Source organism: Pseudocercospora fijiensis (genome assembly GCF_000340215.1).
Source record: "Pseudocercospora fijiensis CIRAD86 unplaced genomic scaffold MYCFIscaffold_4, whole genome shotgun sequence".
Classification (NCBI taxonomy): domain Eukaryota; kingdom Fungi; phylum Ascomycota; class Dothideomycetes; order Mycosphaerellales; family Mycosphaerellaceae; genus Pseudocercospora; species Pseudocercospora fijiensis.
The window spans coordinates 5,284,618-5,345,177 of record NW_006921535.1 but is presented as its reverse complement, the minus strand read 5'-3'; the positions used below and the strand labels follow the sequence as shown (position 1 = coordinate 5,345,177).

General features: G+C 45.1%; 10 protein-coding genes across 10 annotated transcripts; 5 read left to right on the top strand and 5 right to left on the bottom strand.

Annotated features, from left to right (window-relative positions):
- Positions 1-9,242: 9,242 nt before the first annotated feature.
- MYCFIDRAFT_72196 (uncharacterized protein) lies at positions 9,243-11,179 on the top strand (the record flags this gene model as incomplete). Its single annotated transcript, XM_007927755.1, has 7 exons — positions 9,243-9,509; positions 9,586-9,703; positions 9,773-9,865; positions 9,932-9,967; positions 10,028-10,154; positions 10,207-11,011; positions 11,061-11,179. 7 exons carry the CDS (start codon positions 9,243-9,245, stop codon positions 11,082-11,084), a joined length of 1,470 nt encoding a protein of 489 aa, XP_007925946.1. The 3' UTR covers positions 11,085-11,179.
- Positions 11,180-11,889: 710 nt separating this feature from the next.
- Positions 11,890-13,913, top strand: MYCFIDRAFT_58986 (uncharacterized protein). Its single transcript, XM_007927704.1, has 5 exons — positions 11,890-12,491; positions 12,543-12,574; positions 12,625-13,401; positions 13,456-13,606; positions 13,665-13,913. The coding sequence occupies exons 1-5, from the start codon at positions 12,038-12,040 to the stop codon at positions 13,847-13,849; spliced, it is 1,599 nt and encodes a 532-aa protein (XP_007925895.1). The 5' UTR covers positions 11,890-12,037; the 3' UTR covers positions 13,850-13,913.
- Positions 13,914-16,084: 2,171 nt separating this feature from the next.
- On the bottom strand, positions 16,085-17,776 carry MYCFIDRAFT_196818 (uncharacterized protein; the record flags this gene model as incomplete). Its single annotated transcript, XM_007928577.1, has 9 exons — positions 16,085-16,194; positions 16,362-16,388; positions 16,440-16,542; positions 16,623-16,678; positions 16,928-17,110; positions 17,183-17,263; positions 17,384-17,407; positions 17,613-17,625; positions 17,687-17,776. 9 exons carry the CDS (start codon positions 17,774-17,776, stop codon positions 16,085-16,087), a joined length of 687 nt encoding a protein of 228 aa, XP_007926768.1.
- Positions 17,777-18,912: 1,136 nt separating this feature from the next.
- MYCFIDRAFT_154146 (uncharacterized protein) lies at positions 18,913-19,948 on the bottom strand (the record flags this gene model as incomplete). Its single annotated transcript, XM_007928576.1, has 2 exons — positions 18,913-19,599; positions 19,677-19,948. 2 exons carry the CDS (start codon positions 19,946-19,948, stop codon positions 19,173-19,175), a joined length of 699 nt encoding a protein of 232 aa, XP_007926767.1. The 3' UTR covers positions 18,913-19,172.
- A 1,767-nt stretch (positions 19,949-21,715) lies between these two features.
- MYCFIDRAFT_196816 (uncharacterized protein) lies at positions 21,716-22,510 on the top strand (the record flags this gene model as incomplete). Its single annotated transcript, XM_007928575.1, has 1 exon — positions 21,716-22,510. The coding sequence occupies one exon, from the start codon at positions 21,716-21,718 to the stop codon at positions 22,508-22,510; it is 795 nt and encodes a 264-aa protein (XP_007926766.1).
- A 296-nt stretch (positions 22,511-22,806) lies between these two features.
- Positions 22,807-24,312, top strand: MYCFIDRAFT_196815 (uncharacterized protein; the record flags this gene model as incomplete). Its single annotated transcript, XM_007928574.1, has 4 exons — positions 22,807-22,876; positions 22,955-23,640; positions 23,729-23,795; positions 23,849-24,312. 4 exons carry the CDS (start codon positions 22,807-22,809, stop codon positions 24,310-24,312), a joined length of 1,287 nt encoding a protein of 428 aa, XP_007926765.1.
- Positions 24,313-54,999: 30,687 nt separating this feature from the next.
- Positions 55,000-55,281, bottom strand: MYCFIDRAFT_124911 (carbohydrate-binding module family 50 protein; the record flags this gene model as incomplete). The annotated part of the gene is made up of 1 exon (XM_007928573.1): positions 55,000-55,281. A coding segment is annotated over one exon (282 nt), but the record flags the coding sequence as incomplete, so codon positions are not given.
- A 252-nt stretch (positions 55,282-55,533) lies between these two features.
- MYCFIDRAFT_6237 (glycoside hydrolase family 16 protein) lies at positions 55,534-56,340 on the bottom strand (the record flags this gene model as incomplete). The annotated part of the gene is made up of 1 exon (XM_007927503.1): positions 55,534-56,340. A coding segment is annotated over one exon (807 nt), but the record flags the coding sequence as incomplete, so codon positions are not given.
- A 993-nt stretch (positions 56,341-57,333) lies between these two features.
- MYCFIDRAFT_18374 (uncharacterized protein) lies at positions 57,334-57,708 on the bottom strand (the record flags this gene model as incomplete). Its single annotated transcript, XM_007927517.1, has 1 exon — positions 57,334-57,708. A coding segment is annotated over one exon (375 nt), but the record flags the coding sequence as incomplete, so codon positions are not given.
- Positions 57,709-58,495: 787 nt separating this feature from the next.
- Positions 58,496-59,566, top strand: MYCFIDRAFT_64622 (uncharacterized protein; the record flags this gene model as incomplete). Its single annotated transcript, XM_007927735.1, has 1 exon — positions 58,496-59,566. The coding sequence occupies one exon, from the start codon at positions 58,496-58,498 to the stop codon at positions 59,564-59,566; it is 1,071 nt and encodes a 356-aa protein (XP_007925926.1).
- Positions 59,567-60,560: the final 994 nt, after the last annotated feature.

Sequence of the window (60,560 nt, the reverse complement as noted above, 5' to 3'; positions counted from 1 at the left end):
ACGATAGGCAGTATAACTTATATTCTCTCGTTAAGGAGTTAGTTGTTAAGAAGAAGGCGTCTATTATAACTACGTTAGGCGCTGTAGGTCGGTTTGTATCTAACTACTACTAAGCAGTAATATATTAGAAGGTATACCGGTTAGTTAGAAGCTACGATTATTACTAGAAGGTAGTCGAGGCGTAACTTAGGTCGAAGGCATTCGGGGCATATAAGCAATATAGCAGTCGCGCAACTCGGGAAGATTAGGGCGCTAGAAGCTAAACTAATTGCTATTATGCTTGCCGTAGATATACTATTTATTCTCCGAGATTAGGTCTTCGTCGACAGTATATATATAACAATATACACAATAATCTTATTTATCGACGTCTTAGTTATCTTATTGCCGAGCCTACGTGCATTCCGTACAGATAAAGTAAGGCAAATCTATATTGCTATCGGCCGGCGAACTACTAGCCTACTAATTAGGCGTACGCTGTATTAGTATAGATTAATATATACTAGAAAGCTCTAGTATCTACTATTACTAATTACTAGGCGGAGCCGATAATAGAAGTAACTACAAATCCTCTATTTTACGCGTAGTAGTACGTACCTCGTATCGAGCGCGTCGAGACTCTTCCGTAAAGGCTTATCGCGATGCTTGAGTTTCTAGGCTAGGTTAGCTTAAGGGATAATAGCTAGATTGCTAAAGAAAGCGTACTAGAGTTATATCTTACGGAAGGGGAGGTAGCGCTATAGAACCGATAGATGCACCGAGAGCAGGTATTAGCGTACGTATAGATCGAGAAGGGGCAACTCCTAGGCCGTATATAGAAGAGGTAGTACGCTTAGTAACTTTAGCAATCTGCTAGTTACTAAAACTGTTTTTAGTAACTTGCATTCTACGGTAGAGTGCGCAACGCTTTACTAGTAGACCGCCCTTAGTACGCTAATTTAGGAACTAAATAATATCCTTAACCTAACTACAGTTGTTACACTTCTAGGTATATAGCTATTTACGATTAGTAGGGAATGGCGCAGCCTAACCTAGCTAATTAGTAGTAAGTGCTGTCGCTATAGCACTTAGTTCCTATTACTACTATACCGGAGGAACTAAAGAAATAGGAGGCTACTAACCGGATAGCGGCGGTATTAAAGGATTTAGCTACTAACTAGATAGCGACGGTGCTAAGAGATTTGGCTACTAACTAAGCCCTAGTAGCGTACCTCCGAACCTACTAAGCCGTATAGCTTAAAGTCGACCGCCGCCTATAAAGCGTAGTAGATTAGGTATAGCAATTCGGGCAATTAGGACACTCGAGTCGCCTAAGATAGTATAGTATACGCAATTATTCGTATATTTATAGTTATACTCTATATAATTATCTATTATATACTCTTCTTTAGTTCCGCGCTCTGTGTTAACCTAATCTATCTCTTATAGTATACTAGGTCTCTACGTATATAGTAGTATCGAGTGCTACTAGTTGTCGGTAATTTTGGTTTTAAATATCGCTATCGAGGTTGTGTTTGTTCTAGTACGGGACTATAATACACCCTATATAGTGCTATAAGCTAGCTAACGGCGTAGTAAGCTAAGTGTGTAATATAGCGTAGAGAAAGGAAGAAAGCGGAAAGGCGAGGGAAAGGGTAAGACAAGGTAGAAGGCAGAAGGCCGAAGGCGGAAGGTAGAAGGCGGAAGGCGGAAGGCCGAAGGAGAGAGTTAGCTACGGAAGCGACGAGGTAACGCAAGATCCTATATTAAATGCATATGCCTAATATCTTTTCGTAGTAATGCGACTGTCTCGTTTACCTATATATAATGCCGCTCGGCAAGTAGTATCTACCCGAAGCAAGCTATACCTTAAGCCTACTTTAGTATCTATATCCTTCTACTAACATTGCTGCTTAGGGTAGGGGGGAATAGTCGTCGTAGGCTTCTCCTAAACCCCCTATACCTACCGCTTTAGTATCTATATTGCTTTTGCTAACGTTGCTACTTAGAGGGAGGGGGACAAGCCCCCGTCCCTTACTACTCTAGTATCTATATTATTCTACTAATGTTGCCGCTTAGAGGGAGGGGGACAAGCCCCCGTCTCTTACTACTTTAGTATCTATATTATTCTGCTAACGTTGCTGCTTAGAGGGAGGGGGACAAGCCCCCGTCCCTTACCGCTTTAGTATCTATATTATTTTGCTAACGTTATCGCTTAGGGTAGGGGGGAATAGTCGTCGTAGGCTCCTCCTAAACCCCCCGTACCTACCGCTTTAGCATCCGTCTTATAGTAGGCTTAGCCTTCTAGTCCTCTTCTAAAAGCTACGATACTATTCTCCTACTAGTAGCCGTAGGTAGTCTCCTACCTTAGTAAGAGGTAGAGGAGGTTCTTAGAGCCTAAGGCATCCGTCGTTATCGTATTAATCACTTTTGCTAGCGTAGTTTAGCTAGAAATGCGCTAAATCGATTCAACTTAGCGCCTTCGGATAGTGCTAGTTTGTAGCTAGTTTGTAGCTAGTTTGTAGCTAGTTTAGGTGCTAGTTTAGGTGCTAGTTTAGGGCTAGTTTAGGTGCTAGTTTAGGGCTAGTTTAGGTGCTAGTTTAGGTGCCAGTTTAGGGCTAGTTTAGTATATACTATCGATACTGTCTTAATGTTAATAAGATGCCTTCTATATAGGGAATTAAACACTTAACTACTATTCAAACCTTACCTCTCTACCTTCCCCTTCTAACTAAGCTATTACCGTAGGCAGTAGCAATAAGGGTAGATAATAGCACTGCAATTTACGGCCTTTAACTAATAATAATCGACTATAACGAAGCGTACACCTAGCTATAACCGGGTATTAGAGTTATAGTAATCCTTTACGCCTAGTTATTAAGTTATATAGGGAACCCGAGGGATTTAGGCTATTTAATAGTCTTTTCTAAGGCAGCTAGCAGCCTAATAAACTAGCGGCGGGTTCTGCCTTATACTACTCTAAAATCAGTCCGCCTAGTTTTCTATAGCGGCGCCTTCTTATAAGGCGTATAAGGTCGAAGTCTAGTAGGTATATTTACTTAGTCGATTTGTAACGTATCTTAAAGGGTTATAAGCTCGAGGGCTATATCGTGTCCGCAAGAGTGATTCCGGGTATTGCCCGTCTATAGTTTTGCCTTTTAATATTCTTCTGCTTTTTTTAGCCTTAGGTGCGGTGTATTTATATTGTCCTTCCCTTCCCCCTTCTATCTTTTTTACTAGTGCAACAACTTCTTCCTTCTGTCTTTTAACTAGTGTAGCACTTGTCTTAGCTACGGTACCGGTACTAGTCGAGTAGACTGTCTTTTCGCTAGTGCTAGTGCTAGTACTAGTGCTAGTACTAGTACTAGTGCTAGTGCTAGTACCAGTGCCGGTACTAGTACTAGTACAGGTCGGATAGACTGTATTTACACTAGTGCAACACTAGCTTTAGGTGCCGGCGGGTTAGATAGTAGTAAGGGTAGTATTCGCGTATAGGCTGCCTTTTTATTATTATTCGAAAGTCGCGTAAAAGTAAGGTACGTAACGTCTTTAGAGGCCGAGTTTGTCCGTCCTACTAGTTTGTATAGAATATAGCTAATTAGAGCTTTAGCTTTCTAAAATCCGGGGAACTACGTGCCTAGTTAAACAGGGAATTAAGCTACTATGTAAGACCTGCTATCGTAGTGCGAGCTTCGCTCGCAATTATTCTACGGTATAAAAGGGTCGGGATTGCGGAAGCGGGTCTACTACCTACCTCTTAGAATTTAGTATAGCACTTAGATAGCAATTATTATGCTATTTTCTTAGCAAACTATAGTCTCTAAAGCTTTAGATAGTTTAGAAGGGTATACCTCGTCGCCGCCTCTACGTACTACGAATTTAGTATATCTAAACAATACGTTTAGCCTCGCTGCCCTTACCTAAGCTACTTTTACGCAATTATCGCTAATTAAGCTACTACCTACTATCTAATATATCCCGGAGGAAGAAGAAGAAGGCCTTATCGACGACTCGCAATATATCGAGGATATATAGGCGCGTAATCTAGTAGTAGCGGTATTACGAAGGGACGAAAAACAGTCGGCCGAGGAGCTATATACTATCGATCTACTAGGTACTAAGTCATTCCGTACGCCGAGTATCGAGGAAGAAGGTAGTAAAGAAGAAGAAGAAGAAGAAGAGATAGAGATACGGCGGTAGAAGGCAGTCGATAGAATGCTATCGACTATATAGAAAGTAATAGTAACTCTACTACCTAGTACGTAGAGCGCGTAGGTAGGTATAGAAGGGACGAGTCTTTCTTAGAAGGGCTAAAAACTACGCAAAACTAGCGCTAAGACAAAGACTAATCCCTACTCGAAGGCACTAGTTACTTAGCGGAAGGGTACGAAGAAGATAGAGAGGTCGAAGAAGGGCTCGAAATCTTAGGCTTCGTAGAAGCGTAAGCGATAGGCGGCTACTAAACTACTACGCAATACCTCTAATACACATACCGATACGCAGAATAATACTCTTAATATATCTAATAGACCTCTAAGTAACTAGGATAAAATTAGTATAGTAGTTATTAAGAAACGCGTACGCAAATCTATACCTACTAGCAAGCCGTCTAATAACTAGCCCGCTACCTCTACTTAAGCTTTAAGCCTCTACTACAAGGTTGTCTATAAGATATTGTTTAAATAGTATAAGCAATAACCGGTTAAGCTTAATAGTTAATCGGCTATCTATAGAGGCAAGATAGAGATAATATCTATACTATTTCGAGAGGCTAAGGTTAGGGCATAGGAATTTGCTAAAGAACGTAGTCTATAGGCTTACTTCTACAAGCGAGAGGCTATTATTAAGGCTACTAAACACGGTGCTACTAAGGAGACAGATACTATATTGTTTGCTAAGCTAAATAACTAGACTATTAATATAGACGAGCTTATTGTCTACAACGTAGAGGCTAAGCGACAAGTTACTATTACAGTTAAAGAATGCTAGTCTAATAAGCTACGAGAGTCGGTTACTACTATTAACAGTAATGCTAACCTTATAGAATCCGACTAAGACAAGCTACCTGCTATACAGAAAGAGAAGGGCATTAAATCTACTCGCAATACTAACGAGAAGACTATTAATAGTATTGTCGAGTCGCGAGAGATATACAAGACCTTATTAGCTAAATTCCACTATCTAGATAGACAGTGTACTAACACTAAGAAGGGTAGCAACGTCGGCTGCTATATATAGCATAATAGTACCTATTACTAGATACTAGGTAGACACCTAGAAGAATAGCGTAACGCTATAGAAGCCGGCACTATAATAGTAGATAATATGCTAGGTTAGCTTGTTTAGAAGGTTGTAAAGAACTACAATAATATGCACTATAGTAAGAAGAAGGAGCCGTCGTTGCTATAAGAGATACTAATACTAGCAGCTCCGGTACTATAGTATAGCCCTATGCCTCTATTTAATCTATTTGCTATACCTCCGCTATATACGATACCCTAGTTAATGCCGCTATAGGCTTAGCTGAATCCGCCTATCTAGCTAAATCTACGCTCTTTACCGATTGTCGATAGTAGGGCGGCTATTCTTAATAGGGCGAAGTATGTTACTAGGTACTACGACTAGCTCTCGAAGAGGCATATCTATATGCGAGAGGCGCTCGTTGCAGTAAAGGCTAAGCTAAAAGCAGGCTTCTAGACTCTTTATATGCTTAAGAAGGAACCTAACGAGGTCCTAGCAAATAACGTACTACAAATTAGCATCCGGCGGAAGCTAAAGGACGAGATAAAGGTATATATAAGTGCTATAGAAGGTAGTCTAGCTTATAAGAGCGAGAAGGAGAATAATACAGCTAATGCTACGACTAAGGATAAGGTAACTAATAACGAGTTACAACAGCTAAGCTAACTTTAACACTTTAGCTTAGTCTATATTTAACTATAACTGTTAAAAAAATTCCGGCTATATATAAGAAGCATAATTAAATAGTATAGATCTATATAGGATATATAAATTAATTAGTATCTATTAAAAGTAGTGTATTCTAGGCCTCTATCGATGTTAGTAATGCTATAGACTAATGCCGGAAGTCGCTCGGACTCGCTTCGCGGTATCGGTGAAACTCTCGGCTATACCTACGGCAAAACTTCTTTAGCTTTATATACTAATAACACTACGAAGAACTATTCTCTCTATATAATTATATACAGTATGTTTTAAATTAGCCTCGTCGGTAGATTGTAAAAAAAAAGAGCGAGTTAATAGCTATTATAGTTATTTCGTAATTCAATCTAGTACTAAAAGCCGGCTTATAGACTGTATATCGGACCTCTAGCTATAGCTCGAAGCTCGAGCGACTTTACGAATTCGAGCAAATTCTATAGTTAGATTTATAATATAACAACTATATATCCGATTGACGTTATTATTTTTTTAAAATGCACTAAACAGGCTAGTCTATATAATAGGAAAAAAATTAATATAATAGTATTAGTATAGGCGTATATAATAATTAGCATTACTAAATCCGAAGGAACGCTAAACTAAGCTCGGAGCTTGCCGACTTTCCGTATCGGTATAGGGATATAGCCTAGTAGTATATACTACATTTCGGTAGTATCGATAGCGAGGAGGTGCTAGCTATATAATAGTCGTATCGATAAGATTTTTATATCGTTATGTAGCGCCGAGTTCAAGCTTTTGAATAATACTAAAAGTATATATATCGGTGTATTATATAGCTTACATTATATAGTATAGTGTTTCTACTATATAACAACCCTTAAAGATTGCTATATAATCAACCCCTCGACCCTAATTGCGACACGCTATCCGTAGAAACGCTTTAAACTTCTCTTACTAACTATTATCGCTATACTTTAGTATTAACCTAGCGTGTTTACGTATCTAGTGTTTTAATAGGTAGAAAGACTTCTCGATTAGTATATAGTTAGGCGAATATAGCGGCAGAAACAATACTCGTACGCCTACTTTCTAGTATATATCGACGACGTGCTAGCGGCTATAGGTTAAGCAGTTATCTATTAACAATACCGAGCGCGGGTTTAGATATCGCTATATCTTTAGCAGTATATATAACTAGAGCTATTCTAGGAAGTCCGCTATCTTTATACTGCTAGGTTTAATTAACGGGTCCTCGAGATATCCTTTAGAAGTATACGCCGGTAGTAGTAAGAACCGCTTACTATAGTATAGGTACTAGATATCGTACGCCGGCATGCCTAGAGGCGCCTAACCTCTCTTCCGATATACTACTCTATCGCTAATATAGCTCTTATCTATATATACTATTATATCGATACTAAAGGACTATACCTACGCCTCGAATATAGCTCTTGCGACCGGGTCGCGTTACGTAGCTGTTCTAGAGGTTAGTTTAAACGTAAAGTGCTTATCTGCTAACAACCGCGCAATCGTCTAAGTACTAATCTATTCCGAGTACTTATCTAGTAGATAGTACTATATCTCGTTATACTATAACGACAGTGTCTCTAGCATTATTTCTACTATAAGATCCCTTATTTCCGGCATAATAATACGAGGCCTTCCGCCCTTTATTAGCACTACCGATCCGGTCTCTCTCTATCTCTTTATTCGTATATAAACCGCCGTCCGAGACCTCCGATTATTATACTATAATAGCTTCGTAACCTTATCGAATAACTAGCTATCGTCGAGGCAGTGTTAGATTAGGTTATTATCTTAAATAGTAAGGGTAGGTATTAGGCGGTCGATAGGCGGGTAGGCGGTCGATAGGTAGGCGCGGCGATAATAATACCTTAGAATAGCCTATACTACTAAAAAGGCGACAATATACACTTAAAATAGTGATATTTAGTATAGAAAGAGCAGTAGGAATAGCAGAGGAATAGCTTTACGATTACTATAGAGATCACTATAGAATAGTAGTAGACCCTCCTCCGCAATCCCGACCCTTTTGCTCTAGAGAATAAGCTTGCACGACGCTACACCTACTTGACCGGGCTATCGCCGGCGAAGCCAAGGGCATATTCGCGAAAGAAAGATATCGAGATCGGATCGCGTTCTCATTCGGCGAGCTCCCGTCGCTATAAGACGCTTACTGTCGGCTGGTACAATCTTTCGTGTACCGTTCCAAACGATGAGAACTTGGCAAATGCATTGGGAAGAGATACCGAGGAATTCATAGGATACCGGCCAGGCTTCGAAGAGGATTGGCCGGATTGGCCTGGACTATACGGCGAAAGATCGTGGGCTCCTCGGGATAATTGCGCAGAACACTCTGCGTTTCGGATGCGCCTCGGAAGAAGAATGCACACCGTACTTTCCACCGCTGCTGGATCATCTGAGATCTGTTGCCGTGGATGGACAGTACGCAGTCCAAACACCAGACCTCCATGGAGGCACGTGGATATCGGCATGGTGACTCTGTATGGGAAGCTCAAGGATACATTTTGGGATGGCTACTTTGGGATATTACCTGGCCATGGGCGAGGAGTTGAGGCAATACAGTGATCTGGGCTTGGTCGGTCTGGATTCTCGCAGCGTATGAGTACAATACTGTAGGCCGACTCTTCCCCATGCGGGGGAGATGGCTTCTTTCACTCAGCGCCCAGGGCATCCACGCGATGATCGACATGCTCGGCGTCCTTTCACCTGTCAAACTACGATATCGGTCGGCGCTTCAGCTGCAGCATGAACCCGTCGGGGGACGAACTGCTACCGGAACGGAAACAGAGAAACACTTTGCTGGATGCGTAAGTCCGACTAGCACATACAGTATCGAATGGCAATGCACGCTCAACGACCTCGGATGGCACCAAATGCAGGCAATGGTGCAGACCACACGTGGCAAATACCCTGCCGTGAAGCTGTGAAAGCCTCCATTGATCGTGCCCAGCCTTGGCCGCGAGGATCTCAAGACCGGCGCTCCACTTCTCGACTTCCCCGCCTTTGTTTTCCTTTCCCTCCAACAGTTGAACTCGGGGCAAATGCTCGCTTCGCTTCTCCATCGCCTTGGCCAGCGTGTGACATGACGCCAATGCAATGTATCAACGAGCCAAGGAGATCTGGTCGAAGCACGTGCAGGCGTGGCAGGGTATTCCATTCCACCGAGGCATGGCACGCTTGTGGTAGGTCCTACAAGACAACCAGTTCTTGATCCCCTTGCCAGCTTCACCGAACATCCTCCTCCTGTGCTCCTTCTCAAAACCCCTCAAGCATTGTCTGTCGACAGACTACAGATTTCCCCCGACGTGTCAAGCATGGCGACCTTCGACACCGGAACAAAACACCGCGAGGGTGTAGAGCACCTGGAGCGAAACGAGCATTCACCCGTCCCGGCAAACAAGTATGATCTCGACATCGACTTCTCTCCGGCCGAACAGCGCAAGATCATCCATCGAATCGATCGACGCCTCATCATAACAATCGGAATCATGTATTGCGTTTCTCTAATGGATCGCACAAACTTGAGCAACGCGGCAATCGCAGGCATGACAACAGAGCTATATTTGATCGGATTCCGATATGTGAGTTCACGAGGAGATGATGCTCGAAACAGCCAATTTCGAAACCTAACACTGACATTTTCGTGTCGTCAATCAGTCGATTATTACTCTTGTTTTCTTCATTACGTATGTGATGTTCCAGCCTCCAGCGACGGTACTTTGCAAAAAGATTGGCCCCAGGTGGTTTTTGAGTGTTATTACATTTCTGTGGGGATGTAAGTTCCGCGTCGCGAAGGGATGGGATGGGATAAACAAGAGAGGAATTTTTGGCTGATGGATCTCAGGTTTGATGATTGGAATGGGATTTGTTGACACCTGGAGCACACTCGCCGGGCTCCGAGTCATTTTGGGGTTACTTGAAGCTGGATTTTTTCCTGGTAAGTGAGCGTCGAGGCGGATACTTCAGTCGAGACTCGTAAGCTGGTGCTGATTATCAATTGCAGGATGCGTTTATCTGCTCAGCACATGGTACGTACGATGTAAGTTGCAGATCAGAGCGCTGCCTTGTCTTTTTTATTTTGCTGATGATTCTACACCAGATGACATGGGCAAGCGTTATGCCTTCTTCTACCTCCTCGGCATGCTTGCAAGCGCCTGTTCCGGCATTCTTGCCTTTGGCTTGATGCAGATGAATGGACTCGCTGGCATGGGTGGATGGCGATGGATGTAAGGCAACAACCATCTACCATACATGTTTCAACCCACTGACGATATCTAGCTTCGTCATGGAAGGTATAATCACCGTCCTCATCGCCATCGGCGGCTTCTGCTTCCTCGTCCCATTCCCAGACGACAGCCCACACAAGTGTTGGGGATTCCTGAACGAGCGTGAAGTGCAATGGGTCATCGCCCGCGTCGAAGCCGATCGAGCAGATACCAAAACCGAGCCCTTCAACCTCCTCAAATTCCTGAAACCCGCCAGTGACCCGAAAGTCTGGGGCTTCGCTCTCATCTTCTTCTGTTTGACAACCGTCACTTACGCCCTCGCATACTTCCTCCCAATCATCTTAAGAGAAGGAATGGGCTTTAGCGTCGGTGCATCACAATGTCTAACCACACCACCCTACGCTTTCGCTGGTATCGTGATGTTCATCACAGCTTGGATCGGAGACAAATACCACGTCCGCGGTCCCCTGCTCATTTTCAACGCTACCTTGTGCATCATTGGACTGGCACTGATGGGCTGGGTCGATATCCTCGGCGTTCGATATTTTGGCGTATTCCTGACGTGCGCTGGAGCGAACGCGAACATTCCTCAATGCATGACTTACCAGGGCAACAATATCCGCGGTCAATGGAAGCGGGCCTTCTGCTCTGCGACTTTGGTCGGGTTTGGTGGGATCGGAGGTATTGCGGGCTCTTTGGTTTTCCGAAAACAGGATGCTCCGGAGTACTTGCCCGGACTTTGGGCGTGTATGGCGGCGTGTTTGTTGATCATCGTTACGGTTTGTGTTTTGGACACGTATTTCTATTTTGCGAATAAGAAGGCTGATCGGGGTGGGTTCGCGATTGAGGGGGCTGATGTTAGTATTTCCAGACTTTTGTGTTGGGGTTGTGCTGACTCTTTCGTAGGATGGGTTCCGGTATACTTACTGAGGATGAAGGCGGAAAGTATGTCAGGCGCTCAGCGAAGACAGTTCCAATCGATAGCACGCACGTATACAGCTGAACTCGAATCTGGCTCGCACGTGCAATCATCTTCACTTATGGACTCGCACGTGCCTTTCACTTCCACGCTAACTTATCGTGCTCGTCCCAGCAGTGAACGTCCCTCGCTCTCGGCCTTTGAGCACGGCATCGGTCAGTGGATGCTTCCTCGATCTGAAGCACAAGCTGACAACCGTGCTGACGAGCTGTGTGAATCCTTCGACAAAGTCCAGCCCCGTCTCCTTTCAGACGCTCCGTAGAAGCCTGATCTGGTCTGGCCAGCAAAGGATTGGCACACCATGCAGTTATCACGCGATATATGGAGGCTCGCTTGCGCAAGTACGTCGAAACGCGGAGAACCTTGCTCCTCCATGTGATGATTGAGCTCGGACCGTACAGCTCGGTCATAGCACATATCCCTGGTTGTTGTCTGTATACCCAAAGCCTCACGAAATTCCGGCATCCAATTTCGTCTACACTGCCACGAAGTCAGGTGCCAAATTCTTCCATCGCGCCGCTCTCAAACTCGCTCGCCGCAATCCTCCTCGCTTGATACTTTGAAGGAAGTCTTGGAGCTTTGGAGCCGATCCCGCTCCGCTTGCCAATGTTCTTGGGGGAATGGGCCAAGATCTTCTACCACTATGGCCAAGGACCAGCGTTTCCCCAAACATGTCTGCGTCGCACAATGTTGGTTGCGATATAATTGGTGCGAAAATTCTTTGATTAGGCAGTTCTGCCTACAAACTTCCCTTACCAAGTGCAAGGACCATGCATTCAATCCTTCCTTGGCATGACCGATGAAGAACACTTAATGTGCACATCCGCCTTGGTCAACTCGCGCACTCACTCGCCGGAACATTTCGCACTCCTTTCGCTGCGGCTCAACCGCAGCTTTCGCCGCAATGGGTCGACTCCCTTCCCTCCCGAAGATCTACAATGTCTACTTCGTGGCTTTCGTGGCCACGGTAGGTGGTATGCTCTTCGGGTTTGACATCAGCTCCATGTCCGCCATCATCGGAACAAACCAGTACAACGAGTTCTTCGACTATCCCGCCGGTCTCAAACAAGGCGCCATCGGATCTTCTCTCGCGGCGGGCTCGGTCTTTGGCTCGGCGATCGCTGGTGTGTACTCTGACTGGATTGGCCGCAGACAAGCTATCTTCTTCGCGTGTATCTGGTGGCTTGTTGGCACGGCTGTTCAGACTGCTACGAATGGTTTTGGGTCTCTTGTTGCGGGACGTGTGTTGAATGGTGTCACGGTTGGGATCACGAGCTCGCAGGTTCCGGTGTATCTTGCAGAGATTGCGAAGAAGGAGAAGAGAGGTGCTTTGATTATTATTCAACAACTTGCTATCGGTACGTGAGGAGCACTGGATGGAGGTTCGTGGCTTTACTGATTCCGGGCAGAATGGGGTATCTTGATTATGTACTTCATCGGTGTCAGTGTTTCAACCCACCACATGTACAGCCGAATACTGACAAACAGTAGTACGGATGCAGCTTCATCCCAGGTCCCGCATCTTTCCGAATCGCCTGGGCGATGCAATTTATCCCTTGTGTTCTACTCATGATCGGACTACCATTCCTGCCCGAATCTCCTCGATGGTTAGCGAAGAAAGATCGCGGCGAGGAAGCCATTGATATCCTCGCCAAGATCCAAGCCAAAGGCAATCGTGATGACCCCCTTGTGGTTGCCGAGTGGGAAGAGATCACCGAGACTCTCGCTGCTGAGCGGAACAGCGTCTACAAAGGCTGGAAGAAGTTCGTCTACAATGGCATGTGGAAGCGGACGATGGCTGGATTTACTTGTCAGATGTGGCAGCAGAATTCCGGAGCTAACGTAATGACCTATTACGTCGTTTACATCTTCCAAATGGCCAACCTGACCGGCAACATCAACCTTATCGCGTCGGGGGTTCAATACGCCCTCTTCATCATTTTCACAACAGTCATGTTCTTCTACATCGACAAGACCGGTCGTCGGCCCCTACTCATCTATGGTGCCCTTGCTATGGGTTTCTGCCATTTCGTTGTGGGCGGCATCCTCTCGGCCGGAGAATATGTTCCTGGCGGCGTCGACGGCAATCCGAACGTTCTGATCAAAGTTACTGGAGGCAAGGCCAATACTGTGATAGCATTTTGTTACTTGCTCATCATCGTCTATGCTTTGACTCTAGCACCAGTATGCTGGGTCTATGCTGCGGAAGTCTGGTCCTTGGAGACCCGTGCGACTGGAATGGGCATTGCTGCGATTGGTAATTGGCTGGTACGTATCAGCACACTAAAAGTCCTCCAGTTCTGACTGACCGACTCTCTCCAGTTCAACTTTGCCCTCGGCCTCTACATCCCGCCCGGTTTCATCAACATCAGATGGGGAATGTTCATCGTCTTCGGGGCAATGTGCGTGCTCGCCGCGATTCAGTTCTTCTTCACGTACCCGGAGACATGTAACAAGACTCTTGAGGAGATCGGTAAGCAAAAAATCCACAGCCCTACTCATCTCGTTCGTCCAGCTAACTCCGAGTTCAGAGGAAATGTTTGCGCCTGGTGCTATCAAGCCGTGGAAAACGAAACCTGGCCATTCGAAGCTGGACGCTCTTGTTGCGGAGGTGACGGAGAAGCATTTGACTATCAATGATGTTACTCGTTCCGATTCGGTGGATAGAAAGGATGCTGCAGTGAATGTCGAAAAGGTTGGAGGATCAAACAGCTAGCTGTGCACTTCTCGAGCATACGTGATATTCGTAGGAATTACCCAAAAGCTTACTGATCGATGGCAATTACGATACCCAGCTTCAGTAATGAGATATAAATTCCGAATTCAAAATGCCTGATGTAGAAGCGCAGTATGTATCTCGACTCTCGCGGTTATATTGTGGTATTCAGATGTCCATGCCATGCGACCTACTACCTCAGAATTTGGCTTGTAGGTAGGAACCTAAGCTAAGAAATCGATAGTAGTGTACACAGCAACTTCTGGATTAGCGCTTTCCGACGATCTAATGCTTTGCATAGGTCTCTCGAGCGGGTATTACGATATAGGTCGTCGTCGTTGCCCGATTTTAACGTTCCTTATAGAGAGGCCCGGTTATCGAAGAGTAGGTCCTTTGTGTATATATTCTAATACTACGATAGTAAGACAATATATATACAATCCCGAGATTTGCTACGTCTGCTATATATCGCGAACTTTTTAAATCCCGTAATTATCCTTAAGAAAATCGATCGGGAACCTAAGCCTACGCGGCGAACTCTTCCTACTAAGTTAGCCGTAATATAATTATAGAGTCTTAATCGCAACTAATTAACTAGTTAATTAATAACTATAATCTTATAAACCGCTAAAAGACAAAGTCGCTATTCCCGGAGGATAGTTACTCGAAATCGTATAAGTCTTCTATAGGAAACTAATATTCCTATATTAACCTCTCTACTATAAGTAGGCCTATTTTGCTAGCAATCCGCCCGCCCTGCCCTATTTATAGTATAGGTAAAAGGTAGTATATATAACTTCCGTAAAAGGCTAATCTATTCTAGTAATTAACGAGTAGAGAGTACGAACGGCCTCTTTAGTAATAATAAAAGCCGAATACTTGTTAGTATAAGCCGGAGCATTTAGAGGAGCTTATTACGACTAGGATAGCGAAGGTATTATCCGATAAGACATTTAATAGCTATAGGTAGAAGAATAGTTAGAATTTGTATGCTTAATACTATTACGTATAAAAATTTCGCCGGGGGTTTAGTCTTATATAACTCCTACTAGGCCTCTAATTAGAAGAAATAAAAAAAATTTAGCCTAAATAGGTACTTGATTAGGACGGCGGGTAGGAGGAACGGTAGACAGGCACCGAATTCTAACGGTTCTTCTACTTAGCTCGTATATAGACAACGTCTGCCTTTACGGTACTTTATATACAACGGTAACCTGCTCCTCCCCTCTGTGTGGCCTTATGCTGTGAGTTTCGTAACGTCTTCTCATCAGCCAGCGAGTTGGCGAGTCTATCTGCATTCGGGATATCCCAAGGAGCTTCGCATAAGTCGTTTGCGGGAGGGTGGTACGCCAAGCTGCTCATAAACGGATAACCACATAGCCTGTGGTGGCTGAAGATAGCCTACCATCTTCGAAGTTGCGAAGTTTGACTGCAACGGCCTTCATGGCTTTCGGGTTGGTTGGGCTGCATTGGCTTACAGTTGCCAAAATGAGACCATACTCGTTGTGCTGTTCTTCCAGTAGGACGAGAGGGTGTTGTACACTTTTGCGAATCAAGCTTTCGCGTTCATCCGATGCAAATGCAAAATATAGCGTGAGACTCCATCTCCAGCTCCCATTAATGAAACCCCAACGTAGCACTCTGAAACCGATATGCGGAGCTTCGGGACCGTGGTACAGCAGAAATTGATCTGTCCAGTGATGGTGTGACTTGTTCACGTAGCCTAAAAGTGCAGCTCACCTACATAAATCAAGCGTCAGTAGATTGTCCTAGCTGTGATACGCGAAGCTTCTGGGAACTGTTCGTAGTTGCTCGGCGGAGCAACTTGCAAGCGCCGCATCGACCTGTCCTTGCCACGATGGTTGCTTGTGGTTTCCATATCGATTGGATGCGATCGATGTTTTTGGAGAGTCTGACTGCTCAAGTAAGCTCGAGAGTGTCGTAGCCGTTCACGCGGTCTTATCTCAAGCATGTATAACTTAATGGCTCGTGCAAGAACGGATCTTACGACCAGCGAACATGTTACGAAACGGAGTTGCCTCTCTGCCAGATGGCGGAGGTCTTAAATTTTTTTTTTGGTTTTTTATATTTTTGATTTTACATGATCGAGAGCACGGTGGCTCTTCTGGCCTCTGGCCCACGCTACACACATACGGTTAGTACATGGACACCTTCGTGATCGTTTCAATGCAGAGTTGCTTACAAGTGATGTGATGATGGGTGGCCAGCCCGGATTTACGGCCCAGCCGCTCGCTGCTGTTGCTGCTGCTTCTGCTTCTGCTGCTGCTGCTGCTGCTTCTGCTTCTGCTTCTGCTTCTGCTGCTTCTGCTTCTGCTGCTGCTGGTCTGTCAGTCGGAAGTCTGGTCAGCAAATGGCCATCGAAGCGATGTTGAACATTCACTCACACTCAGTTCAGCCAAATTCCGGTCGCTTGGAAGAAGTCTATCTGGAAGGCCACTGTAAAATTTAGCAAGTGATCGAGGAACGGGGGACCAGAGTTCAAGTCACTTACGATAGAACGCCTCGAAGGCGCGGGAGTCTATTCACTCGTTAGTACGGGTCGATGGACAAGTGTACAAGTGAGCCTCACCGTCTGTGCAGCCGTGGCAGAGCGGCTGCTCTCCATCGTATGTGATGGAGTCTCGCGACAAGTTTGGGCAGTTTACTGCGACATGCAGGTCGCGTGCTGGGTTCTGCGCGCAAGGCAGAGTCACCCAGTCGCTGGCTACAGGTCAGCCGAGTATACGTGCGTTTCGGTAAGTGAATGACTTACGTGATGTACGGGCACGCCACGTTGACGCACGTGCTGTACGTAGTAACGAAGCACATCTGTGCACTCGCATTAGTATCTCTAAATTATCATGTTGTCATCACAACACGAAATAGATCCAGAATGCAGAGAAAGAAGGACCAAAAGGAGACATTCAGAAAGTAGAGCTTCAGCAAGTACACTTATCCCGAAGAGTCCGGCCCTCTAGCATGCGACGGATACATGAAAGGGCATATATGAGCCTAGAAGCGGAGACTACCATCCGCCATGGAGAGGATAGCGTGTCGCGAGAGGTGGAGCGACTATACCAGATGACTCCTTGACACTCCAATGTAATGCTTTGCCTGGAGTTGAGACCATCGGTATAGACTTGAGACCGACCAGGAAAGGATTCGATTCGCGACCAGAGTGTGATCCAGAGATGACAGCGCGCCAGTGATCACCAGCAGTATGACTCCTGTATATTTGGGCTCCAGAGTACACCAATTTTGCTTTGAAGACCATAGAGTGTAACATATCGAAGAGACAATGTGAAATATAGCTTTCGGTGGATGTAAACTTACGATGCTGCTGCTGCTGCGGTGGCGATGGCGATGGCGATGGTGGTGGCGGTGGCGGTGGCGGTCGTGGTGATGGTGATGGTGCTGGATATACACAGTCAGTTTACACTCTGCCGTATCGAAGACTCTTGAAACCAATGATATTGTAGCCGCTTTGAAATCGGCTGGGGAGAGGGTGCGAAATGCTCAGGGGTACGAACTCACGTTGCTCTGTGATGTTGTGGAAGACTACACCATAACTGTCAGCAGTGTTTCTCTCTAGAGAAGGCATGGCGAGGAGGATTGTCTCCAACTCAAGCAGCTCTGCACCATCGAGCCATCTGAAGCGACGCAATCGCCATCGCTAGCTGCGCAGTGCATCGCCGCAGGGGCAGACGCTGCTGTGAGAGTTGAAGGGGGTCTTTGTGCAGGTGCATGGTCAGGGGCAACTTACAAGTGTCTGTCTGCTGTCGACGGAGATCTGCTGTCAGCATATGTCTCCTCTCAGTCAACTATAGGGCTACTTACGAAAGTCGCCTTGGTGCCGAAGAAGGGAAGAAGAGGCTGCGGCGAAGCGTGAAAAGTCGACACTGTGGCAGCTCCCGCTAGCGGCTGCATGATTTCACACGGCAACGGTCACAACGATAGGCAACGACGTCTGTTCGAATCGATTGGACATGGAAATCTTCTCAATTTTACTCAAACCCCACGCTCTTCGATGTCAACAGCATTGTTGCCATATGGCTATCACCAAGGTCTTTCCACCTATTTTACTACAGCTTCCATCAACGGCCATTGGTTCTTTAGTATCCTCGCATCACCTTGGTCAGCAAAGCGACTGTTGAGCTTTGGAGAACGGGGACAGGGAGAAATTCCAGTCGAAGGCAGGTTGCAAACCAAAAGAATCGCAGGGGCCAGAAATGCCTGGAGCAAGAAGGACACTGCGGCTGGAGGTATGCGCGCTGTTCGACACATCGAAGATCGTCCTCTCCTTGATAGAAATCTTGTTCAGACCACCAGCCTGAGCAGCGCCAATAGAGCCTTCTGAACAGGTCAGCAAATCTCCCTCTGATGGAATATTCTGTCAAAACGGAATCCTCGACGATCGACGCGTCGAAGCTGAATGTTCTTGCCTGTCAGGTATTCGATAGCAGAGTCACATCCATCTTCGGAACAATTTCGTCGACAAATCTTCACCCTGCAGTTGAAAATGCGGCCATAGCAAACTCGTAAAGATGAGCAAGCAGTGGTCTTGCAGTCTCGCAGGAGGAAGTTGGAATTGAGTTGATGCCAAGTCTTGCAAGGACAACGGAGATCGCCGCCAGCATTGCTCTTCCTCAACCTCTTTTCATTGCGATATCCAGACGACTTCATTATCACCCTGCACGAACGATAGAATGATACGCGGTACTGTCCAGAGACTATGCGAAAGGCTCGAGATGCGGGACATAAGTCAAGATTAGCACGATCACCATAGCAGCAGCCTGAGGAAACCGCGGATGGGAAGCTTTCGAAGCAGCAAGAAACGAAGTACGAAGGAGCACGAGATCGAATGAATGAAAGAGCAAGAGGGTGTAGAAGGGAAGAGCATGACTACCCGGGAACAGAGCTGCCATGCGATGAAGAACGACCAGATGTCGCGTAGGAAGCGAGCTGGAATGAAACAGAATACGAAGAAACGAATGACCATAGATCGCTAGCAGGCGTAGGCATAGCGGAAAGCGTCCACCAGAAAATGTCTTCATGAACTTGGTCCATTGAATCTCATTTTTATAGCGCCCCAAAAGCCTCGAGCTGTATCCCAATCTTGGTGCCGAAGCTACACTTCCTCGCGATTGCGATTGGGCCAAGAAGCTTGCTCGCGGGCTAATTCGATCTAAGCGGTCGCAATCAGGTCGAAGTAAATCCATGGACATCTTGAACCACGGTCTTCAGGATACCATCGCCTTTCGTTCCTTATCAATCCCCTCAATCCCTCTAGAACATAAGTCTCCCTCCATGCCTCCCTCCCTCCTCAAGCCCTCCCCTCCCTTACCCCTCTCAAAACCTCATCCTCCATCCCAACAACCTCAACCCCAGCCCCCTTCAACTCATCCCTCAACCTCTCGACATTCTCCGCCCCATGGTGCACTCCCCTCGTCGCATCCTCCACAAGATAACTCCGATACCCGAATTCCACCGCATCAACAGCCGTACACTTGACACAAAAATCATAAGCCAAACCCACACAGAAAACATGTGTGATCCCCGCAGCTTTCAGCTTCGCATCCAAATCACTCATCGAGACCCTAGGGTTTCGAAACGGAGGTCCAAAGCCGGAATAAGATTCGACGCGAGGATCTGTGCCTTTGGAGATGATGATGTCGAATTTGGAGGAATTGATTTCGGGGATGATTTGAGCTCCGAATGTGTTTTCGACGCAGTGGTCTGGCCATAATAACCTATAAGAAAGAAATCACATCAGCAAACAAACCCCTTCCTTCTTCCTCCGTCCCCCTTATTCACCTCAATAACTCACGTCGTCTGCGTCCCCCCCTCATTCTCAGGATTTCGAATCGTATGACTCGACACAAAAGCCTTCTTGTCCTGATGATTCGAAGCGAAAGAAATGTGGTTTGGGGGATGTACGTCTCTCGTCGCGACTCGCAATTTCCAACCAGGGTAATTGAGGAGTTCGTTGATTTTTGGGGCGATTTCTCGGCCGTTTTGCACGGCTAGGCTGCCGTGGGGTTCGCAGAAGTCTTCCTGCATGTCGACGACGATGAGGGCGGGTATGATGGTGGAGGCCATGATGGGCGGCGGATACGGGAAGGATCTGGAGGATTTGTTATTTTCGTTTGGTGTTGGGTGAAGTTGTGGTGAGGTAATCCAACTGCCGCGCTAGCGAGAGCTGCGAAGCTTTCAGTTGTGGAAAGCTTGGCGCTGGAGTTTGTGCTTCATGGAGACGGAAGCTGCGAGTTCACTTACAACGATGATTCACTTCACTTCTAATGGAGGAAATGCCGATGTGGCTGGTGTGTCATGCCTGACTCTTGCTGTATGGTTTTCTGAGATCTATCGAATCCTTGACCATATAGCCGTCTCTATCTGCGAGAGCTCTTCCAATGGAACTCCTCAAGAACTGGCAACGATGAAGAAGTTCCTCAAGTGAGAGCCATTGGCTTGTAGCCTTGATTCTGCATTGCGCATTCCCAAGACGCGATCTGCCGCTGCGTAGGGTTGGTCCTGTTGAGTTGTTTCCGACAACATTTCTCATGCATGTGCGGACTTCTTCGCCAAGATTAGCACATTTACTCACCGCTCGATTGCTTCGTCACTTGTCCAGTACAGTAGTACAGCAATGCATCTCCTCGGTATGAGACTCCCGGATATCGCACAATCCCTCACTCTGCTCTTGTGCGGTCGATGCTCCTTGTCCGGCCGTTGACCATAGCGGCCTAGCGTTCGGTCTATGGAGCTCCATGTGACGAAGCATGATGTTGTGGACTCCCCATCACCGTGAGGACTATGGGACACCGGTAGAGCGAGTTATGTGATCGGAATGGCACAATGCTGATCTGGCCAGGCGACGGCATGTCGACAGACGCTGGGTCTATCGAGGTTGAGAACTCCAGGCGGCGTCCAGTGCAGAGTCCGATAGGGGAAAAGCTCGCCCCTAGCGGCGTTATGTCGCCCACTACGCGTGAGTGTACAGAAGAGGTGTTGTATAAGAACGCAACATTGTGTTCGTATTGCTCAGATACAATCACTGTCACATGTGGTGAGGAGCTTAATGAAGACATCGATGTGGTAGAACTATCTGCTGGAGAAACCCCGGCTTCAAAGTTGGCTTGGCGGCCCAACTTCAGGTCCCACTCTGCTGCCAGACATCTTTCGCCACAGCACCACGAGCATGTGACAATACATGCTTCAGTGTTGAATCACGCGTCACCGAGAGGCAGTTTCTCTCATCGAGCAACCATGCATGAAAGCCACCGTACAAAAGACCGTCCCCGCCCACGATGCTATCCGAGACCACCACCCACCATGAAGTCGGTATATGGACAGAATCGTTCCAAGAGCATGGACACTGCACATCCGACTGGATCGGTCTCGTGGCGTCGACCCAGACGCTGCGTGAGATGTGAGACGTGAGATCGTTGCTCTCGAGTCTTGAGAGGCACGACGGGCCCAGCGCGCGATGAGCACGGACAATCGCCAACTTCACCTATTGTCCAGGAAGAAGTTTTCGGCCTTGTCACATGCGAACTGCAAGATAGTGGGGCTACGGTGTCTCAATTGAGTCAGAGTGAGCAGTTTGCCCACTTCGTGCACATCGAGCGGCCAATCATATGACACACTTGAGCGAGACAATAGGACACCGATGCGCCTATTCATGTATTGACACAGATACCGCCGCGCACTAGGAGTCCGAATATTGTCTTGTTCACTTCTATTGTTTTGCACAGCAATGAAAAGCATCAGGCTTCATCCTTGGAACTTGTTCTTCCTTCCATACATCATCTCCTGCGCCTACTCCAAACAACTTCGCATCCCTTCAGAAGATCTCTACACATCATGACGACACTTGGGAAGCACCCGCGCAGCGACGAGGAAATTCAGAATGCCGATCCGCACTACAAACAAGATGCTCTGATCGAGCCAGAGCACGAAGCCTATTCAGATGAAAACAAGGCTGCTAAGCAAACGCTTTCAGGCCTTCTCCATGAACTCTTGAACATATCACGTTCCCTCCTGTTACATCTTGGCAACGAGCACATTGGATACTTGATCCAGCAGCTCGAAGCAGCCTCTGTCAAGCCAGAAGCGGAGAAGCCTACTATCGCAATATGTGGTCTTTCCGGTGCGGGCAAGAGTGCCTTCATAATTTGCTTGCTCGATGTGCTGAACCTCACTCGCTCGATCAGTAGCGGGAGCAGTGTGACCTGCCTGCCGACAACCTACAAGCAGCAGCTGCCAGGGCAAACCCTCCATTTTGCAGCAGACATAGAGTCCATGACCGACCTTCGCCTGGCGACCCTCTTTCGCGAGCTGATTTCTCACATACGACGCTTCTACGTAGGCCAGGCCAGCGCTGCTTCCGCAAATTGGACGCCTGAGGAAGAGGCCGACTACGAAGAGCGTGCCGGCACGAGCCTAAAGATGATCCTTGTCTCCTTCGATGGCAAGGAGGAATGGTCATCAAAGGACAAGATCATCGAGCGCTGTTCTAACGCAGTCTCCGACGCGAATTTGACTGCACTCATGGGAGAGCTCGTTGAATACTCCAAGGCGACGCTCATCGAGCACGGCTTACTAATAATGGTGGAAGCTTCGTGCTGCGTGTGGAGAGCGGCACTGCTACGGGCTTAGAGGCGCGGATGAGCAAACATGTCTATGAAAACGAGGGACGGGAGAGCGGTCAGTCGGAGCTGTAGCCTCTCCTTAGACGAGTCACGGTTGGGTGTCGCCGTGCGCCACTATTGAAGTATATCAACCTGCGCGATTGTCCTAGCAGTAACGACATAAATCGGATGCGTAGCGAACTTGCCTCAGAAGATATCCAAGAGTGTCAGTACTTGTAGCTGCTTTCTGCTCTGTCCCGAGTTGCTTCGGACCCAACATTCCTGAGACTGCTTACAGTCTACGCTCCACGATTTAGCCCAAATATGATCCCAGTCATCACTCACTACGACTTGGGACTGAACGACGCTCTGGCGGATGAGATGAGTCGGGCTGGTTTTGACTTGACAGCATACAAGCTCAACTCTTAGGCAAAGAAGCAGCTAGAGTCCGAGTTGACTAACATTAAAGCAGAGCTGGCTCAAACCAAAGCTAGTGGTAGTGCAGGAGAATCTGCGTCGCAGAAGTCCGCCGCTAATACAGCTCGGAAGAACGAGCTGAAGGTACAGAAATCTGACGCAGAAGACAAGCTTCGAGACCTGAAAACCAAATCTCTCGATGCGCTAGCAACGGTGCGCGAGCGATACACAACGGCAAAGTTGGAAAGGGCGAGACCTGATCTCTTCAGTGATAGGACGATTCTCTTCCCTTCTAACGAGGCCTACCAGTTTCACAAGGAGGGGGAGAGCGAAGACAAGATAAGCTTGGAAACGACCAATATTCCAAAGATACGAACAATTGCTATAGAGTCAGGTGGAGATGCGCTGCTTAGGAACAATCGTAAATATATGCTCCGCATCTTGAGCGTCATACACGTTGCAAAGATCCTTGTTGATGAAGCCCGACCTTCTGCCCTCCTCAGTCTGGTTACCAAGTTCAGCACCGAAGTAGATGCTTTGCACGAAGTCGACAGGGCACAGAACTGTGCTGACCGCTTCGCCCAAGACATCGCCGCTGATCTGGACATCTTCGTCGCTGCTGCTGTGACTGCTACCAGCAAGGCATACCAAGCACTCCACGCCTCTGTCTTCCGAGCTGTCGTTGTTCGCCATGGCATGTACAGAAGAAAGACCAAGGACAGGACTGTATATCCTGAGCATGTATGTCACTGACCTCAACAAGGATATAATGGTCGCATTGATCGAAGCATTGAATGCGCGCTGGGATCACGCATTGGCGCAACAGTAGGGAGTTCTAGATCAGATCGTCGACAGTGTGATCGCGGCCATAGTAGCCATGGACGAAAACATCAAAGGTAAGATCCTTCTACCAACCAAAGCTACAATGCATTCCGCTAACAATTTCCAGCACTGCCTAACACCGGACTCATCTACGACATGCTAATCATCGCGATTGAGCGCATCCGCCACTTGCGCCACTCAAGCAAAGACGGCCTCGAAGCAGACCTCAGCGTTCTCCTACAAAACGCAACAACAAGCGAGCTCGAGACAGCATACTTCGTCAAAGCCATGCACCCCATCTACGAAGTTGCGAAGGCCGAAACTGGCAGAGGTTGCACGGACCGAATGCGCAAGGCCATCAATCATAGGCTGACACACAACGACACCAACCCATTCATTATCACGTACGACACCATGAAAACCACTCATCGCCGCGCAGCCGAAAAGCACATCACCAAACTCCACACCGAAATCAAGAAGATCACACATTCTCTGATCGAAGGTCTTCGCCGAGCTTCAAACGTTAAGCATCGCAGTGCAGAAGAAAAGGAGACGTGGAATGTCATTGGGAAGTTCCTTTCGGACCATTAGGAGGAGATTTTGCAGGTGAAGAATGTTCTTAAGATTGAACAGGAGGAACTTCGTCGGGAACTTGCAAAGTTCGCGGTGCAGCGTGGCGTGCAGCAGGCCAGTGGACCGTCTTGGCTTTCGGGGGTTTTGTGGGGGTTTTTGGGTTCTGGGAGGAAGTGAGGAGTGTTGGTTGAGAGGGGGTGTGTTGCTTCATAAGATATGGTCTTAGATGTGATGGGGAAGAGAAGGGCTATCTCCGTTTCAGCCCCTTGCTGTTTGAGCGCAAGGAGGTTTTTAGTGTAGCAGGTGGTGGGCTCTTTCCAACTACTACCTTCACTACCTTTACTACCTTCTATTTAATACCTTCTACCTTCCACCTCTAACTATTCTATATCGGACTACTACGCGACTGGACCTATACACCTACACACTAAACTATACTAACCTCCTTGCGCTAGCAAGGGTCTAAGGACAAATGTGCTAAATCTGCAGTATTATCCTTATAAAAATAAAAGATTACCAACTAGCGTAGAATACTATAATTTGATATATATATATTATAGCCCTGCCATTTCTAAGTCATTCTATATATATAATATTCAAATGCGACGTATAGTTATAAAAAAAACAAGCAATCCTTACTACGGGTAGATATACGTATACGACGGATTGTTATAGAGCGCTGCCACCTAATATCTAATATAGGAAATACACACATCTATAACTAGGAGGTTGTAGACCGGCTATTCCTAAGTACTGTTTATATAAGCTATATATCGAGAAAATGTATACCTACTATCTGCTAGCTCTTAAGCGGAGCTAAGCTAGGTACTCGTAATAAGACCTTCGGATCTCGACAAGTAATAACTCGGAGGTTCTAGAATAGCTAATTCTTAATTACTTTAATATAAGCTATGTTTATATAGAGCGTAGTATTGTTATATTATATCTAAGTAGCGGAGGTTATTTAGCTAGCTCGAGGCTAGCATAAAAAGCTAGTATAAAAAGCCAGCACCGAAAGCTAGCACTAGTATATTGTCTACTAATATTCTCGGTTATGTACTAAGCTATAGAAGATCCTGCGTATAGGCGGCCTTCTGTAGTCGGCCTTCTATAGTCGGCCTTCTATAGAAGGCTTCCTATAGTCGACTTCCTATAGGCCATCGTTTGCCGCGCTTAGATAAGCAAGCCCCTAAAACACAGTCTTGTTCGGCTTCGGATGCGGGTTAAGGCAGACTCACTCTATATATCGTGTATCGTATGTTATGTATCGTATGTCGCTGTTAGTAATTCAAAAAAAGGCCTCGTTTACACGCTCTTTATTTAAGTAGGCCTAAAGGCAATAGGGCTTTGCCGTTTTAAGCTACGGGTATAATATCGGGCTGCCGCCCTTCTTCTTCTTCTTCTTCTTCTTCTTCTTCTTCTTCTTCTTCTTACTCTTAGCTTCTTCCGCCTCGCATCTAGTACTTACATTTAGCACTCGTATTTAGTACTCGCATTTAGTACTCGCATTTAGCACTCGTATTTAGCACTCGCATTTAGTACTCGCATTTAGTACTCGCATTTAGCACTCGCATTTACTACTCGCGTCTACTACTAATATGTCCGACGTCGACCTACTAGACTCCGACCTACTAGACCTGCTAAGTGCGCTTTCTAGCCTGCCGCTAAATCTATACCCGAATAAGTTGTCTAAGCTATTGTCTAAATTAAACCTAGATTCCGAGGCAGATACTAGTATATAAGCCGCGCTTAATATAGACTAGCAATATATCGAGGCAGACCGCCGGATAGCTACTAATAAGGAGGCTACTAGCGACGAAGAGGCACGTAGAGCGGCTCTATTCTAGGCGGTCGCTAATAAGGATATATATAAGGCGGAAACATATAAGCAGGAGGATCTTAGCGATAATAATATCGCATTAGAAGAGGCGGAAGAGGCTCCTATCGAAGAAGATAAGGCTATCGATCCGTTTAGTAATATAGAGGAGGATAATAGCGATAAACTCGTAGACGAGGAAAATGCGGAGGATACTAGTATAGTAGCTCCGCGCCGCTAGACTCGATAACAAACTCGACTCGTAGAAGAAGCTACTACTACTATAGGTCGTCGACGCGGCGGACGTCTCTAGTAAAACCGGACGACTCGAGGCACCTACCGCATTCGTAGTTAGCGTCGTACCCGCGAGTAGAAATATACTAACATCTTCGGAGAGATAAAGCGTGCTAAGCTGCTACCTAAGCAGTAGATAATAATGTTTAATAGCTATAGCGAGAAGCTAAATAGGACCTATCGTAACTATATCCGCTAGTCTATAGCTGCTCTTAAACATAAGTATATCTTCTCGGCTCGAGTTATTCGTAATAAGCTAAAGAAGCTCGTTAGCAAGCGATTCTTTAACTAGTATAATCCGGAAGATTCGATAAAGGATGTTAACCTACTAGAGATATATAGTGTTATCGAAGAGACTACGCCGACCTAGGTTGATCTTCTACGCAAGCTGCTTCTAAATAAGAAGATTCTAATCGGTAAGGAGGATAGTCTACTATATAAGCAGGATCGCCTCCGTAAGCGTATTGTAGTAATAATATAGATAGCTGTCCGCTCGATCTCCCTAAAGAAGGCCTCGATTTTCGGCAAGCAATTCGGACTATACCTAGTTACTAGCGGCGTACTATACTACGTTATTAGTGTTATTAACAATATAGGCCTTTCTAGTGCCGCTCGGACGATTTAAGTATTAATGCGGAAGACAGAGGCAGTCTAGGATTAGCGTATCGTTATAATAGCTCGAGATAAGCGGAGTTTTACGGTATACGACAACCTCGTAAAGTAGAAGAACCGCTAGGGCGTCTAGAAGCAGGGTAACCGTACGGAGATACTAAATATAACTACCTCCTATATCGGTATTAACGAGCGTATTCTAGTAGAAGGTTTAACTAAGGATATAATTAATTTAAACTCGGAGCTTAGCTATAAACACATCCTAGAGAACCTTACCTAGGACGCGAAGAATAGAACCCGGAAGCACCTCTCGTTATACTATATCGACTAGGCTTTAGGTATCGTATTTAGACTAGAGCTAAAGGGTATATTCGAGGGTTACGATTTCGAGGTACGATATTTGTAAGAAGGGTATGTTAGTAGGTAGATAGGGTAGTAGTAGGTACGAGTAGTATTCGATAAGGATCTAGAAGGAGAGGGAGGAAGGCAGGAGAGTTAGCCTAACGCTAAGCGCCAAGCCCTGCCTAAGGCATCGAGACCCTAGCTTCACTCGGCCTAGTTACATGCTAATTACGTATAGCCTCTTTAGCCCTAATATACGCTTCCCTTCTAAAGGCCGCGCCCTCGTAGCCTGCCTATATTCTAATCCCGACCTCTATTGCCGCTAACTTAGCAAGTCTAATAAGCTACTTAGCCGCGCTAAATTGAACACTTAACTACCTAATTATATAACTATGTAAAACCTTACCTCTAAACAATATAATGTACAACTCTAACTGCGCTATCCTTATATACAATAAAGTAAAGGGATATAAAGCTATAAGAATTGAGGGCTATCGACCAATTATAATACGAGCGCGTCTTCCCTGCTATAATAGGTAGACGTACGAGGTATTGCAGCCCTACCTCCGCTCTAAGTAATGTCGTACCGAGTTCTTTGCGTCTACTCTTAAAAGACCTAGCAATGTCCGCTCCGAGGGTTTGTCCGTTCCGAGGGTTGTTCTTATTGTTCGTAGTTTCGCTAGCCCTAATTAGCTAGGTTTAGTAGCCTTTAAGTGTCAATCTTATCTTATCTTTTTAAAAAACACAGCTCGTCTAGTTTCTATAGGTAAAGGCTATTATAAGTGTAGTAGTAGAGGTTCGCCTCGCTTAAAGGGTTAGATAGATCGAGGAGTAACCTATTGTCCGCAAGATCGACCCCGGCTAGCTTAGCTCTATAGTTTTGCCCTTAGTTAGTCTATTAGTCGCTTAATCTTTTTAGGCGGCTTAAAGTTTTGACTTAGCCTTAAAGTTTTAATCAAACCTTTAACTAAAGGTGCCTTAGGCTCGTAGTATAGGTAAGGTTGCCTTCGCAAGTATAGCGACAATAGCAAGTAATATTAATAATAGCGGTGCTAGCCGTCTTAGCGCTAACTTCACCTTGCTTCTAATTTCTTTCTTTAACTAACAATAACTCGGCAACACCGTCACTAATATAGCGGTGTCCTTCCTTTCTTAAACGGCAACACACTCTATAACACTGTTACTAACATAGCCGCGCCGGCCGCGCCGTCCTTACCGATTGCCTAGGCCTCGAGGCCTCGACAGAATAAGGGAACAAGAGGGGGATCTATAGGGCGCGTTAGTAAAGAGGTGGAGTCCTTAAAAGAGTAGGCAATTGGTTGACGCGTCGTAGCGCGCCTAGTATAGTCTTATTGTCCTTTGTTGCTAACAATTGCTTGCCTCTAATTAGTTAGCTAATAGTACCCTAGGGGTAGTATTAATCCTAGGCCTTAATAGTAATATTATAAGCTTTTAGCCTTCTTCTTATTCTTTACGCTAGTCTAATACTCATCTAACAACTCGGTTATGTCCTTAAAGGAGTCTTTAGCTTCCTATAAGTCCTATTCTAGTAAATAGCCTTGCTATCTTAATAGGTACTCCTTCTTGCCTTACCTAGTCCGATAGTTTAGGATACGTTCTACAGACTATAGTTCTTCGCTATTAGCTAAGACTTCTTCTAACTTAGCAGGCGCTTTATCGCCTTCGCGTTAGTAGTACGGTTTAAGGAGGGAGATATAGAAGGTATTATAGATAGTATAATAAGGTAGAAGCCATAACTAGTAGGCCTAGCTATTGCCCTTCGGTTCTCGGATACGGAATAGCCTAATGTATCTTAGTGCGAGCTTAGGCCTTATTTTGCCGTTAGGTAATAGGTGTTTGCGGATACGGAGGTTCTTAGTGCTTAGTATAACTATGTCGCCTTGCTTGAAAGTTATTAGCGTATAGTGTTTGTTATAGTAGGCCTTCTAATATGCCTAAGCCTTCGCTAGTTTGTTAGCTATCTTAGCGTAAATCTCTCGTATCTTTTAAACCCTCTTAATAGCCGCTAGTGTCTTAGGTTAACCCGCTTCCCTTTCCTTACGCTCGGCCTCGAGCGATAGGTCTTGTAGCATAGCAGCGTTCTAGCCTATTATAGCTATGTATAGTAACACCTTAGTTAATAAGTAGACACTATTGTTGTATACGAATTCTATAGGCTATAGGAGGTTAACCTAGTCGTTAGGGTTCTCGTTAATGTAACTGCGTAGGTACTGCTATAGGGTAGCATTCTGCCTTTTAGTCTGACTATCTGTTTGTAGATAGAATGCTATAGATAGGCGATGCTTGAGTCTTAGCTGCAGGCAAATCTCACTCTAATAGTAAGATATAAATGTCGGGCCTCGATCGGAGACTATCCCCTTAGGGGTTCCCTAATAGGTATAGAAGATATTAGTCTACAGCGCCTTAGCTAGGTTAATAGCCGTCTAATCCTTTCGGGCAGGAATATAACGAGCGCCCTTAGTGAACCGGTCTACGACAACTAGGATAGTATTATATACATCCTTGCTTCCCCTACGCTTAGTAGGCGGAAGGCCTGTAATGAAATCTATTGTAAGCTTAGCAAATGGCTTCTTTAGAACAGGGAGTGAAGACAACTCGCTAAATAGTAAGTGCTTTAGTGCTTTGACTCGTTAATATACGGCATACGTGTTTACGTAGTCCTTTATATCCCGCTTACTATTTAGCTAGTAGTATATACGCGATAGTAGCTCGTGCGACCTCTCTGTACTATAGTAACCGGCAAGCTTACTATTATAGTATCGCTTAAGAAGTTCTTATCTAATCGATTGTTTAGCGGGGATATAGTATCTACCCTTGAACCTTAAGTAACCTTTGTCGTCGATCGACTAATTACTCTTACTAGATCGAGTCTTTCGCCTACTTACAAGCTTGTCTATACGTTTAGTAGCAAAGGCGTCCCTCTACTAAGCCCGTAACAGCTTATCTATAAACGATTGACTATCCCTATTTGTAAGGTCATTTAATAGCACCCTCGCTATTAAACGAGGTACGTATTGTATGCATCTAATAGCACTAGCAGCCGGATTAACTGCAGTAGTGCTATCGCTGTTACTATATATAGCGATGTCGACTAGGGAGTTATTATAACTTCTCCTATCTGTGTCCTTAATACGCACTGTCAATATAGTAAGAGCATTAATATACTTTAAGCCGTCGCGGAGTCCGGTAAGCCGCTTATCCTACGCTTGCTTATTAACAACACGGGCTATAGCAATCTTATACTATAGGGTTAGAAACAATAAATTAATAGATTGCTAAGTCCCGCTATCGTAATTAGGTCGCCTCGATAGGCTATTAGTAGGGTTACTTACGCCTAGCCGATATAATATATTAAAATTAAACCTAGCGAGGTAGACGGCCTATCTAGCCTGTCGACCTATAACCCTAGTAACCTTCGTAATTCTACGGAGGTTGTTATAGTCTGTATAGACCTGTATTGTATATTAAGCCCTATCGAGGTAGTGCCTCTAGTGCTTAAAGGCCTCGATAATAGCTAGGAGCTCTTGCTCGTAGGTCTCGTAGCGACGCTTAGCATTAATTATCTTCCTCGAGAAGAAGGCAATCGGGTGCTAGTAATTGTTATTAGCCTATTGTAATATAATAGCTAATACAGCAAACTGTAAAGCGTTAGTCTTAATGCGGATCTGCTTGCTTAGTATAAAATAGTGTAGTAAGGGGACTTTAGTAAAGCGCTTCTTTAAACCGTTAAAAGCGGCTTGTGCTCTGTTAGTCTATTTGAACTCTCTAGTTAGGTTAGCCTTGGTTTTAGTAAGCTTAGTTAGGGGCATTACGTGTCGTAAATAGCCCTTAATAAAGCGACGATAGAAGTTAGCAAAACCTAGGAATAATTGAAGCTCCTTAATACTAGTAGGCGTTAGCTACTTAGTGATAGTCTTAATCCGGTTAGGATTAGCCTTAACACCCTCAGTTGATACGAGGAAGCCGAGGAATAATACCTCCTTAGTAGCAAAGGTGCATTTAGAAGGCTTGCAATACAAGCTATAGGCTCGTAGGCGGTCGAGGACCTTACGTACTATAGCCTAGTGTTCCGCAATATTAGGAGAGTGTATATAAACTAGGATGTTATCTAGGTAAACTATATAGAGGTGATCTAATAGGCCTAATAGGGCCCGATTAATATAGGACTAGAATGTAGTAGGGGCATTAGCTAGCCCGAATAGCATAACTAAGTACTTAAAATAGCTATAGCGAGTACGAAAGGCTGTCTTCTATTTATTACCCTTACGGATGCGGATGCGATAGTATACATCCTTAATATCTAATATAGTATAGTAGTAAGCACTAGAAAGGCGATCGAGGGTCTTATTAATAAGAGGAAGTAGGCAGCGGTCTTTAATAGTAATAGCGTTAAGCCTACAATAATCAATATATAGACGTAGGCTACTATCCTTCTTTAGTACGAACAGGATAGGGGCGCTAGCAGGGCTGTTACTATACCGAATGCGACCGTTAGCTAGGTTTTCCTCTAGGTACTTACGTAATATAGCAAGCTCTCGTTTACTAAGGTTATAGAGGGGGCTAAAAGGGACCTCCTTGCCCGCTATAATATTAATCTTATAATCCGTCTCTTTAAATATAGGCAATGTCGATACTAAGTAGTGTTTAAACACATTAATATAGGTTTCTCGAATAGGCTCCGGTATGCGAGCAAGCTAATTAGGATCTATGCTATTAGGGGGCATAGGCTTATCGTTATCGCCTAATAGGTCGACTATCGGATTAGCTAGGGTTAGGTTGCCAATAAATAGGACCCTAATATTATTAAGGCACTCGCTAACATCGATATGTTTAATGTCCTCTTTCCTAGCGATCCTAAATCGCTACTATTAACTGCCTAAGTCTATAACTATAGTATAGTACTTAAGAACAGGGTTGCTAATAACAATCTCAGATAGGAGGCTATCTATGTCTACTGCGTAGGCAGTGAAGTTTAGTAGGCGCTTATTGCCGAGGTCGTCTCTTAGGGCTATATAGATATAGTAGGCTCCGTAGGTTAAGTGCCGAGCGTTATTAAACTAAGCAAGGGTTGGCAGGTTAGTCCTAGGCAGTTGTCGAAGGTCTAATTGCTTAGCTAGGCGATAGCTAATAAGGGCGCTAACTAAATTTCCTAGATCTAGTGTAACCTTAGTCTTATAGTTAGTATCGGGCCCGGATATAAGATAGGTACGTATAATAGCTAGCACAATGTCGATAGTCTTACGCCGTACGAGGCTAACAGTTAGTACGGCGCTTACTCTTTTTTCGAAGGTTGGCCTATAGGGGTGGCGTTAGCTGCTAAGAGGTGCTTTCGGTGCTTAGTAGTAGCACGGTTAATTCGGGCCTAGTCCTTAGGTTTGTCGCATTAGCCTAGTAGATAGCTAGTACTGTTACAATTAAAGCACTTCAACCCGGTTAGTAGACTGCCGTAGCTGTTGTTGCTACTATTGTTAGTCGAGCGGTTAGCATTATAGGGATACGAGCCCCTTCTACGGCCCCTATCGCGGCCTCCTCTATATAGCCGCCGGCTACGGCCTCTTCTACGATCGTTACTGTTCCTATTGTTAGTATTGTTGTCCTAGTAGGAACCTTGGTTTCCTCCGCGGCTACTACGGTTGCTACGGTTAGTACTAGCTAGTCGGATCCTTAATTCTAGTCGCTATTAGAGCTAAATAGCCCGTTCGGCTATTTCCACTTCGACTATAAATTAAATGCGCGTTAGATTAGTCTATTCGAATATACGGCGACGGTCTAATTTAAGGACTAATTCCTATCGCAATTTAGGGCGTATTTCGGAAATCTAGATAGAGTCGGTCTTAGCTAGCAAATCGTCTTCGAGGGTCTTTAAATAGGCCTTAAATAAGCGAGCCGATTAATTAGTCTTTTATTTAGCTCGAAGGTATTAGTCCTAAGCGTATTATTGCCTTAGTATAGGGTTTCTAAGGGTGTCTAGTATAATAGTCTTGTAGTTTTGCTACTAAACAGCGGTCTAATTAGTAAGGGAGTCAAAGTGGTTATCCTAGGTACGCTTTAGGTCTCTATTAATGTATTGCATAGCATAGACGACTAGCGAATAGTCGTCTAGTAGGGCCCTTAGTGCATTTCGTTAGTTAAGCTTACAGTTACGAATGTGATCGTTATATTGCTTTCGACTAGAGCTATTAAACACGGTATAGTCCTTGAGTTTAGTATCCTTCTTCTAGACTAGGACTAATAGTAAGGAAGGCCCTACTATCGGCTTAGTATTAGTTGTTAGGGCCTCCTAAAGGCGGCGAATTTCGAGGAGGTTATCCTTTAGCTATTGTTCTTAACGTAGGGTAGTAAGCCTGTTTTAGGTAGCTTCTTAGAGTCTCCCTACTAGTTGGGGGCCAAAGGCTAGTTAGCTATATCGACGGTTAACAATATTGTTAAGAATGTCGTCGATAGGCAATTCTAGATTATTACTTAGAACTATAGGTTCTTCTTTAACAGGCTCTCCGGCAGGCTCTTTAGCAGGAGGCACTTTAGTAGGAGGCGCTTTAGCAGGCACTGTGCCGCTAGCGTTGTCGTTACTAGCGCTACTAGCGGCAGCACGGTTGTTGTTTCGTAATAAACTAGCTATTATAAGGGGCGACACTAATAATGTATTGTTAGCCCCTAAGATGCGGATGTAGCAGAATTAGTAGATATCGGCTTAGTATACTTAACTTAGTGTAATAGGCCGTATAGAAGGCCTTGCTTGATAATTGGTACGGTTGTTTCGATAGAATAGTACGTATAGGTCCCGTTCTTCGGGCGCAATATAGTTAGATTAGTCTTATTCGTAGCTATACCGCTAAAAACTTGAAATAAGGACTATCTAGCTGCTGCCCTTAAAGGGTGGATCGAATACTATATAAGAAGGGTATGTTAGCAGGTAGATAGGGTAGTAGTAGGTACGAGTAGTATTCGATAAGGATCTAGAAGGAGAGGGAGGAAGGCAGGAGAGTTAGCCTAACGCTAAGCGCCAAGCCCTGCCTAAGGCATCGAGACCCTAGCTTTACTCGGCCTAGTTACATGCTAATCACGTATAGCCTCTTTATTATACCGACTTAAACCGACTATACGGAGAGTTAATATAGCGATAGGAATTAGCACTTAGTATATCCGCCTAGGTACTAAAACCGAGCGCTTAGTATAGCTATTAATCGATATTATAGATCCGGAAGAAGCTACCGACCTCGTACTAATAAAGCTATCGATAAACGATAAGGTATCGATTGCTAGATCTAAGGAGGTTCTAAAGGATATCTTTATCTATAATATATAGCTCGACGAGGATAAGGACTTCGGCGATCGGGATTAGAATCGAGATAGGAAGGCTCGTTTATATCTAATTGTCGGAGACTAGATAATATATACCCGCTTTAATAGCTGCTAGGTAGAAGGCGTCGAGTTAGGGCGCCTATACGACCGGTACGATTAGGGCGTTATCGTACCTAGCTAGCTACATATCTGTATAAACAAAGCATACGGCATCGTTAAGACGCACTTCGATAAGAACTCCGAGGAGGCACAGCTTGCCTATTATTTAGCTACCGATGCTTTATTCTATACGATAAAGGGTATTAGCAAGGAGAACCCTAAATACTTCCTTATCTTAAATCTCCTATATCGTATATTCCGTAGCCGTGTTACTATATGCTTCTAGCATAAGATAGACCTACAGGGTTTATTAGACTATATAGTAGATAAGTCGAAGAGTCGCATCGAGGTACTAAGAGCCGCTATCTCTAACCTCGAGCCGGAGCAGTACCTAGAGATTGTCGAGAATATCTAGAAGAAGGCATTTACTAAGGAGGCATAGCAGAATAAGTATATTAGCGAGGATAAGGTCCTTATTAAAGATGCTAATTACACTACTATATATCGATTACTTATATAGATCGAGGAGCTTATAACTATACGTACCGCTATCCGCAAGATAGACGTTAGTTATTTATAGCGTATAGTCGACTACCTTATCGTTCTATTCCTTAGAACGAACTAGACTAATTATGCGAAGCATATACTATAATTCCGCTAGTTGCTAGAATAGGAATAGCTATTACGCCGAGTATTAATAGCTATTTCTATCGTCAACCCCTCTAGTAAGCAAGGCAAAGGTATCGCTATAGATAAAGAGATTAAGCTTATTAATAACGACCTAACTCTAGATCTGAACTACTTTAGTAACTCGACCTATAATATAGCCGCTATCGCTCGTAAGAAGGCTAGCAATCGCCGCGCAGCTCGAGTACTAAAGAAGATGTTTACATCCGCGATCGGTATTAAGGGTACTAATTACTATACTAACAAGAACGCCGTAACCGATATACTAAGTATAGCCGACAAGCTGTTCTAAGATAGCTTTGTAGAGCGATAGCTAGTTAGCGAGGATACTAATAACAACCGTACCCTTTTAGATAACATTTAGTAGATTAGGATTAGCAAGCTAGTACTAGCTATTAAGGCTCTAAACGAGGCACATAGTGCCCGCTCTCGAGGCGTAACCTTAAGCACGAGCGAGGCAGGCAATAATAGCGTCGATAGTATCGACGGCGCGGATGCTCGTAGCTATAGCCCTAACGGACATAGCGGAGATTACGGTCCACTTAGTGCTAGAGCTATTAATTAGGCAGATAAGCTATATATAGATGCTAATAGCTTTACTTAGCTAGGCGACGGTCTACTACCGGCAGGATATGTCCGAGTAGTATTAGGCAGGGACGACGATAAAAATAGCGACAGTAGTAGTAGCAATCTCGGCTTCTTTACTATAGCTAGCAGTATGCTATACGGGGCAACACTCGCAGATCTAGATATACTGTAGTCTAACGATGCTAATCGTAACCTAGTTTACGATGCTAGTAATGCTAGCGCTAGTAGAATAGACGATAGCGACGACCTAACACTTATATATAGTACTATCTAAGAGACCGCTACTACTGCTAGCCGTTTCGATTATACCGAGTATTAGGATCTAGACTAAGATTATAATAAGGCTGTTATAACAGCTATAGCTATAGACTAGGGTATTACAGCGATTAGGGATTAAATGAAAATAGCTTTTATATTCGGCATATTCGGTGCCTAAGTATATCTAATCTAATGTATTTATTATTTAGCTCTCGTTAATAGCTTCTAGTCGCTAGCCTAGCTTCTAGTCGCTAGCCTAGTATATAGCCTTAGGCACTAAACTAGTAGCGGGCGGCTATTGCGTTAAAAGTGCGGTTAGCGGCGAAGTAGTAGCGGTAGACTAGAGTACGTACCTCGTCGGGGGTGCTTGTAAAGTCGAAGGGTTTAGCTAGGCGTACGATAATGGCTTGATAGCTAGCTAGGCTAGGCGTACGATAATAGCTTAATAGCTAGGCGTACGATAATAGCTTAATAGCTAGCTAGGCTAGGCGTACGATAATGGCTTAATAGCTAGGCGTACGATAATAGCTTAATAGCTAGCTAGGCTAGGCGTACGATAATCGCTTAATAACTAGCGTTACTCTAACTAGCGGTTAGCGGCGAAGTAGTAGCGGTAGACTAGAGAGCTGCGTCGGCTAACGAGCGTAGAGCACATTCTGTTATCGTGCCGAAGAGCTTTTTAAACTAGCTATAGCCTAATGCGAAGTCCTTGCCTATGCCTCTAGTCGCTAGCAATTCTAGCCTTAGGCATTAACTAGCAGTAGTCGGCGGCTATTGCGTTAAAAGTGCGATAATATATAGCCGTTATTGTTGCCTTGCTATTATAGCGTAAATAGCGCAATCCTATTAGTAGAGGCAAACCTTACCTGCGATGCGCTAATATAGACCTACGCTTCCTAGTTTAACTTCTTCTTCTTCTTCTTCTATATATACTAATACACTAACACACTAACACCCCTAGTAACATACTAGCTGTCGGCGTATACAACAGTGTCGATACCTCTTTATCGTATATAGGTAGCTCTATAGCGATTAATACCATTCCTTACTAGTTCTACGGCTTGCTACCGACAGAGCCGCTTATCTAATGGTTGAGGTTCCTCGGTAGGTAGTTTGTTTAGTCCTTCTTTTAAGGTCTCCGATAGGCTTTGCTAACGTAAGACGTTGCGAAGGCGACTCTCCTAGCGAGTAGGTATACTATAGCTTTAGCGGGCGTCGACTACGTATTTAACCGAAAGAGCATAGTTTTGTTAGAACATCGCAGTCTTAGTATAAACTGCAGAGGTCTTAGATAGATTAGCGGAGGTAAAAACTCTTTAGTAAGGTACACCTATAATGCGGCTAACGGTCTGACTCGGTAAAAACTCTTTAGTAAGGTATACCTTAAGTAGCGGCTCGATAGCGACTCTCCTACTAAGTGGGTTAATAGACTAAGTAGGTTAATAGGTTCGTAGCATTGCTATAGGTCTAACTCGGTAAAAACTCTTTAGTAAGGTATACCTTAAGTAGCGGCTATAGGCTTCCTACGTTCGGATTCTTTATAGGATAACATACGCGCATCTAGTTAAGTCGGCGTAACGCCTTCGTTAGGACTGTTAGTTATAATAACCTTAGTACGTAAGGGCCTCTAGTATACTTAAGCCCGAAGGCGATTAGTCTTAGTCTTAGTCTTTACTGCTATACGACTGCAGCCCTTTGCGTATTAAGACTACTATTCGACTGCAGTGCGCACCGATCCGAACCGAGCGTATTAAGACTGTTATCCGACTGTAGTACGCCTCCTCTTCTAGCAAGCGCATTAACATTGCTATACGACTACAACGCGCTCGACAACCCCTTTCTACGGTGTCTCTAATACTAAGGGCGCGGTTATACTCTATTATTGTCTAGGTACTAATAAGTGTCGCTTTAGCGAATAAGCTATTATTGTTTCGCTTAATAAGTCCCGTCCTATATACCTTGTCTTCGGCTATACGTACTATAGTTAGTAATAGAATGCGTTAATTGTTGCGCATTGCGCGTAGCATATAGGCTATATATAATGCTAGTGTACTTCGGAGTATATACTTCTATAGCCGCTTAGTACCGCTAGTTAATTAGATCCCCGGACGCTACTGCTCGTTCTTCTCTGCCTCGTATAGTAACTAGTTATCGGAATGATCGTTCTAGGAGAGTCTAAGTAATAGAGGGCGTTAACGTAAGAGGGCTATCGTAGCTTCTCGAAGAGTGCTTACGCTCGATGTATATTATCGCCCTATGTATCTATCCTTGCCGTATATATTATAGTGCTAATAGCTGCGGTACAATAAGTATAGTGCTAGTCTCGCTAGTCTCGCTAGTCTCGCTAGTCTCGCTAGTCTCGCTAGTCTCGCTAGTATTAGTAACTTCTCGGGTTTCGGAGGCGGTTCTTAGTACCTAAGGCGGCCGTCGTTATCGTGTTAGATACTTTTGTTAGCGCTATTTGCTAGAAACGCGCTAAATCGACGTATCTCGCTGTATTAGTAATGCTATTATAAAAGTCGTAAAGTCGGTATTGTAAATACGCGGAAGGAAGCAGCTATAACGTTTAATCCTACTAATCAAGCGCTCTGCTATACTAAATCCGGGGTCTTAGCGGGACTCGGCATCCTTATCGCTTCCTCGAATTTACGCTTCTCGCCTAGCTCTTATATACTATCGATACCTACGACTATCGATACCTACGACTATCGATACTTACGACTATCGACACCTACGACTATTTATAAACCCTTATCGCAAAGGACACGATAGAAGAGCCTACTTAGCGAGCTTATAAGGACATAGTTAGGAAGGACCTTATTAAATGCTAATTCTAGTGCTATCCCTATTGCTAATTCTAGCTTAACTAGGCATTACATATTATACGCTAGCTCTCGTAGAAGCAGCTAAACTAGGCACTACTATACGCTAGCTCTCGTAGAAGCAGCTAAACTAGACACTACTATACGCTAGCTCTCGTAGAAGCAGCTAAACCAGACACTACTACACGCTAGCTCTCGTAGAAGTAGCTAAACTAGACACTACTATACGCCTGCTCTCGCAGAAGCAGCTAAACTAGGCATTACACGCCTGCTCTCGTAGAAGTAGCTAAACTAGGTATTATACGCCTGCTCTCGTAGAAGCAGCTAAACTAGGCATTACACGCCTGCTCTCGTAGAAGCAGCTAAACTAGGCATTACACGCCTACTCTCGCAGAAGCAGCTAAACTAGGCCTGCTCTCGTAGAAGCAGCTAAACTAGGCATTACACGCCTGCTCTCGTAGAAGCAGCTAAACTAGGCCTGCTCTCGTAGAAGCAGCTAAACTAGGCATTACACGCCTGCTCTCGCAGAAGCAGCTGAACTAGGCCTGCTCTCGTAGAAGTAGCTTAACTAGGCCTGCACTCGCAGAAGCAACGCGATCGAGCGTAGTATTACGGCTTACTTTTCCGGGGATAGGACAAGGACTTAGCGAGCTTATAAGGACATAGAAGGGTAGTAAGGAAGGACCTTATTAAATGCCAATTCTAGCGCCAATTCTAGTGCCAATTCTAGCGCCAATTCTAGTGCCAATTCTAGTACCAATTCTAGTACCATTTTACCGCCAATTCTAGTACTAATTCTAGTACCATTTTACCGCCAATTCTAGCGCTAATTCTAGCGCCAATTCTAGCGCCAATTCTAGTGCTATTCTAGTGCCATTCTAGTGCTATTCTAGCGCTAATTCTAGCGCTAATTCTAGCGCTAATTCTAGCGCCAATTCTAGCGCTAATTCTAGCTTAGGCATCTATCTCTTCTTACGACGAGTTAGGCTCTCCTCGAGTAGGTTCTCCGGTAGGATATCTGCGCTAATAAGAGCAAGGTTCTCTCGTGCCTTTAGAGTAAGCGATAGTGTACGACGCGGGCGATTACTACTTATAGCCTTACGAAGAGTAGACTTAGCGACCGATATTAGAGTGCTATAATTACTATCCTCGTCCTCTCGTTAGCGCCGGCGGCGTAGTGTCCGCTATGTTAGTATACGAGCAGATAAGGCCGTAGCACTATTATCCTAGATTAGATCTCCTATACGCTTGCCTTTCGCCTTTAGTTAAGACTAAGACTGCTTCCCCTAAGTCTTAGCCTTCCGATTGCCTACGATAGCCTTCTTTACTAGCGATATATTAGCGTCGCGAGACTTATTAGAATCCTGTTATAGCTAGCGAAGACGATCCTAGGCTATAGGCGGAGGCTAAGTTAGTAGGTCGCCGGAATTGCCGTTATCTACTTCTATCGTATCCTCCGAGGCCTTCTTTCGCTCGGCCTACTTACGCTTCCGCTCCTCGTAGTACTCCTACTAGTCCGTAAAGGCCTAGCGAAAGCTATAGTTAATGTACCGAAGGACGTTACTAAGCTTTAGCTTACTGCGAAGGTTATCGCTGCTAGCCTAATACTAGTTGTCGAAGTCTAGCGCACTCTCTAGCATTTCCTCTCTATTTATACTAGTCGATTCCTCTTCTACGTCGCTAAGCGCCGGGTGCCGCATTGCATTATAGAGGTTCTATATATATCGGTCCTTAATAAGAGTATTCGATAGAAGAGTAAAGAAGTATGTATTAAACCGGCCGCTAGCTTCGTTAGCCTTCCGGTCGAAGAACTTCTATAGGTATAGTAGTAAGAAGAACTGCTTAGAGCCCTTATACGGTGCAACTAGGGCTTTCGGTAGGCGTAGTGCCTGTTTATTCTATTAGAATACCGAGTCTAGATCGTAATTATAGACAATGTTATAGCAATCCTTACGATCTAGGGTCTTATTAGGATCCTACAATCGGAGCTCTTCCTAGTATCGCTTATTAAGGATAGTACGTAGGTATCGAGGCGTCGCTATATACTAGCTATTAAATAGTAAGCGGAAGATGTCGGGGATCTTATTACGCTTCTCTATGTTATTCTTAGACTAATTCTTGCGCCTAGGCGTATAGGCATTAGTATTAGCATTAGCATTAGCATTAGTATTAGCCTTAGCCTAGGTTTCTAGTGCAGCTTTGCCTATGCCTATGCCTCTTAGAACGACAATAGTATCCTCGTTATCCTAATCCTAGTCTAGGTCCCTATTAACATCTTTACTAGGAATCTCGGTATTACGTAAACCGCTTAGTCGGATCGGCTAGTATATAATAGCACCTTGTGCGAGGTGCTTGTATTAGTCCGCATTAGCCGGTCTACTATCTCGATTAATAACAGAGGCATAGTTAATACTATCCGGAACACGCTTAGCTATATCGTCGATATACTAAGGGAAGAAGAAGATAGCATACGACCGCTATCCTACGCTAAGCTTACGACTAGCACGACTAGCTCGCTGCATAGCATAGTTAATGTCCTTAGTAATAGGTAGTTGCTATATAATAACGAATTTGATATCGCTAATGTTAGTGCCTATAGCGATCGCTAGTATACTAACTATAATACGGGTTAATAAACGAGCGCTAGGCTTCTTAAACTCGTTATATCGGAGATCCTTGTCGTAATTAGCGATATATACGGTATAGAAAGCGACGACTTTATACACATTGTAGCCGGCATTGTTCTAGGTATACTTCTTAGTTAGATCTTCTTAGCCCTCTATTAGCTAGATAAGCTACTAACGTAGAATATAGGTCAGCTTGTTAACCTTTCCCCGGCTATTAATAAATACGATCGCCTTGTCGATATTCGCAGGTATAGCTTGTCTATTAGTTACGGCCTTCTTTAGCAATAGGTATAGCAAGTCGAAGTCGCTACGATGCTTCTAAGGAATAGTCTTAAATATATATATTATATCGATCCGGTCGATGCTCGTACGGATAACCTTAGTCTTAAATGCATCGCGGCTATTAGTACGAAAGCCTCTATACTTTAAGACGAATTCTAAGGTCTCCTATAACATAGTCGCTAAGGCACCTAGCTATAAGGTATTATTGCGGAATAGACTGCGAAGCGTATAGATTTAAGCGAATTCCTCCCGGAATTCCTTCTACTTATATACTAAGTGCAGTTTATCGATAGTAACAAGGCTAATACGATCTCTAATCTTCTTAAAGACCTCTCGCAGTTCCGGCGTAGACGCTTGCTCTAAACTGTAGAAGATGTAGTAGTAGTTACTAGCTACGATATTATCGTATATCTTTAGATCCTTACGCTTAGTCTCTGCAGAGATTATATAGCAACGTACGAGCTCGACATTGTTGTGTTCGGTAACTACGCCCTGCTAGTTTAGCGCCCGTATTATCTAGTTAATATCGGCCTTCTGCTCTTTACCTAGGCGATTTAGAGGGATAATCTAGATATTAATACGACTAGTTAGTATTGTGTACGCCTAGTATACAAGACTCTTACTACCGCTAGTCTTCTCGATTATTATAATATCTGTGCCTACGAAGACGACGTTATAAAGTACCTCGCACTATAGGTCTAATAGGCTATATCCCTTACTAGGATAAAAGGCATCTAATACCTACTATAGGCTATTCTTAATAATATTCCGCTAGAAAGGCATTGCCTCTCGTTCTAGGCTAGCATCCTATACCAATATCTGAATCTCTTCGAGTGTATACTGTTTCATATCCTTAGCGGCTTTCTAGAAGTATGCTGTCTTCTACTGCGCTATGTCTAGAAGCGCTAGCTTAGCCGACGACCAATTTGGCTTCTAGCGAGTATAGGCTTTGCGAGATAGTAGAATTAGTACGGTTTGAGGCTAGTTTTGTAAGCCTTGCTTCTACTGTTGCTTCTTCTATTATTGCTAAGGATCGTTGAACCTCCGGCCTACTAGGTCGATAGACTAGCCTTTCTTGCTAGCCTTCTACTTGTTTCGACTCTTCTTAGGCCTACGAAGGAACCTACCTCCTATAAAGTAATCTAGATTAGGTATAGCGATGCGAGGTACTAGTAGCTCTAGGTCTAGCGTAAGAGGCTAGCGTAGATATATAGTAAATCCTAGATCTAGCTGCCGATATTAATAGGACTCTTGTCTACTAGATACATTAGTTAGTGTACGATATAAAGCCTAGGCGCGAAGGAAGCCGCTACCTCCGAAGACAACTAGGTCTAGTAGAGCGATACGAGGAATAGGTACTACTCTATTAGCATTAGCATTAGTATAAGCATAGCAGCAGTCTCCGTACCTAGTCTAATCTGAATTCTTATCGACTACGACCTGCTTGTAATTAATAGCTTCGCCGCCCTCTATAGTATCTACCTCTTCCTAGTTTAGGTCTATTAATAGTCCTATATCGTATAGCGGGCCTTAACGAGCGGCGGCGCGAATCGATTAGCGGCTATATATACGCTATCTACGGACTATACGCTAAAGAGTCTAGCCTTCGGCCTAGCGCTCGATCTAGCGCTAGCGGCGATATTCTTCGGAGCGGACAAGGCCTTCGAAGCGGTCGGTAATAATAGGCTCGTCCGGATCTTAACGTAGGATAGGATCGCTATCTCTAGTAGCGAGATAGGCCTACTAAGGAGCCTCGATAGCTTCGCCTATAGCTATAATATAAGATATGCGGTATACGATAGGGGAAATATAGACTCGAGTCTTAGATACGACAAGCGAGTATAGACTAGAGCGGGCAGGGATTAATCGTTATAGGAAGGCTTTATAGGAAGGCTTTGTAAGAGGGCTTTATAAGAGGGCTTTGTAAGAGGGCGCTTTTGTAGGAGTATTAGAGGTATCTAACAGGTTCGTACAATGTTAGATAAGTGTATACGAACCTACGCGAAGGTGTACGGGGTTACGCGTACGTAGTGAAGCGCATAGACCTAGAACAGCCGCGTTTTAGCCTAGTCTGCTCGATGCGCCTTAGGACCTAACAACGCGACACTTTTACGTATAGTAAACACTTAGAGGTTAGAGAGCGGCCGATTCTAAAGGTCCGCGTCTATCTCGTTTGCTGCAAATAGTAGTTTTTAGTATCGCGATATAGGACATCCGGACGCTATTCGTATAAGGATTCTTACGTAGTAGTATTTTCTAATTATCATTTACGTAACTTGAATAATACAGACAATAATGTATAGACAAAAAGAATCTTTGGACTTAGCCGCAGGTACATTATTATACATGCTAAGCCCGTATTTAGGTGGTTGTTATGCTATTCTACCTGTTTTGTAGGTATATAAGGTTAATACTACAGCTTTGCTACATTTGTCCTTAGGCTCTTCTACGAAGACTTCTTCTATACACTAGACTATATATAGAAGAGCCGAGAACCGATCGACGCTAATTGTACGTAGGTTAGGTAAAGGAAGGTAGAAGGTGGAAGGTAGAAGGTAGAAGGTAGAAGGTAGAAGGTAGAAGGTAGGATAAAGTCTATAAGAAGAGCCTAAGAAGGAGGTAGGAGAAGGGCATCAAGTACGATAATAGCATATATATATACGAGCAACGCTAAGCGTAATCTAATTAAAGGGAAAATAGGGACCTTTAGAAGCTACCAAATTGCAGGGGTCTCTCGAGGTCGGCAAACAAGGTAGATACGAGGGTTACTACCGCATCCTTCGAAGGCTAGTTTTCTACCCCTACGAGTTATTAACTCGTAGGCCTAGACCGTGCTTTTGAACGGAGTCGTTCAAAAGCATATAATACGCTATATTTATAACTCGTATAGGTAGTAATCCTGCCTTAACCGGAAGTAGAAGGAGATAGAAGGGGGCTTAAACCCTATCCGGCTTAGCTTATTAAACTAGCTTCTTAGTAGACTTAGCACTACCGAATAAGCTATACACTATAACCGGCGATAGTAAGGTAGAAAGTAGCTATTAGGTCTTCGAGATAGTGCGAGAGGGTACTAGCTTATATATATAAAGGTCTAGGTATATAGCCGTTAGTATAATTAGTAATAGGGGGCTACTAAATAGAACCTAAATTCGAGGATTAATTGCAGTATATCGTCTATAGGATAAAAGGCGTCTACGGAAGCAGTAGAAGTCTTAGTTTGTTAGTATAACTACTATTATTCTTAATTATAGCTACTATAGATACCCCCTCTTATCCCTCTCGTATTATCGACCTAGGCTCCGGCTCTTTAACTCTAGTATTCGCTATACTAGTCTACCTACTACTATAGGCACCGCCTATACCTGTCCGAGTAGCTCTCTAAGGTAACCCTCTTTATATAGATATATCTTTAATATAGCTATACCTAGTCGGAAGTCTATTACCTACAATTTAGTCGGTTATTAAGCGGCTATATAGTCGCTCTATATCCGTAGCGAGCTTGTTAACTAATTTAAACTAGAGCGATAGCGATAATAGTAGTGTTAGTACTAATTAAATACTAAATTTAACTCTACTAAGGCTAGTCGTTATTAGAGGTATAGACACCTCCTTAACGGCTTACCTTTAGCGGCAATCGGAGCGACAATAACAGGTTGTAGTCTAACAACCTATACTAGATTTAAGCGACTCTTAGTCTTCTACTAAAGGTATAGAAGAAAGTATAGAATACGACTACAATCGAGTTAATAGCGATAGTAAGATTTCCGACGACTTCGCCTTGCTAATTATTAAGCACTTCGAGGCTAACTCTAGCTATTATATAGAAGGACGAATAAGAGATATAATAAAGCGCTATTAGAAGTAGTATAACGACAATCGACCTGCTAGATAACGTACTGTCCGAGGTATAGACGGCCTTATTCGTAGGTAGATCGTAAAGCGTATCCTCGAGTATAGAGTCCTTCTTACTACCTCTAATATAGTTATTAACGACTCCGAGTTCAAACAGATACTTAATCGCTTTAAGGATACTATATTATATAATAATAAGAAGCTCCGTAATAAGCTACTTACTACTAAGGAGTTACGTGCTTACGAGACTCTAGCTTAGCAGGTCTAAGACAATATACTCCGTATTATATCGTAGCGGCTTTAGGATCTAGTAGCTATTACAAGTCTATCGTTACCGCGTCTAGTTGTTATAGCTCTATTACCTTCGACTCTATTACTAAATCCGGCTCTTTTAGATACTACTAATATACCTCCTACTGCGATACTATATTTAACGCGCCGTCGGCTATATATTAATAGTAAGAAACAGCTAAATAAGGAGAGGTATTTAACGCGCCGTCGGCTATATATTAATAGTAAGAAACAGCTAAATAAGGAGAGGTCGTTAAGTCGAGTATTAGAGCTATTTTAAGAGGCGATTACTATATTAGCAAACTAGCTAAGAACTGCCTATTCTAAGCTAACGAATAACTACTATTTAATCCGCCGAATAGACGATATCGATAACCGCTCTAAGAAGCGTATAAAGCTAATATACGCGTCTACGGTACGTTAATTTAACGAGCTAAGAGCGCTTCTTATCGGCCGTATTAGATATATACCTCTCGTTCCTTCGTAGTTATCGCAAGTTACCGACTTTAGCTTAGATTTAGACGATAACCTCGTTACTAACGTTCTTACGCCGATAGGAGACGGTAACGACGGCTACGATAGTAATAGAACTGTCTCGTAGGTATTAGAAGCGTTAGATATTAGAAATTAATAGCCGCTAGTACGTAGATATTCGCGTAACCGAGTTGTTAGACTTAATAGGGGAGTATTAAATTGGGTATATTATATATAGCACTCGGAGTGCTCCTTAGTTCTAGAATTAGTAAGGAACTTAGTTAGGAGGCGAATTCTTTAGTATAGTTAGTACTGCTTTCGATACGATTAGTTATAATACTAGTTACTATACTTGAATTTCGACTGTTTCTAGAAATTTATATACTCCCTGCTATTCTCTATCGTTATCTGTTACTAAGATACCGAGAAGCAATTTATATAGCTCTACTTATACTAAAACGGCTATCCGAAGCTCTTCCGTATCTATACCGAAGATTAATAAAAGAACTAGGAAGAGTTAGATATAATCTAATTACTAATTCTAGCGAAGCGGAAGGCACCTAGAACAACTCGAGGAGCTTGCGACGAGAGTTGTAGAAGGTATCTAGAGCGAGTGCGAAATAATAGTTAGAATTCTACCTTAGGTTTGCTAGGCGAGGGTTTAATTGTCAAAAGGGCGCTCTCTAACAAATTGCGAAGCGGGCTCTAATTAGTAGAAAAGAAAGACAGATTACGTATTAAGCCGCTAATTAGCAGAAATCAAAAAACCACTGTTACGTACTTACTATTCTAGTAGAGGAGCACTTTGCTTTAGCAGGAGAGAAAAAGCCTTACGAACCGGAGGCTAGATAGACCCTCTTCGCCTATCTAATAGATACAATTTGTAGAGAAGACTAAAAAGGAATATAGAAGCTAATCTCCGCGCCGGAGGTTAAACGTATACTCGGAAAGGCGTCGACGGGAAAGACGCCTAGCTTTAATAGGCTCCGACACTGCGATACTGCGACGAGACAATGTACGATAGTAATACAATGCTAGAGCGACAGTATATATAGCGGCGATAGTATACATCGCAGCGATAGAGTATACAGCAGCGACGGACTACATAGCGGCGACAAAGCAGCACCTTAGGGCTATAAGACATCGCAATTTCGCACTCTTCGCTAGACCTTATAAGTAAGTTTACTAGCTCTAAGAATATCCTTGTCTATAACTACCCTTTACTATTCTTTATTACTATCGTTAACAACTATATCCCCTATATCTTCTACGTTACTTCCGATATCTAATCTATTACCGGATAGGTTTATACGTATTAGGTCCGGCACTACCGTATCTACTAGCGGTATAGGTAGCAGCTTAGTACCTAAATAATCCCTAATATCCGGATACCTAAGACCGTAGTGCGCGGCGACCTTATTTCTACGATAATAGAATAGGCAGTTAGTAAGCAATATAGCGACTAGATAATAGGATCCTATCGGCATTAAACTAGTACGTAACCCCTTCTTGTATTCGAAGAATAGCTAGTTGTTAGTTACCTTACCGAACCCCTATTCGACTAACTAGCGTAGTACTAACTATTCCTTCGAGACCTACGCTATTATAGCGTTACGATAATTACCTCTCTTCGATTTCTACGACCCGATAATGCTATCTACCTGTCCGTACGCCGAGTTACCGAATATAAAGAGCTTGTTATCTATATTATCGTTATTATTAAATAGGTTATGCTATACCTAGTTAATCCCCGACTCGCGTACTATTCGGCTATCTCTATAAGAGCTAGGATAAGGACTATCGATAAGCAGTATTCTATCCGGTAGCTATATACCTTAGAATTTAATACTATAGAAGTACTTATAGCTATTATAGAACACCCTCTAGTTGCGACTAGGTCTCGCAATCTTCCGTACGGTACTATTAATATATCTAAAGACACTAGACAGTCCGATAGATAGATATAGCGACTCTGCTAGGGTCCGGAGATATTGCTTAGTAAGCCGCCTCTTATTAAAGAACAAGAACGACTTCTACCTTATTACTAGGCTATATATAGCTGTATTAAATATATAACTCAATATAGTAGCTAAATAGCTAAACTTCTCGTCTAGGTCCTTCTAGAAGCCTAGACTAGATAGCCGCTTATAGACTATATAGAGCACCGTTATAGGTAGCAATTTAAGGCTAACTAGTAATACGATTAAACTAATATTAAGTAGGTCTACTAGATCTATTAACTCGGGCCTCGTAAAGCGGAAGTCGCCCTTAATATTAGCCTCCGGATAACTAAGAAGGTTAAAGCGCTGTTTCCTATAGACTCTCGCTAGTTTAAATAGTCGGTTACGCCTTAACTAGCGATGCTACTATTTATATATAGATTTACCCTCCCTCTACGCCTATCGGTCCTTATTACTACTATCTTCCTCGAGGTATTTACTCGTAATAGCAACGACCGTTGCTATAGCTATAGTAACTATAATAGCTCTAGTTTCTATAGTTTAGTATATATCTATAGGTCTATAAGAGCTAAGGTCTATACCCCTAGAAGGTCTAGAATAGAGGCTCCTTAATATACTAAACCGCTTTCGATTATATACAAATTAGCCTTATCTAAAGGTCCGTAAAAAGCACTATATTAATCCTTTATATAACGGTTAGAAGCTAGCGCTTATTTAGAAGCCGGTAGCTAGATTAACTATTTCTAAAGGTCCCTAATATATAAAAAAAAGTCGTAGGATTCGCCCGATCGGGCGGACGTGCAGCTTACGTAAGGAACTTCAAAAATTCGCGGGCGCTCCCGCCGTCCGGAACGCGCGGGCCCCGGCCTTCGAAGCCCGTCGGGCGAAGGCAGGTCGCCCGGCGTCGCCCTTCGCCTACCCTTCGGAACGCGCGAAATTTACTCGAAATCCGCGCGCGTAGCCGCCGTCGAATTGTCGCCGTACTATAATAATAGCTATATATAGTATAGTTATATATAAAACGCTTACTAATCCGATATATATATAGTAATATAAATTTAGAATATATAGAATACTTCTAATTACCGTAGCTACTATTAAATCCGCGCGCGTAGCCGCCGTCGAATCGTCGCCGTACTATAGTAATAGCTATATATAGTATAGTTATATATAAAACGCTTACTAATCCGATATATATATATATAGTAATTTAAATTTAGAATATATAGAATACTTCTAATTACCGTAGCTACTATTAAGTTATTACTATATATAAAACGCTTACTAATCCGATATATATATATATATATATATATATAGTAACTCTAATTTAGAATATATATAATACTTCTAATTAGCGTAACTACTATTAAATTATTACTATACTTACTATAGCCGGCCTATACTAATTCTAATCTAGAATGTTTATAGTACTTTTAAGTTTTATAAGTAGTAGTATTCTTATCTAGAACGCTTATAGCGAGACCTACCTAGAACGCTTATAATAAGTCCTATCCGAAACGCTTATAACGAGTCCTATCTAAGACGCCTATAGTAAATCTTACCTAGAACGCTTATAGCGGGACTTATCCGGAACGCCTATAGCGAGTCTTATCTAAAAGGCCTATAACGAGACTTATCGGGAACGTCTATAGCGAGTCTTATCCGAAACGCCTATAATAAGTCTTATCCGGAACGCTTATAGTAATTCTAATCTTATACGCTAATAGCGAGTACTATTTAGAACGCCTATAGTAAATCTTATTTAGAACGTTTATAGCGAGTCCTACCCGAAACGCCTATAGCGAGTCCTATTTAAGACGCTTATAGCGTATCTTACCTAGAATACTTATAGCGAGACTTATCTAGAACGCCTATCGCGAATCTTATCTAAAACGCTTATAGCGAGACCTATTCGGACCGCCTATAGTAATTCTAATCTAATACGCTAATAGCGAGTACTATCTAGAACGCCTATCGCGAATCCTATCCGAAACGCTTATAGCGAGACTTATTTAGACTGCCTATAGTAATTCTAATCTAATACGCTAATAGCGAGTACTATCTAGAACGCCTATATCTAGAACGCCTATATCCGGAACGCCTATATCCGGAACGCCTATATCCGGAACGCCTATCGCGAATCCTATCCGAAACGCTTATAGCGAGACTTATTCGGATCGCCTATAGTAATTGTAATCTAATACGCTAATAGCGAGTACTATCCGAAACGCCTATAGTAAGTCTTATCTAGAACGCTTATAGCGAATGAAATAAGTCTTATCTAGAACGCTTATAGCGAATCTTAGTTAATATACTAATAGCGAGTACTATCCGGAACGCCTATAGCGAGTCCTATCTAAGACGCTTATAGCGAGTCCTATCTAGAACGCTTATAGCGAATCTTAGCTAATACGCTAATAGCGAATCTTATCCGGAACGCCTATAGTAATTCTTATCTAATACGCTAATAGCGAGTACTATTCGGAACGCCTATAGCGAGTCTTATCCGAAACGCTTATAGCGAGACTTATTCGGAACGCCTATAGCGAATCTTATCCGGACCGCCTATAGTAATTCTAATCTAATACGCTAATAGCGAGTACTATTTAGAACGCCTATAGCGAGTCTTATCTAAAACGCTTATAGCGAGATTTGTCCCGAACGCCTATAGCGAATCTTATCTAAATCGCTTATAATAAGTCTTATCCGAAACGCTTATTATAACTTATAGCGAGTCCTATCTAGAACGTATATAGCGAGACTTATCTAGAACGCCTATAGCGAGTACTATCCGATACGCTAATAGCGAGCCCTATCTAATACGCTAATAGCGAGATTTATTCGGATCGCCTATAGTAATTGTAATCTAATACGCTAATAGCGAGTACTATCCGAAACGCCTATCGCGAATCTTATCCGAAACGCTAATAGCGAGTACTATCTGAAACGCCTATAGTAAGTCTTATCTAGAACGCTTATAGCGAATAAAATAAGTCTTATCTAGAACGCTTATAGCGAATCTTAGTTAATATACTAATAGCGAGTACTATCCGGAACGCCTATAGCGAGTCCTATCTAAGACGCTTATAGCGAGTCCTATCTAGAACGCTTATAGCGAATCTTAGCTAATACGCTAATAGCGAATCTTATCCGGAACGCCTAAAGCGAATCTTATCCGGAACGCCTATAGTAATTCTTATCTAATACGCTAATAGCGAGTACTTAGGCTATTTGGAACGCCTATAGCGAGTCTTATTCGAAACGCTTATAGCGAGACTTATTCGGAACGCCTATAGCGAATCTTATCCGGACCGCCTATAGTAATTCTAATCTAATACGCTAATAGCGAGTACTATTTAGAACGCCTATAGCGAGTCTTATCTAAAACGCTTATAGCGAGATTTATCCCGAACGCCTATAGCGAGTCTTATCTAGGACGCTTATAGCGAATCTTAGTTAATACGCTAATAGCGACTCGGAATCTTATCTAGAACGCTTATAGTAAGTCTTACTCGGAACGCCTATAGCGAGTATTATCTAGAACGCCTATAGTACTTCTAATCTAATACGCTAATAGCGAGTCTTATCTAGAACGCCTATAGCGAGTCTTATCTAGGACGCTTATAGCGAATCTTAGTCGGAATAATTATAGCGAATCTTATTTAGAACGCCTATACTAAGTCTTATTTAAAACGTTTATAGTAATTCTAATCTAGAACGCTAATAGCTATTAGCGAGTACTATCTAGAACGCTTATAGCGAGTCTTACTAAGAATACGTTTAATACTTCTATTTATTCTATACGCCTTGCTACTAATTTAATTCCGTCGGTAGGCGTATATCCGCGCCGGCGGCGCGGACAGTAGGCTAGTATATATATATTTATTTATTGAAACGAAACCCCATTATCATTATCTCCTCCTAAGCCATCCAAACATGCCTCCAAACCCACCCGTACCTCTAGGCTTATACACTCTCGTCTCCGTCCCACCATGCGTAGTCTTCGTAGTCTTCTCACCCTTACCCTTAGCCTTGGCCTTACCCTTCCCATTCCCCCCTACAGCTCTCTTCCCATACCCCTTCGGCGCAGTGACCTTAGCAGTCGTCATCGTCATCGTCAAAGTCTTCGAAGAACTCGCAGCACCATAATAACTAGAAGGCTTCGCAGCCCACCCACACTTCTCCGACCCATACAAACTCAACCCATTACTCCCCCCACAAACCGCGAACGGGTTCCCGGAACACGCCATCTTACACCTTCCGTCTTTCACCTCTTCACACCCGGGTTCCAACGTGTCTCCGCAATAACATTCCGAACCGTACTCTGTAGCGAAGTACTTGTGTCCCGTGCAGAAATCGGAGCAGGCTTTGTTTGTGTTGTTGGATTTGTTGTCGTAGGAGAGGATGCGTTTGTTGACGCGGAGGGCGCGCCCGAGGACTTCTTTGTAGCAGCCGAGGTAGGTCCAGCAGGAGATTTGGGGGACGGGGGTTGGGGCGGGTTTTGAGGTTGAGGTGGGGGTGGATTTTGGAGGGGAGGAGGTTGACGTGAGCTGTGGTTTTACGACGGGGGAGGATGTGGTGGTGCTGGAGATGGGAGGGCGAGCAGACGATGATGATGAGGTGGTTGGAAGGGGAGTGCTGCTTGGTGTGGAGCTGACGTAGGCGAAAGGCGTGGTGCTGCTTGCAGGCGTACTTGATGAATCAGTCTCTCCGTCTTCAGCTTCATCTTCATCTTCATCAGCCTCGTCCGTGTCGCCGGAATCATCATCATCGTCGTCGTCGCCATTGCCCGAAGGAGTAGAAGTGGCTTCTGCCGTGGTCGTCGAGCTGACAAATTGGAAAGGCATTGTACTGCTCGTGACCAGAGAGGTACTTGAATCAGATCCATTATCCTCATCGTCGTCAGTCGAATCATCGTTGTCCTGAAAATCATCCCCAGAATCATCGCTATCTTCTTCATCATCATCGCCATCCGCATTCGGGGTCGGAGTAGCAGAAGCAGATCCATAGCTAGCCTGCGAAGGCGAAGCCATATACCCAGTAGGCATCTCAGATCCAGCAGCCCAAGAAGAGATGGCAGGCAATTCTGACACCGGGCATACGGTAGTGAATGAGCTCACGGTTTCTGTGACGTACACCTCGGTCGATTTCGAAGCCGGACAGCTTGTGACCGACGATGGACATCCCGTCACAGTGATCGAGGTTGTCACTCGGATTGTTGCGGTTGTAGTGCCAGATTTCGGCGTTGAGGCATCAGTCGAGTAGTCTACCCTGTGGACCCAAGCCGGAGCATCGCTATCTGAAGTGGCGCTTGAGGCTGCAGTCTGTGCCGGCGGACTCGGGGACGATGTATTAGGAGCAGGAGTGGTCGTTGCAGGTACACTCTCAACGCTTTCATCGTCCTCGCTGTCAGGTGTGTCCTCATCGGAACCATCATCCTCATCCTCGCCATCTTTGCTTTCTTCTGAGGAATCCTCTGAAGGTGTCGCGGCCACGGAAGACGTGGTACTGCTATTAGAGTCATAACTTGAAGGCGATGCGTCCTCTGGTTCTTCAGTATCCACATCATCTCCATCGTCGTCGTCCGAATCTGTGTCTGGAATTGCAGTTGCTTCCGGAATGGAAGACGAATCTTCAGTATCATCATCACCATCCTCATCTTCAGACGCATCTGGGGCAGGAGTCGCTTCAACGATTGAAGATGAAATTTCTGTCTCGTCATCTTCAGCATCTGAGTAGGAGCTTGGCGTTGGTATAGACTCAGACGTAGGATTTTCCTCATCCTCGTCGTCGCTCTCCTCGGCGTCGGCATCGCCAGTCGCTTCTGGAGATGACTCCTCTTCCTCGTCATCGTCATTTTCATTAGAGTAACCGCTCGGGGTCGACGAAGGAGCCGACGTTTCTTCATCGCCATCATCTGAGTCTCCAGACGGAGTAGGAGTTGTTGCAGTCGAATCGTCTTGATCTTCACCTTCATCACCATCATCATCGCCTTCATATTGCGTAGGAGTCGGCGTATCAGAAGAAGAAACTTCCGTCTCCTGTTCGCCACTTTCATCAGCTGCGATTCTCTCCTCGCTGGAGGGCAAAGTGCTTGTTACTGTATTTGTAACATATGAAGAGAGAGTCATTGTGAGCGTCTTGGTGCCTTCCTCGATTGTAGTCGTGGCTACGGCAGTGGAAGTCGGGCATAGGGTGATGTACACGGTAGTAGTGCTAATGGAGGCGCTGCAACTCACCTCGTCATCTGTAGAGGTTTCCTCGGTGGTGGTACCAGTGGGAGGGACGCTCTCGTCGTCATCAGCGTCGTCGTCAGCGTCATCAGAAGAGCTGCTTTCTTCGCTCTCGGTCTCGTCCGAAATGTCATCTTCGCCAGGAGGGCTTCCATCACTATCAACAGGCGTGGATGTGGTGTCATTGCCACTGCACTCTCCAGGCTCCGACGTGCAAACATAATAATTCGCCCAAAGGTTATAGCATTCCGCCCCAGCCTGCGGATTCCAGCTCTCGAAATCTTCCACATCGATGCCCATGGCATCTGCAATACTCTCACAGGTGTCGCCAGGGTTGACTTGAACGTACTTGGCACAGCCTTCTGCTGTACCTGGTTGTGTATTGGTCGGAATTGCTGCTGCACAGTTACTCGCGGAGCTTGGAGAAGTGTTTGAAGGCGCTTCGTCATCTTCGCTGTCATCATCATCGTCTTCGTCCTCTTGCACGTCTGGCGTTGTTGCAGTATCGGAAGAAGTTGGAGGAGCAGATGTCGCGGGATTGACGCCAACTGAGTTGGTAGGGTTGACTGGAGGCACAGGCGCTGGCGTCGGGATGAAGTCAGGCTTGTCGGTTTGAACAGCTGGGCTTGAGGCACTCGGGTCAACGCTTGTGGCCGATGAGCCTGTCGAGCCGCCGGAAGTGAGGCTAGAAGCACTCGAAGAGCCTGCCGCACTTTTGGTGGAGCCAGCGCTATCGGTAGTATTCAAGCACTTAAAGCTTGCCGTGTTTCCAGTAGTATCCGTCGCCTGATACTCGGCGCAGGAAGTATATGGTGTGATGGTGACCTTTTTCACATACAAGCTGTACGGGAAGCCCTTTAGATCCGTTTCACCGCCTGCCCATTGCTTGGTATACCACGCCACATCTTTGTATCCTGCGTCCCACAAGCCGAGATGAAAACGCGAAGGACTTTGAGGGTACCGATATTGGTTGTTATCTTGGTTCTTGGCATACAGAGTGCGAATCACGTTGCCATTGATGGCCCACGATAGCGAATCTGGCTTCCAGTCGAATGTGTAGGTCATGAAGTTTTGTGTCATGTTCTTCTCTACTCGAGGTTGAGTGCCTCGGTCCCAGTTTCCGGTCACGCCCTGACCGAAATAGTTGGTTTGGATGGTAGGCACCTTCAGAGCGAAATCATTTCCGGACCATTCCCAGTCGATCTCGTCCAGAGTATCGGACATCAGCACAGCACTGCTGATCACACCGATACCGGGAGCACTCTGGAGTGTGACCTCCACCTTTCCATAGTGCAAGTAATTCTTCGTCCAGATGTATGGGGCTGACAGGCCATCTGGGAGTCGGAATTCAAGACCCTTGCTGTTGCTGAAGCTCAAATATTGTTCTGCGTAGTCAGCGATGATCCAGTTGTTTGGAACCTTGGAGAGAGTCGTAAAATCGTCGGTAAAGCGTTCAGTGAGTCCTGGGACGGGAGGACAGGTGCCTGTCGATTTATGTTAGTGACCTACTTACGTGCAGAGCTGCAGTCTTTACCTTTAGTTGGGTTGCATGGGCCCTGCGCGGACACAACAGTTGTACCCGCAGCTGCTAGCAGAATGCCTACAGTTTGTAGGCTGTGCATGGCTAAGACTTGGAGTGAGGCCGACCTCGGTGCCTGGAGAATCGCAGCCGGGCAAGTTATGGCAGAGCGGGAAAATGGATTGCTGGAATGTTCCGCGCAACGTTCGTGGAAGTTCGGATACTCCAGCAGATGTTGCATTAAGCTAAGCTTCGAGCGAAGCTTTTTGTTGTTCTGCTATTCTACTTGCGTGCCGAGTACAAAGGCATCAGGCTGATGCCAAGACATTGAGCTCTATTCGTAGAAATCCGGACAAAGCGAGACCGGGCCAGCAGTCGCTTTCGACCAAGATTGCGCCTTTCTCGCTTGTTCTTGCAATACTGTATCCTTCACAATATGATGTTGGCGGAGATGAGCGTTGGACGCCTCCAATTTTGCAGCCTTTCTCCACTGCATTTTCTCGATCCAGACCAAACGCCATCTTCTCGTGATCCTCGAATGGTCTGCGTGAGGACCTCTCTCCATCTCTCCAGCATTGGGAGTGCGATATGTGCCGCGTGAGGTGGGGAGACGTATTGAGAAAATGCGATGGCCGGAGGCGAGCTCATTGGGTCTCCAGAGTGAGCAGCAAGAGATACGGTCACATTCCGAGGGCCCAGTTCGTGGCGCTTGTGTGAGTCGTCTGTAGCCAGCATCGTGACTTATGCCTGGCGTTCGCGTGTGTTGCCATCTCGCATTCCAAAGTCGTGCGGAGGACGTAATTTCCTCCCGTCTTCCCGACGTGCTTTCACAGCCCAAGCAGCGTGGCCGTGATGGATATACTATCTTGCCCACTTGCCTCGAAGTCTTGCACTTTGCAAATGATTTTTCCGTCCAGATTGCCTTCTCCGTCCTGCCATGTCTGACCGTCCCACGACCAATCTGAAGGCATGTTCTCTTTCGGGATGGACACGTTGAAATAGTTGAAGCAGATCAGACCAAGGAGTCCTTCGTTCTGAAGGTTGACGTCGCCTTCCAAATACGTGCCCGGCGAGGGTCGGAAGACGAGGAAGTCGCAGGTCAGCCAGAGGAATGAGACTGCGTATTCGTTGAAGCTGCGCGCGAGGACGTCTGATGGCCCTTCGCTCACTTGATCTGGAGACTCAGACATGCGTGCGTTTTCGAATGCGAGAAGAACGCCATTCAGAGGAGGATAGTAGGAAAGCAAATGCGGAGAGATGTGTTCGGCGAGAAGTCCTCCGAGCGGATCGCTGTAGGCGCAGGGCGAGAGGGCGAGGTAGAAGGATGTCGTGATATGCTGGATGGGCGAGGGGAGATGAAGCTTGCCATGCAGCGAAGCCGCAGTCGCTATGGGCACTTTCTGCTTGCCAGCTTTCAGGGAGGCTCTGGCTGCCTTTCGTGCAGCTTTGGCGGCAACTTCTTCTGCTGCCCTCTCCTGCCAAGTCATCAGTAGCCAGAAAGAGGTCGGACGGATGGTATTGCACACCTTCTTCGCCATATCAGCGAGACTACGGTGAATGAGTGTTGATGCGACTTGCATGTGAAGGAAGGACAATTTTGGACCGCTGAGACAAAATTGCTTAGAACTAGCCCGCCCAGCGTAGACTTTTGACCGCTGTGGAATGCCAAACGCGTCTGTGCATGCAGCCTCGGTCACGTCAAGAAGGCGTAGATTTTTACTTATTGCAGGCATAATCTCGTCCGCAGGGTATAGTGATACCGCCGAAAGCTTGAAAGAGGCTGAGGGAGAGGGTGTACGGGAGAAGATTGCGAACAGCTTTCATCAACCAGCGAGCGACTCGATGCGTACGGATGACAGCGTCAAACGGTCCACCGCACATACAACTACCAGCGAGTCGGACGTCTCACGGCGAAGTCGACATCGAATCTACTGTGGCGCCATCTACCCTACGCTGTCCTACCTTGGACTGCGGGTCGGAGATCATTGTTCCCTACACGCTCACGCTCACGCTCACGCTCACGCTCACGCTCACACCCACTCGCTCACCACACCGACTCACCACATGCGGTAGAGCAGGAGGTGCACGCGTGACCGTCTACCATCCGTCGGCGCCGCCATGGCTTCGAACCAGCTCCTCTCCCTGGTAGGCTGGGCCTTCCTCCCGAACCTGATCACGTCCTACCTCCAGCCTGTCTTGTACACCGTCTTCATCCGCGCTGGCGACCCGAAGCCTCAGCCTGGTACGGCACGCTTCAACAGAGATCGGCGCAACCTCCGCGTCGCCGGCATTGTGGCTTACCTGCTTTACACCATCTACGAAGCAGACTATCAACTTCATCGAGCCGTCCATTTCTACCGCCTTCTTGGCTTGACGCCCCATGCCACCGAACGCGAGATTCAGAGCAAGTTCCGTCGTCTGACCGTTCAATTCCACCCGGACAAGGCTACTGGCCCCGACAAAGCACAAATCGAGCGCATCTATGTCCAGCTCAAGATCGCTCGAGACACGCTCGTCGACCCTGCCAAGCGATTTGCCTACGATCGATTCGGCCCGGACATTCTAGGCTGGCAGAATTGCAAGCTCGTCCGCGACTTCATCTTCTCTGGTCTCCAAGGAACGCTCGTCTACTACATCGGATCAGCCGTTGCGTTAGTCGTCTTGGGTGTGTTGGGCTATCTGCGCCAAGGCGTCTTCTGGAGATACCTAGTCATGGCAAGCTTGTTCGTCATCGAAATGCATACGGTGACTCGCCCACACTTTCCACCCTTGCTCACCACGGTCGTCAACCCAATCGTCGCTGCAACTGGAGTGAGGTCGCCATATCTGCCATTTCAGATGATCACACTTTTGCGGAAGCTGGCCGTCACATTCTTCATCGCCATGTCACAGCTTGGACCACTTTTTCAGGACCCGAAGCAAGCCGCCGCTGGTGAAGGATCAAGCATTCCGCCTCAGCAGCTCGACAGCATCGATGCCTTGGCAGCGGTGACGGATCAAGAAGTCACGAGACTGCTCGCTTTCGAGCTCTCGCCATTTGCCAGTGATGAAAAGGCTGCGAGAGAGCTGAGAGGTACACTCAAGGACTGGCTGGTGCAGAACAGTATCCGCAATGACCCTGAGGTCAAGATGGCAATTGAGAGGCACTTCGAGCGTCGAAGACGAGAAGGTGTTGGGGAAGTTCGGTGAGCGGTCTTTAGCGACGAAGACAGGATCCATGCAGTCTCCAACCTCTTGGACTTGGATGTATTTAGAGGAGTCGTGTGCCGATGAGAATGCAGAACCACATAGAAACCCGAACGTTTACGACGTCACCAGACCGATCAGTCGTTCGGGTCACGGAAAACTACTCATCCGGGCGGGCGTATTACAGGCTTGGGCATAGCGCCAAGACATGCTCTCCGCATAACTTCCAAGTGACGTAGAAACCTCCACTTCACTTCGAGCCTTGAAAAGAGGAATTGGGACGTACAGACATCACTGGCGAGATGATAGACAAAGCAGAACATTATACAGCTGCGACAATGAAATAGCCTCGTCCGTAGTATGCCCCACGCAGGATGAATTTTTCGCCATCCAACAATCCTCACCTCGCGAACCATTTGCCTGGCACTGCTCTACCCGACAGACCCACGCGCCTCTGAGATCTACCACTCCAGCACATCAACCGGATCAGGGGGCCGTCCTTGGACAGTTCCGCGCAGTTGATCGTCCGGGACCTACACGCGCACACGAACCCATGAATCCGCCAAAATGGCCACCCCAGCCGCAAGAATGGACCTAGCAGCACGAAAAGAATTCCTCACCTTCCTCGACCAACTCGCCCACGTCTCCTCCTCAACCTCCTTCTACACCACCGCGCGCGACAAACGCGCCAAAGCCGGAAGATGTCGCTACGCCTCGGGAAGATGCCACCTCCTCGAACTCCCCCCCGAACTCCGCAACCTCATCTACCGCACCATCTACCCCCTCTACCACTCCGAAACCCCCATCTCGCCCATGAAAATCCAAAACCCAAACCCCACCTTCCTCCTCACCAACTCCCAAATCTACCACGAAGCCCGCGGCTACTACGAACAAGCCCGCGGCCATTTATGGATGGACAGTAACTTCCTGATCCGGCAACAAAGCCTCCAAATCTCGGATCTCGCGTCTCTCCAAAAATTCGATTTGGATCTCATCA

Coding starts and splice junctions, on each gene's coding strand:
- MYCFIDRAFT_58986 (XM_007927704.1), top strand. CDS start 12,038: ATGGGTCGACTCCCTTCCCTCCCGAAGATCTACAATGTCTACTTCGTG. Junction 12,492..12,542: donor TATTCAACAACTTGCTATCG/GTACGTGAGGAG, acceptor GATTCCGGGCAG/AATGGGGTATCTTGATTATG. Junction 13,607..13,664: donor CAAGACTCTTGAGGAGATCG/GTAAGCAAAAAA, acceptor CTCCGAGTTCAG/AGGAAATGTTTGCGCCTGGT.